This window comes from Triturus cristatus, chromosome 5_1, assembly GCF_964204655.1.
Source record: "Triturus cristatus chromosome 5_1, aTriCri1.1, whole genome shotgun sequence".
Taxonomy (NCBI): domain Eukaryota; kingdom Metazoa; phylum Chordata; class Amphibia; order Caudata; family Salamandridae; genus Triturus; species Triturus cristatus.
The window spans coordinates 541,200,946-541,273,034 of NC_140587.1; the positions used below are offsets into that span (position 1 = coordinate 541,200,946).

At 42.7% G+C, this 72,089-nt stretch overlaps 1 protein-coding gene across 1 annotated transcript; it reads right to left on the reverse strand.

Moving 5' to 3' along the window:
• Window positions 1-4,686: 4,686 nt before the first annotated feature.
• PI15 (peptidase inhibitor 15) lies at window positions 4,687-53,067 on the reverse strand. Its single transcript, XM_085605417.1, has 6 exons — window positions 52,856-53,067; window positions 52,038-52,343; window positions 28,520-28,638; window positions 23,363-23,495; window positions 23,140-23,255; window positions 4,687-7,619 (listed from the first exon to the last, which is right to left on the reverse strand). The coding sequence occupies exons 2-6, from the start codon at window positions 52,302-52,304 to the stop codon at window positions 7,484-7,486; spliced, it is 771 nt and encodes a 256-aa protein (XP_085461543.1). The 5' UTR covers window positions 52,305-52,343; window positions 52,856-53,067; the 3' UTR covers window positions 4,687-7,483.
• Between the last annotated feature and the right edge of the window lie 19,022 nt (window positions 53,068-72,089).

Below are 72,089 nucleotides of genomic sequence, written 5' to 3' on the forward strand. Positions count from 1 at the left end.
GATAAATATTAGTTGTTTTTCTAAAGTGGTGTGGAGTCCTTTTGTAGTGTTTTCACTGTGTGTGTGTGTGTGTGTGTGTGAGTGCGTGGTTGTGTGTGTGTGTGTGTGTGTGTGTGCGTGCGTGCGCGTGCGTGCGTGTGTGTGCGTGTGTGTGTGTACAAATACTTTACACACTGCCTCTGACATAAGCCTGACTGCTCGTGTCAAGCTACCAAGGTGGTGAGCAGGGGTTATCTCAGCTGTGTATCTTACTTACCCTGACTAGAGTCAGGTCCCCTAATTGGACAGGGTGTATACAGGCTGCCCTCTAGAAACCCCACTTCTAACACATACCATGATCTCTGTTCATTTTGGGAGAAACACACCTTTTCATTGTGAGGCCCGAAACGGTCCTTTAATCATTTTTTATTTCTTTGGACTATTTGTTACAAATTAATTGTATTTTCAAATAATTCTTTTAAGTTTTTAACAGCATGTCGCACGTTAAAAGGTAGTCAAGATCTCTCCTGCTATGCTGCAAGCCATTGGACCACTCTCCAATCAAACACTCATTGCTGCATTGGAACATACCCTAAGAGAGATCCGGTGATGGGAAATTAAATTGGTCCGCTTCTTTGTTCATGGCAGGATTTGAAGCCTTAAAACAGATATGGGTCAAACTGTCTAGTAGAGACCACGATCCTCCTGTGGCACCACCCTCTCCTCGGCTGCTGTACAAGCACAGCGATGGCCCTAGCAAAAGCCACCCAAGCACAGCCATTCCATCGCCCATTGCAGTGAAACGCCACTTGGCAGGCAAGCAGTGATTTCCAAATGGGAGAGGAAAGCACCAGCTATCAAGAAGGTGAGAGAGAGCATGTACAGCTGAGAGAAGCAGAGCGATACTTGCAACCTTGTTGATGGCCAGACATTGCACACTGTGTGTGCCGCAATGGGAGGCCAACTGGATTGGGGCCTATTTGTGTACACAGGCAGCAACAGCGGATGGTTACCACAGCCCTGAAGTGCATTGGAAGCACCGCCTGTCTAGATCACCACTGGGTGCCCATCTGTCACTGCAAATGTGACTTCAATCTATATATACACGTGCATACATACATACACACATTTAATCACAGCATGCCTGGAAGACATAAAAACAGTGTCCTCTGCTATATAGCCTGTGATTGCCCCACTCCCAGAGGGTGTTGTTTTAGGAAACAATGGTTCTGGTGTGACCTAAAGGTCCATTCAGAAGTGACCCTGTAGTGGGCACTATGATTGAGAGTAGGAAATTAATTCTTAAAGAGAGCGGTAAGTGATATAAAGAGGGACATGTAGGTTAGTATATGATCCGGGGTGGCAAGCGCCTGTGAAACGCTGCACTCCTGTGTATTTGAGCGTGGGAGACAGTTGTGCAGAATCAATTCAAGAGGAGCGGCTGGCCTCTGTAAGACATCGTACAGTGCAGAGTATTTATTTTAGGAGAATCCAGGGCACTTAATGAGAACCTGGAGATGAAAGGCGGAAAGTGTCCTGCTGCGGCTGTAGCCTGCGCTGAACACAGCGTTTCACAGGCGCTTGCCACCCCGGATGCTACATTAATAGCATTCAAGCCCAATTCAGCTTGCTCACCTATGTAAGTCCTGAAGATGAACTCAAATAATTGAGTTCGAAACGCTGTCAACCCCCCTACAACATGAACTCCTTTTATTCTGTAAAAATCTTCTAAGTTCATGATATTGTTGTCAATGCGATGTCTTTATTTTAATATCACCCTCACTCTTCACATCACGCTTATTGTTACTTATTGTTTAAGCACCTCAATACTGTTGTTTTGGAATAAACATTTGTCATATACTGTCCTACATGTCCCTCTTTATATTACTTACAGCTCCCTTTAAGAATTAATTTCCTAATCTCAGTCAAAGTGCCTCCTACAGGGTCACCTCTGAATGGACCTTTAGGCCACACCAGAACCATTGTTTCCTAAAACAGCTTACCACCCCAGGTTCACATATAGGGGTACCCTTGTTCTCCCTATTTCCACTCCGAGGGGGGACACGTTACCTGTTACCTACTGGCACTGAATTTAAAGCGGTAGGAAGCCCACCTCACTTTCCAGATATTGGGCAACCACAGAAACTGTCGACATGGAAGCTCCATGTTCACGCATGAACAACCAAATCACTGTCTAAACAGTTGCTACAATGAGTGAGATAGCCTGAGTGTAAGCAGAGAAAGAAACTACAGCCCGTTGATACACAATAATATCCGCTGGTCACCTGAGTTGATTACTGGGTCCATTCTTGTACCTCAACTTGATGTTGAGCTCTGGTGACATTAAAGCTACACTGAGCTTGAACCTCATCACCCACGTTGAGCAGAAAACTGGTTCCCCAAAGATGCCCTGAGGAAGAGATTATAAACCGGCACCCCAAAGATGACCCAGGATACGAAAGGGCTTGCTTTGATAATGTACCCCAAAACAATGACATTACCATTCGATGAGGGAGTGATGCAGGTGCCCAAGTTGTTATCCAAGAATCCCCTCTCAACTTAGTCTCAAAGTGATGTTCTATTCTTCCCTGTGCAACTTAGAACCATCATCATCAAACACAGATCACAACCAACATGGTATTATAAGGAATCTGTGCCTGACTGGGACCAAACCCTACCCTGTAATGATTGAACTTTGAATGGACAGGACTCCAAACACACTTGAATTCAACAAAATCAGTGCACCAGTTCCTTTTCTCAAAGACATCACAGGGGTTTGCATCACAATAACTCAAGCAATAAGCAATACACAGTGAGAATGGCTCCATGCTAACCCTTGTGATTGAGATCTCAAATGTGTTATCCTTATACTATAGATCCGTATATCACTCAGACGATTTACACATCAAACACCCAAAAGAAAATTTCATAAAACACCTACATTATTACTGCTCGAGCATGAGCTCACTGAAGAGGAGATCGCTCAGGCAATCGGTTACTTGACCTGCAAATATGTAATGTAAAAAAGTTCTCCCAATAAATTCTGTGAAACAGGTAGAGACATCCTGGTACCAATGCCGTGCAAAGCTTTCAAAGAGGTCAAAACGGCCAGCAACCTGGGCCATATGTGCAACAAAGCCATAATAACACTAATACAGAATGAGGGTCGGGAATTTGGCAGTTACTGCCCAATATCACTAATAAATACTGACATCAAAATCTTGGTGAAGACACTTGAGACTCAATTACTGCAAGGTGATTCATTCTCTTATAACTCAATTGCTCATGGTGTTTGTAGTAGGCAGTTAATCGCACAACCACATGAGGACACTCTCTCATGTACTGTGAAAGACACAAGATAGTCCACAAAAAACCCTAGTGGTCTCTTTGGACGTATTAAAAGCAGACAACTATGCCTAATGAGACTAGCTTTTTAGGAATTCAGAAAGAGCACGCCTGGGGCAAGATTACATGTCTTAAAGCCATTGTGCACTGGAAATGATGGGGATACGCTGGATTGACACACACAGACCATATCATTTCAGCTATTTGACTTTTAAAAAAAATACAAAAAACTATATACAGAAATCCCATTGCCACGAGGAGCCCACTGACAATCCTTACAGATGATACACTGTCAACTAGAAAGATTTGGAAGAACTTGCTGCATATCCTACCTGGCACGATATTCAGACGTGTGGGCATAGAGAGGTGTTGCATCTAATTAGTATAACACAAAGAGTGACCATCTATTCGCTGCACAGACATTATCGAGCTACAGACAGTATTGGCAAATATCATTAAGTTAGGACGTTCAAGATGGAGATTGGACAGAAGTAAAGGAAAACCATGAAAAGTATCTCAGGGAGACAAAATTGAATTTTCTACACTTTGAACTACTTCATAATTGGTATTGGACTCCCTATAGATTACCCCCAGTGCACTTACTTTCTCATTTTAACTGTTGATGTTGTAAAGACTCTCACTGTGATCTGTTCTATGTTTTATGTCAAGGCCCGATTTTGACTAATTATTGGACTGAAATATGGAGAGAAATAATCATCTTCTTGTCTTTCCCAACACAAGCACCAGCACACCTGGGTGTTCGCCAAGACGTAAGTGACTTGACAGATCTAATGAACCCCGAACATAGAGTGCTAGTCTCCACTTTCATAGCAGCAAAGTTTTGTGTCCTACTCCACTGGAGACAAAAGACAACACCTACACTAGTAGAATGGCTGACAGAACACTAAAATGTGGGTCAATTTTCTATCCTCATCTAACAGCTTAGATGATTGCACTATATAAGCATAGGCATCATCAGACCCTGTAAACATTGTCATGAGGCTAATGAGAGAAACACAAGAAGCATTACAGATGCACTAGACAGATCCCAAACGTCTTCAAGAGTCCAAATGGCAGCAAAATAATAACATACCCTCCCTCTTTTTAGTACCAATGCCACCCTCCACTGTGCCCCCCATCTCTCCTACAATGGGGATTACTTACACACTGTATTTAGGAATAAAACACACAGAACTGCGATACTGGGTCCTTGCTCTCAATATCATACTGCAGCAATTACTGTACAGTCTTTTAAAATGTATTGAACTCTTGATAATTTGTATAGAATCAAAATAAAGAACAAATTGAGGCAAAAAAACGGAGCACCCTTGGAAGAAAACACATATTTGAGGACACAGTTACTACAAAAAGTTAAAAATAAATTTATTACAAAAATGCTAAAGTCATACTATTTTTTTCAAAAAGTGCTTGTGGATCATCCTTAAAGCAGAATGTCGCTATACATTTCCTACAATTGGAAGAAGGATTACAAGAGCAAAGTCAGCATGTTATGAATTCACTGAAACTGTGGCTTGACTTAAATAACAACACAATAGGTGGCATTGGTGGCATGGTATGTCTTAAAACATCACTTGTTTAATGCCACCGTGACAATGCCAAATGACTGGTATAAAACATGATTAACAACTTTATTTCTATGCTTGGCTGCCAAATGGTCACATGCCACGTGAGACACCGTAAGCCATCCAAAAGCAAAGCCTTTGCTTATAAATCTGAACACCAGACTACATGTCACAGAAGACAGCGTTTTCATGGATAAAAAGCTGGAAATGGTTTAAGAGTATCTTATATGATATCTTATATGACATCGACCCATTTGTAAGCCAAGCCCATTTTGACTCAGACTACTCTAGAAAGTTTGAAAACTAATTAAAAATTGTATTGAAATAGGTAGTACTCCTCGTCTTAACATCGAAAGAATCAAAGTCTGAGATACAACAATCTCTCCGACGTTTCAATCAAGAAATATCAAATGTGTATCTAGTTTAGCAACATAATTAGTCGAGAGACCTATTGAAAGCTTGTGGGAGTCCAGATATATTCGCCTGCTCAAGTGACTGTCAGCGAATATAGGTATTTGTTTGGGTCAATTCACAAAAAACACTCTAATTGTGTCTTACTCCTGCTTTTTAAATCGGTTGTGAAAGTATTACTCACTTATGCGAATTCCTAAAGAGGTCACAGCCTTTTCCGGAGTTGGACTCAACTTCTTACTGGAAAAAACTTGGTGACCTAACTTTTTTAAACGATTTTCCAGCAGAACACCATGTCCTGGTTCATTCCACTCAGTGGAACTAAAGGTGTGGCCCTTTATAGCTTGTGGCTGACTTATTGGAAGGTTTTCTCTGCAACTATGCTACACTTGCATGATCTTGTACATCCAAACAATTCTTCAACATGCATTGTGATCAATCTTTGTACAAAAAATATAAAAGATAACTTTTTATATAACATATTGTGACAAAATGCAGGGAACATCTTTGAAAGAAATACATTTCAAAAAGATAAATACACTTATATTAAACCTCAAAGAACATTATTCAAAGCAAAGCAAACAAAGCGAATTGATATTTTAGAAAAGTAGAAATATGTGCAAAATCATCATACTATGAAAGCGTTGAAACTCGAGACTAGAAGGCCTCAGCGGGCCTTCGTAGTAATGGTCTGTGACGTGAGTTTTAACTTGCATCCCAATCTGGAATGATTTCACCATAAACTATTCAAAAAGGAGTATGGCGTGTATTACAGTACTAGAGTAGCTATTAATTAACATAAAATACTGTCTATGAGGATTGGAGTTATGTACACAATATTCTAAATTCCATAAAATGTATTTAACTTTTGTTCAGTTGGCAAGAATGTTAACCTTCTAATAGCTGGATTATATTAATTACCAGGATAATGCTAACGCACACCAAGTTGCTGTTAGACGCCTTAATATTGTGTGAGCTATTTATTATCATTTCTTTTGAGTCTGCACGTACTGCTTTAGAGCACCAACATAATTTATATTCTTTTTTTTTAAGTAGATAAAGTACACGCACTGAATATTTTGTGGCGCAAAACAACCTAACAAAATAGAACACTATTTATATCATATGATACTAACTAGCACCATGTGATCATGTTGTTTACTATTTATTTAGGAGTCTTATATAGTGCTGCATGTCACTTTGTGGTTGCTTTAGAACGCTGTGAGCGCTTTACGTTACTCTGAGCAATATTGAGCATCTCCGATATCTTTTTTAAGGTTCAAATGTTTTTCACTTTGTTATACACTGATAACTGAATTGTTATCTTCTGAATGGTTTTTCCCTACTCAACTCACACATTTCGGCACCTGGTTACCAACAATAGGTGAAAGTTGGTAATCAAGATGCCTCTACAATTGAATTCAGAAACGCAATTAGCTGGGTCACCTTAGTAAATACACGAGATGTAGAATTTACATGGGTGACAACCTCCATGCTGCACTGGCTGTGGATGAAAAAAACTAGCAGGTTAGAATGCCATGGACGAATGAGCAGCAAAGGCCCACATAGCACCAAATATTCATAATTCCTGAAAGGGATAGTGGCTGTTGGGCCTAGTAAATCTCTCCCAGTGCAAGACATATAAGACTTCCACAGCTTTGTTTGTGGAGTGAGGTCTGGAGAGCAGTGCAGTAAACCAAGTCATTTACCCTCGGAGTCACTGCTTCCCCTCAACTTTATTTGACTGCGTCAGCAAAGTGGCGCCATTTTGTACTTTCAAGCATGCACAGTATTTCAGGTGGCACACAAAGAGAAACATCTTTGACAAAATGAGACTTGAGGTGCAATTAAAGTACAATACATGGCATGTAAATGTGTACATACATGATTTTGAATGCACAATGGAACGTGCTTTGTTCTTACATTTACAATCTACGAGTACTACATTTGTATAGTCGCATGGAATTTGGTACACGCAGTACTTTGCAGCAAACTAGAACCCCTTTAATGTCCAAAGAGCACCAAACGTGTTGACAAAGCGCCGACGTGGAACTCCCTTAGACTCCAGACTATAGTTTACTCTGTTTAAAAAACAGAATTAAAAGAAGTCGTTTTTGCAAGGAGTCATTTAGTGAACCTGCTGGATATGGTAAACTATCCAAAGGCTACTGAAACCAGTAGAGGTAGTTTGAGGTCACTCCTGGAAAGCAGAGATTGTCTGTACAGGAACCTCCATAGCTGGGCGGGCAGGCTGAGCAAGGCACTCCCACTTTGTATGGTGCGTCCCCGATCCAGTTTCCCCTGAAAAAAATGGAAGTATTCACTAAATAGGGCATTTTAAAAACTGCATTTTACATAATTCTTTACAAATAAAAGTGTTTTTTTATTACTATTCACCAGATAGCCATTATCACAGGCTAATAGACTTCATGAGCTTGCACTTGGAATATATAAACAGATTTGAAAACGTTGAAGAAATAAAGGGAAATGCAGAGCACAAAGAACAGAAAGAGTGTTCAAAAGTCAACTACTTCCCTTCGGAGTTTACAAGAGAATGCATAAAGATGCTGGCACTAGCAGTCAGAATAATTCTTGTTACAATGTAATGTGAGTGTACTGTTTTCTTATCGTGCTCATAAATTCAGGTCACTCTTGCAGTTTGGAAGAATTCTGGAGCTGGCATAGACTACATAATCTTGAAACAAGCAGAATGAGGTAAGTGCTTTTCATTTCTTTTTATCCACGTGTGTAACTGGGGAAAGCAAAATATCAGTACAAGTTCTAGTGCAGAGATATCGTGGTATGTCACATCCCCAATGGGACCTTGTAAGTAATTATCCTTGTAGCCCATCACCCTGGGTGCAACAACATCTACTGTTCTTTAACATGGAAGTTTTGACCCTAATAGGTACATTATAGCACTGCATTGAGAAGTAATTATTTAAAGTGTTATTTCTGTACAACTGGAAGTCTGAACATGTGATTGATTGAATGATGCTTGTGATTCTTGTAATGTTATTATTGGAACACCCTCCCTAATGTTTCTTGATTGCTCCACTGAATACCACAGGTTAAAGCATACAACTTGAATCCAGACAGCTGCTGGGTGGGGGGTGAGGGGATGGTGTTCTACTTGTGATAAAGAATAATTCATTGTTTTAAGAGAAGAAAGTCGCTACCTAGTACTGATAAATAAAAATGAAAACATGGCAGTGACAGGATACACAATAAAAAAATAATTAAATGTGAACCTCTGATGTCTAAAACAAAGTCTCCTACAACACAATGCAGAATACTCGATGTGTTCATAAAATGAGATGTCTACAGCTACTGTACGAATCCATTTTAAGAAAGAGAAACATTTGACACTTTGCGGGGTTACATGATGGGTGTTTTTTCAGCCTAGTTTATGTTTATGGTACATCACGCTGCTTTTCTAAGCAATTTTTCAAGGAGCATATTGTGTATCCCTAGTAAGTGATAAAGTTTGAGATTGGGCATCAAATTGCACAATCTCCATTTAGCCTTATACAATGCCCTGTATGTGAAACCCATTTTTAAGGGGCTACAATGGCTTATAAGGGTAGCATATAAATACAATAATAAAATGCCACGTTCCAAGCGGCACGGGCTATTCATTATGTGTACATGAAAAGGTGCAGGAAGTTCGCTCATGGTGTGAAAGACTGGAACCCCTCCACTCCCTTTTCTTTTTTTGAAATTTTAGATACAGCAAGCTCAACCCGAAGGTAGCTGAGCGCTTTACCTGAGCACCAGTTATATTATGCAAGGTCAGATACCTTTTTTAGGCACGGTGAAATTAAGGGATTTGCCTAGAATCACAGTATGTTGAGCCAAAGCCTAACTTCAGACCCAGTTACAACATATGTAGCTCTGATAATGCACTGTCTCCAAAGCTGCACCGACGATATTGCATATTGTTACAGATGGAAGACGAATTGTGTATAATCTAAAATAAAGTATTTCTTATGTAAAACCAAACATTGCAAAAGTAGTCCCTGGGCTATGTCCCCATGCTGTGGTGGGTGGGCAGAAACTGTGAGAGAGACTTCGGCAGAGCAATAGATGAATAAGGGCTCACTGAAAGACATTGTAAGTAAGCATGCATTGTGCATACATATTAGGTGTTGGATTATGTCAGACAAAAATAATGGGTGATCTCGGAAAGAAGCGGTTTACCAAAGAAAGAGAGGAGACAGACAATGTTTTCTAGCAGTGGACCGCAATACCGCATAGGCAAATCACTGGGAAGTGCCCTGAATATAATTTGTTTGCAAGCACTTGCATACACTTAATTAGGTGATGACAGAGCTGTTTATGCTGTAATGGCTCCGGCTGCGTTCGTGGCTGAAACCAGTTTGCACTTATGACCCATGGTCATTAGAGTGTGATTCCGACATGCTCGGATCAACTTTCGTGCTAAAGATTTAACTAAGGTGCAGTGTGTTTCACGCCGAAAACTTAAACAGGAAGTGTTTTGACTAGGAAGACGGAAATACTTTCACCCCAAATTAAATACAGGCAAAGGTTGTTTTCCCTAAACCAAAGAAAAAAAATATACATAAACTTGGGACTAGCCTGGGTCCCACAATCACGCACCCCCCCTGAGGGGGCGATGGGCATTAATATGCTGCAGTGCTGCAAAATGGGAAAGAAGGTGAATTGTGAATTTTCAGTTGAGTGCTTATTAAGAGTGGCAAGTACAGAACGTTTGCATGCATGCTAAGGACAAAGATAGAATCATCAGTCTTTAATCCTTTTTTTTCGTAATTAATTTCCTATTTGTATACCATGTCACCTAGCAGTGAACACTTTTGCTTATCGAGATTATAATGAACAAATAGTCTTGTAGTGGTTTCCTGTTCCCTATAACTCATGCGTTTTGTACTACATATAGCCTGAAGGGTTTTCAGTGTATTTGTTTTGATCCAAACTGGGCTTTCCCTGTGCCCATAGCAACAGCATCAAACAGAGGTATCTCTGCCGCCATAGGAATGTGAGCCTGGGGAACAAAAGTGTGCGACATGCAGCGTGCAGTTAGGGACTGCATCCAGGGCGAGCATCAAATGGCTGAAAGAGCGGAAGGTTCCCCCAGGCATGTCCTTAAATTATGTGCTGTCTCATGTGCTGGTTTTTTAACCAAAGTGATGCCGACAGGATTAGCAAAGATTCATGCCCAGTCTTCGTTCTCCACGTTCCCATGTCAATGAAATCTGCCAAGAAGCAGGTTTGTTAAAGAAAGGCACACAGCCGCAAGAAGTGCTGCACTAGTTTTAATAAAATGAGCCGTGGCAGGTAAACTAAAACAAATTAGAGAGCAAGGAGTAGGGGCCATCACACGCTGTACAGTGTGATAGCCAACCAAAGTATTCTCTAAGTGAAATCTCCGGAAGGAGAGCTAAGCACACAAAGGAGGGACATTTACAGAAATGCACCAATAAAAACCCAGCATTTTTTAATGCCATATGAAACAACCAATAGCAACTGGTGTGTGGGCCAGAGCCCATAGAAGAGAATACAACAGGTCGAAGCTAGACCTAAAAATGATCAACTTGAGTTAACCTCAGATTAGCTGTGCTTCTTTGAATTTGAAACTCAAGTACTCAATTTCCAATGTATTCCTTGCTTGCCAATAAAAAAACAAGCATTTGCAATGCAGTTGGTCTCGCATTTATGAGAGGTTGAGCTATTGGCACTGTAAATGACAATGCCTTTTATTTATGTTTTGTTTTTAAAACAAATAAATAAAAGGCATTGTCATTTACAATGCCAATAGCTTAAACTATCGCAAATGCGAGACCTATTGCATTACAAATGCAGTCGGTGCGTGTGCTATAAAAAATTTTAAAAAGCGTTAGGAGAGAGCATGTCCTGTCTGCAACAGCAGGACAAAGCTATTTAAGAAAATAGTGCTGAGAGACTGTAACTAAAACCTACCGAGTAACAACACATGTAACATGGAGTGTCGACATGGGAGGTTACATAAGGAGACAAGGCGGTACTAAGGAGGGACTATTAAGCCTATTGACCAATGAACAGCCACAGTTTACAGTGGACAATAATACAAGCCAATGAAAAATATAGGCGGAGAGTGGGTGGAGCTTCAAGTTCCTACCTGAATACAGCATGCCTCTCAGAGAGCGTATGCGCTGCCCAGGCTCGACCTAACAAGAGTGTCACTGTCGCATAGGTCCTTGAGTGAGATCAGAGACCTGTCTGCAAGAGCAGTCAGGATATCTATAAGCAACTGTGGCTTCCCACAGATACCAAATGAAAGTGCTATCTACCGGGTTGTAAGTGGATCAAGGGCAATGTCTTCAAACATGGGGCAGGTCAAGCTGAGTGCTAATGAGTCAGGAACTTATTTTGGAAAGGAAGTAGTGGTGGCTATGCAATCCTTTGCACAACAGAACCCTCCAAAAAGCCTGAAGTGATGGGGATATACTGCATAAGTCCAGTGTGGTCATAACTGGTAGACCCATGGCAGCCTATTTGAGTTCCACTGTGCTCCAGAAAAACACTAAAGTACCTACATTGAGCAGGAATGCTGCCTTTGCTTTTGTGGATTTCTTTATATTTCTCTCAATCCTTAAGTAAGGAGGTTGTCTGTTGGCTTGGTTTGTCACTTACAAGACTCTCACCAATGCAAATCGATTATCCCATAAGGTTCCCATGCCTTCCCTCTACTAAACATCTGTACTACTGGAGAAAGAACATAAAGTGTGTGGGAATTTGGGTTGTTGGTTAAGGGGGTGTGAGCCTTTGTCAAGGTACAGCCACAGTTCTTGCCAGCTTGAACCACAAAAGTCACTAAATTAACCTATGATTAACCCTCTGGTTGCTTGGCATAAACACAGTCAGACAAGTTGGAAGCAATGAGTAAAGTATTTATGCAGCACTTAAACAGTAACAAATGAAAGCGAAACAGTAAAAATACAACACAAAAAACTCACACACCAATTTAAACAATTAAAGTAGAATGTAATGAATTATTTGACACCAAAATGGCAAAATTCCATTCAGTAGAAGCGGAGGTATGAATTTGCAAAGTTTAAATGTACTAATAGCACCTAAAATGTCAAAGCGTCAACTGAGGACATCTATTTGTGCGAGACTGAGGAAAAGTCAAAGTTATGGCCGACCGCAATGGAGTGCAGTTCGGATGCACAAAGTGGATTGGGTCCTGTCTCTGCTTACCTTCGGACTTAGAAGAAATGTTGGAGCAAAATGTATGAGAAGGTAAAGTTTAGCGGGCAAGGCAGCCTGCGATGTCTTAGGCGCAGGTGTCATCGCCGGGGAGCCACTGGACGAAGTTGCTGTGATTTCTATGTTCAGACTAAGTCTCTTTTTTGGAAGCCAAAAAAATCTCCAGTGGAGCAAAGTTGCAGTCTGTAGTTGAAGAGGGCTCCACAAGGCCGGATACCCCTTCTGCAAGGAGCTGCTCCGCAGGATCTCCTGCTACAGAGCAGAATGTATCAGGAGCTACCACAAAGTCAGGCTGACTGGTGATGCACCTAGGGCGGACTGGCGAGCAGTTAGTCATGCACAAAACTTGTAGGATAAAAGGAAGGAACAAGGCAATCCTAGGAAGTTGCTAAAATTTCACTGAAAAGAGCATGGTTACTCACTGGCAATCTTGTTTGGTTAACATTGAAAAAAACAACATCCGAAAACCTGTTCTGTGTTTCAACATTTTTCCCACAAACCAATCATTTCTAGAAAATAACTCTACAGAATTGGCATTTACACTCTAACTTCTTTTGAGCTGCCTCTTTTAGCACTTAAGAAGGATTGCAGGATAGGAAGACAGACAATCAGGGCATATATTCCTCCACAAAAACTCAAAAGTAACCTCAGAAATCTCTGGGATTTGGCACTGTTGGAGGAATACCACAAATACGGGACATGTGTCATCTGCAACCAAACGATCGAAGAGACTGAATTCCAATACAACCGTACAAAGGGGAAACACACTGCTTTCTCGAACTGCAAAACAAAAATGTTGTCTATGGAATTTTTTGTCCATGCAACAAAGTCTACATTGGCAAAACTCTCCAAGAGATCAGGTAAAGAATCATGAATACACAGGAAAATCATGTCAGCCTCGCTAGTTAATCTTTTCATGGAAAAACAGCGTTTAGAAAATGATTTTTGCTGGACAGTGTTGACAGTCATACAATCAGATCCCAGAGGAGGTGACTTGGAAAGAATTTTAGTGCAAAAATTCTACCTGATACTGCGCTTCAACACAGTAAGTGATAGCCCTAATGAAATGAGTTGCATAACTTGTTACTTTGTGGACGCACCCTCAGGACCAGAGATAAACATAGCACTAGCCTAATAGTTTAAGTTGGCCAAACCATTGACCAACAGCACTGACTACAATCCAGTCTACTCACTCAATTCAAGCAGCGCAATTGGGCAGAAAGGGGCCTATTTCAAGCTTTCACAGTAACTCAACAATCAAATAACGTGGTCGCTGCCACAGAGACAGTCGATTCATAGTCTACAAGCGTTTCCATTGGTCGAGAGTTTAAACTCCTGCACCTCAGCATGCGACATCTCTGCCAGAAACAAAAAAAGGCTCAACAGTAGACACGTTCCACAATTCCGAGAGGTGTGCTAGTGACAAGAAGATCAGGATGACCTACCGACAAACATTGAAAAAGTAAGCTGCACCCCTGAGTTCGTTGCACCAAATTGGCATTGTGCATAGTTAATGCGAGCACAATCTGGATCCACTTTATTTTACAGATGATGAGATCCCCCACTTAACTCAAATGATACAAACCACAAACAAACTGCGGTTTGGCAGATGTTGCTGCATGATTGTTTGAAGGACGCTACTGCACTAACTACTTTGTATCAAGGAAACTGTTTAGAACCTAGCGAGCATTCACCGAAGACACATAAAGTCTTAACCCTCAATCCAACACTGCTCGCAGCACTGGCTTTTTAAAGAAACCACTTGTCTCTATTCACTCAAAAATTGTCTACAATCCCAGCCAGTAGATAGCTTTGACCAACGGCTGCTTATTGAAACTGTTCATTTTTTTGTGCTTGCAGGACCAACAATATTTTTGGGAAGAAAATATACAGGAGACTTAAAACAAGATGTGAATAATACAGGATAACTGCCGCTCGCACTTCAAACAAGTGAGTCCAGCCTACTCAAGTTCTCAGCAGAGTTCGCTCCCTCTCAACGCTCGTAGCTTGTTCCTACTTGTGACACCAAATCTTTATTGTTTAATTCAGCCCCAACTCCTGTAAAGACACTGATGTAGAAAAGAAATAATCAGAATCTACAAGACTGAAGTTGATGTAAGTGTATTTAGTGGAGTGTGATTTATGATGTATTTCAAGCCCACAATGCAAATAATTTGGAACATTAACAAAGCATTTCCACGCCTTTTTCAATTTTTTCGTTGTAGTATCCAGCAGTTCTGGGTACAAAGGAGAAACCCAAACTCTTGTCAGGTTTGAAACACTGACATTGGAAAGACCCAGGGAGTGTGCTGAAAAAGGAAACATTGGCATGCAGGGAATTCTGTAGTTGAACATTTCATTTTGCTGCTTTGAAGTCACCCCAACATCAAAGGCACTTTTGGGCATAAGTACTGGGTCTCTGACCCCATCAAATCAGACACTACTGGGCTTGTAACTGAAGCTCTGCCAGAAGAACTGTTGTGCTACTTAAGGGACTCAACTGGACTGGTGATATGAAAAACCTGCTTTTCTGTTTGTTGCCCTCCTGCCTGCTGCTCTCTGATTCTAATGAAGGGCAGCTGGCCTCTGCCTTCACTTCAAGTGATATCCAAGGGCTTGTTGGCTTGCCTACTGTTGCTTGAGACTCAGGGATATCAAAGTCTCTACCTCTGCTCCTGTGCCTGGCTCACTGGAAATGGCCCAGATACTTGCAACATGGATTTTGACGCACCTCCTGCCTACGTGTAGCAGAATTGGAGCATCGACCCGGTTGCGGAAGTAAAATTGATGCATCACCTCTGAACCAGCTCTTTGCCTCCAGAGATCGACGCATCAGACAGTGTATCAATGCCGCTGCAGCTAGGTGAGACCAACGCGTCCCATTGACTGTGTGGCAGAAGCCGGTGCATAGCTCGAAACCTCTCGGCTCCGGTACCCATCTTCTTCATTGCGTGAAGAAGCTCAACACATCCTGTACCTGCGGGCATCAACATTAACGCATTTCGCTATTTCAGACTAGAAAGGTACTTTTTTTCACTGGAGCCTGGTGGGTCCTGCAGCCGGCCAGTGCTCTATTGTGGTCAGCCCGAACTTTGATTTTGAACCAATCCAATGCAACCGAAACTATCCTTTTTTAGTGCTACTTGCTTCTCAGCACTTTACTGCATTTATTCCTTTAACATTAAATATTCCAACTTATATACATTGGGTTTTTGTCATTTTGGTCTTGTTTTGTTCAGAATATAATAATCTATTTGTATGTACCGTATGGAGTCTTTTTAGTGGTGTTTTCATTGTGTTTCTATGTGAGTGTGTTGCACAAAAACTTTACACATTGCCTCTTTAGAAGACTGCTCTTTGCCATGCTACCAGAGGGTGATCATAGGTTATCTTTTAGTGTGTATCTTGCTTACCCTGACTAGCATGGTGGTTCCTGCTTGGCCTGGGTGCATAACTCAGCCAATAGGGAATCCCATTTCTAACACTAGGCTAAGTCAGAAAAATCTCAATAATTTGATTTCCTACGGAGTGAGTTGTCAAACTTAACTACAGAGATGTGACTATAGTGACTCATGAAATAAGAATTAGAAAATGCAGTCTGTTATTAACAAAGGTGTTTAAAACAGTAGTGAGTTTGAATTAATGTGTTTGGTCTAAAATAGTCTAACTGTTCAAATAGCAAAATTATCCAACTCAGTCCTATCATACTAATTCCTTAAAAGTCAATCATATACCAGAGATTCTATGGCAACAACTTTATTTGAACTTGGAAATATCTTAACAAACAAAACAGTTTCTCAATTTCAGAATATAAGCGTGCCCCAGATAGTGCTGCACACGTGATGGGATTCTGTGTCCCTGGCCCAAATAACGTTTTTTTAAGTCTAGTAAAGACATTTAAAACTATTTTGTAAATATATGTACAATATACATAATTAAGGGGGGTTTCAGCCAGCTTTCTTCATCTACTGGTCTGTTAGTGAGTCATTCTCATTTTATTTTGGCCCACTACAGCATTCAGCATGGGGCAGGGGTTCAGCCCACTTCAGCCAATGGGAAACTTCACTTTGGGTGACAGCATTTTGCTCTTTTACAAGGAGCATATGCACACATAAACTAGTTCCCTTTTGTGCCAATGTTTTTGTTTTTAATGTATTACTTTGATGTTGCTTTTGTGTTTAGAGTCTGATGTGATAGCAGGACACTTTATACCAGATGTTTGCGCAGACCTCATTCCATGCCTTATCAGTTCCTGTCTTTCCCAAAGCTGTTGTAAATTTCTTTGGGAAAGTCCTTTTTAGGTCTCGCCTTGGCAGCGCATGCTCTAAAGTAATCTCTATATGTTGGCAAGCAGCCGGTAGTTTTTCCTGCTGCTTGCCATTGGCTTAGTGTTGGCGTACTGTTTCTTACCTTGTTTTTCAGTGGCCCAACTGACTTCCATGTAGTCCGGAAGCCGCGGCCACCAACTACAGTTTTAGTACGCACTGTTCGGACTTTTTGTTTGTCTTGCGCATCGCTGCCTGACCTAAACAAGGTAGCGGCGCATGCGCAAGACAAACAAAAAGCCGGCCGGTGTGCGCGAGGGGTGGGCAGCGCATGCTGCTTGTTTAAAGTCACTTCATATAGGTTATCCGACCTCGGGGTGTTAACTTGTGTTTTGTAGTGGCCATATTGGAACGGAGGTTTGTGTTTCGAGACCACCTCGCATACCACAGAAAACGAAATAAGGGCATTTTCTAATCTGTCGAAAGGTTTCAACAAATACGACGAGCTTCTGAATATACCATATATTTTTGTAAGGGGTTACATGTTGCGTGACCCTTCCTTCGGTCCTTGATGGAGGGGCTGCTCTGCATGGAGTCGAGCGCCTCTATCTGACCTCCTTGTGGTGCAGCCGGGGGCTCCGGTGTCACCCTGCTTGTGCTTTCTTCCTGGTGGGTGCCTGGCAATCGCTTTTGGTGACTTCCCCTTCGCTTGAGCACGAGAACGCAGCCTTGCTCATGCTCATATTGGCAACGAAGATGTTTTCTGCTTCAACTACGGGTCCAGTGGAGCTTCTCCGACCTCCGTCCTTGGCTTTCTATTGCTGTTTGTCTTCAGCTGCTGCTGCGCTCCCGGTAAGTATGGCTGAACTGCAATTTGTGTCTGCCACTCCAACGCTCACCGCCTCAGAAGCTGCTTTGTTGTCTGAGTGGCCTTCAGAACTTGGCAAGTGTTGGGGCCCTGACTGGCCCCCTCAAAGGCCTTGGGACAAAGCTAGAAGACTTTGCACCCGTTACCTCGTCTTTCTTGCCTCTGGCTCTGGCCCTGTTGACAGGTTATTATGTGGTGCTCTAGGCAACCTCATCAGGCCTCTCCACCTTTGCCCTCCCCCGATGGAGAGAGTAGGCTCGCCAATGTCCCTTAGAGTGCGTCCCTGTTTGCACACACCCTCGGCACCCGGTCTTCGGCTGGTGTAATTCTCGCCCATCTTCGGCTGAACCTTCGATACATGTATTTGTGTGTGAACAGGGTGGGCTTAAAATCAGGAGAACACACAGCGCCCGCTTTGTTAGTGCAAATGAAACAAGCATTAAAAATGCAATAGGTCTTGCCTTTAATTACGTTAAAGCCATTTGCTTTGCTGTACAATACCATTAGCAAAGCAAATGGCTTTAACTTAATAAAAGGCGAGACCTATTGCATTTTCAATGCTTGTTTTATCTGACTTCCTTCAGATAAACAAATGACACTCCAAAAGTAATTCCACATCATAACAGATTGTGTCTATTTGAAACTGTTCTGTATTGGTTTATCAAAAGCTTCAATATTATACATGTGAATTCATAAGCGGATAATTCTTTGGGCTCAATTTCATCAATGGTTCTTTAATAAACTTTGTCCAGGAAGAAAACCGCCCTTTATCGTTTTCAATTTGCAGCACTTTTTTTTATTCCTTGTTTCCATTCTTCTTTCTTTCTTTCTTTCTTTCTTTCTTTCTTTCTTTCTTTCTTTCTTTCTTTCTTTCTTTCTTTCTTTCTTTCTTTCTTTCGTTAGTCTTTTCTTCCTTTTTTGTTTTTCCCTTCAGTCCTCCTTTCTTTCCTTTCTCTCATTCTTTCACTCCTTCTTCCTTTCCTTTTTTCTTTCATGCATTCCTTCTTTCTTGCTTTCTTTTTGTCTTTCATTCTTTCTTTCTTGGTTCCATTTTTCATTCAGTCTTTCTTTCCTTCATTCTTGCTTTCTTACTCTCTTGCCTTCTTTTTTGTCATCTTACCATGCCTCTTGCTTTCATTCCATTTTCCTTCTTTCTTGCTTTAATTCCTTGGTTCATACTTTCTTGCTTCCATTCCTTCTTTCATTCTTTCTTTATTGCTTTCCTGCTTTCTTCCATTCTTCCCTTCTTTCCTTCCTTCTTAACTCTCAAGAGGCTGGCAGCCAATGGCATAACAATTGGCTTTTTTAGATCTGTGGTAGCCAAGATCTTTTGAATTTTACTAAAATGATGTCTATGACATAATTACTTATAGAGTTTTTTAGGCACACTTCTTCCATTTGTCAGTGGTTGTGATATTCAAATTTTTCGCTAATCCACTCTAGCATGCATCAAGGGACAACACATCACCCCATTTCAGCCATTGTGTGACTTCACTATGAGTTACAGCATGCTGTTCTCTCACAAGGAGCACATTCAGGCACACATTAGCTCCCTTCAGTTCCAAGAAGCACTATGGTAATGTGTGCTTTTTTTTAGACCAAAAAATGTTTGTCTGTGGTTGATATATATATATATATATATATATATATATATATATATATATATATATATATATATATATATATATATATATATTTCATTGGCAAAAGCCCTGCAGCTTCCTGAACATTTACGTTTTGCAAGAGCAATGACAAAACAAAACAAGAATTGCCAAAAAGCTAGCAGATAATACCAGACCTTTTGACTTTGCCATTGCTTGTTTGATTTTAGTGTTGTGCAAAAGAGGAATGGATCTGGAAAGGCACTGTAGGCTTGTTTCAAATTCCCTCTAAAGGATGATAGCCATTTGAAGGGCAGTGCAACATTTCCTCTCCCACCCATTAATTGATATAACAGTCATAGTAGTGTGCTTAAAGAGAAAGTCTTTTCTAGATATAATGGTCTGTCACTTGGCCTTTGAAGGGGAAATTTGGGATTACACTTTGTACTGCACTGCAGCAGCCTGTCTTCAATCATAAGGTATTTAAAACAGTAAATTTACTACATGTGGGGTCTTACCTGTACAAGAGGACATCACAAAAGGAAAGGAAGATAGACCCAAACCACCAGCCTGCCAAACTTCTGGTTTAGGAAACGTTCAGCAATCCAGATGTGCCCTGAACATTCATGTAAAATGGTTTGTGCAGGTCTAATCATGTTCCATACATGAAGTTCTATAGCATCTAACTGAGGCAAATCACATGCATGTGTGCAGCTGTCTTATGAAGTGTCTCCATATATGCAGCGCTCATAAGAACATGTGAAAATATATCTTAATTTTACACACCCATTTCATGAGCTGAATATGAAGTTGTTAACTAAAATCCTATCAAGCTTCCATGGTGACATATATTCTGTTGAAAACTGCTGTATCCTCCCTCACAAAATGGCTAAAGAAAGGGTCCATTTTTTCACCGGAACTCACTTTAGCATTTGATGCAGGCAACAGGCTTTTGTCAAGGTGTGGTCAATTTTACTGTTCTAATTCTCTCAGTTCCCACTTGCAAAACTCTTTCTTTGAGAGGTGCACACACTGAAAGAGCCTGTGCCTAGTCAAAATTACAAAAAGGACACTGTTGGACTTGGTCCTTTCTGCAGGGCCATCCACAAACTTTTTAACTTCACCCTCCTGTTTTCTGAACCTGTTTTGTTGGCCTTAGGACTGTATGCACTCTACCACTGCTAACCAGGGCGAAATTGCTTGTATTCTCTCCTTAAAACTTGTCAGAACTGGTTTATATCCAATTAGCATATTTAATTTACTTGCAAGTCCCTAGTAAAGTAGTACTACAGTTACCAAAGACCTGTAAATTAAATGCTGCTAGTGGGCCTGCGGCACTGCCTGTGCGACCCACTTAATTTTCCTTGAAAACATGTCTCAAGCCTGCCATTGCAGAGCCTGTGTGTGCAGTTTAAACTGCCATGTTGACCTTGCAAAATACATCTTTTATCATGTCCAAACCTTCCTTTTTTTCCATATGTCACCCCTAGGATAGGCCTTGGTAGCCCAGAGGGCACGGTGCAATGTGTTTAAAAAGTAGGACATGTACTTTTAAGTTTTACATGTCTTTGTAGTTACTCTTAAATTTGTTTTTCACTACTGCAAGGCCTACCTCTCCCACAGAACACATTGGAGCTACCTTATTACATTTAGTAAGTTGTAATTTCCAATTGGGAACAGGTAACCAGTTCACATTTGATGTGTTTGGAATTGGAATGAAAAATACAAACTGGTGGCGAAGTCGAAATGTTTATTACAATTTTGAAAATTCCACTTTCAGAAAGTTGGCATTGCCTACCTTAGCCATTTAGTGCCTGTAGCCTGTCTCTGGTCACATGACTGATTGTAGCTGACAGTGGGTTTGTGTATTCCTCTTAGCCATCTAAACTCAATCGGGAGCTTAGGTTTGCCAAAACTGTCAGGATGGGAGGGAGGAGCTGGGCACAGCCCCATTTACACTTGAATAGGCTGTGTCGTGCCTCAACACGAAGGGCTGAATACTACCTTCAGTTAGTCTGGAGCCAGGACTGGGAATGCAGAATGCCTAGGTACTTAAAATGGAATTCTAGAAGCTTCTCCCCCTTTCTAGAGGAAAGGCACCAGGTATAAATATTGAACCTCAGTCACCAACTCTTCAGTAGATTTCTGTGGATGCTCAGCCAAGAAGAAGTACTGCTTTGCTACTCTGCTGGACAGCTGTCCCGCTGGACTGTGGCCATGTTGAACTACTGGCTTGCTGCTCTGCTGCCCTATTGTCTCGGAAATGAGAACTGGACCTGCATCCTCATCTTGAACCTAGCACCACTAGAGTGATTCCAAGGGCTACTCTGCTGGCCTCCTGATCTGATCCTGGGCATAAAATGCTCCCCAATATCCTACACCAGCCCCTGGGGCCAAATGAAGTGAGTGACTTCTGATCCCCAAGTAGTGCCCCTCAGGTCATGGACCCTTGGTATGCTTCAGACAGCTTTATTTAAGTTTGGAGCTCTTTGCGGCAGTGAACTGGTCCATTCGCACCAATACCTTGTCGTGATTCAGAGCGCTGCTCCAGCAGCCACCGCTTCAGGCTACAACATTGCCCATCCAAGACACCTAGCCTACTCCTTGCACAACTTCGACAGCCTCCTGCAACGTTCTCCTTGCTCCTCGGGCCCCCTTCACCATGAAAGGGACTCTTAATGCTGACTTGAGAAGCTAAACTTCAGAAGGCCTAATCTGGTGACTAGTCAACCTGCTCTTCATCGGGGTCAGCCTGAACTTGTGACTTTGACCAGGTCCAGCGTGACCAGATGTCCATAGTTGCCACTTTGTGCTTTTTGGTGCCATTTCACTAAAATCTTTAAAAGTTCATAACTCTGGTTCCACTGATTTGATTTCTGTCATGTTGGTCTTGTATTATTTATTTGGAAATGTACTCTGTTGCCCTAAAACTGTTGTGGAGTCCTTCTGTGGTGTGTTTTCACTGTCTTACTGTTTGAAGTGCTGTACAAATACTTTACACATTGCCTCTGAGTTAAGTGTGACTGCTCTATGTCAAGCTACCCAAGGGTTAAACACAGGTTAATTTAGGGTTTGCTTGTGCCTCACCATGACAAGAATTATGGTTGCTGCTTGACCAGCATCCACACCCCAGTCAACCAACAACCCACTTTCATACAGACTCCTTCTGTGATCTCAACCTGTGCCTTGGCCTAGATGATTGTTTACTGATCGGTCATAGCTTTACTGGCCTGATTGATAATCTCCCATTACGTTTCAGAAAAGAAGGACTGAGGACCCAACTCCGAACCTTTTTTACTGCACTGCGGATTCTTAATCCTGTAAACCTGTTAGTTACACCTAAATATTCAGGCCTGATTCACAAAGCAGTTTCTGCAAAGTGGGCCTTATTCATGGATTTCTAGGAGTAAGACATGCCATTTCCATGAAAATAACTGTTTTGTGATTCATAAGGTTGTGCTTATGAGCATGCCTTTCTTATTTATGGAATCGAAAGTTTCACCTAAGCCTGGAGCTTTGTGAATCGGGTCATGAGGTTTCATTTCATTCCTATAAATCAGGGTTCTCCAAACTCGGTCCTGGAGGGCCGGATCCATGCCAGATTTTTAAGATAACCACATTTATGTGGATATGCTAAAAATCTGTGATGGATCCGGCCCTCCAGGACCGACTTTGGAGAACCCTGCTATATATTGTAAAATATTTTAAATCCTTGTTAGAAAGGTTTTGCTATGGCACATGTTACAGTTATGCTAAATCTGTCTGTACACAACAATAAAATAATCCTAACACAAATCCATACATGTTGCCAATTTTAGAGTACAGAACATACACATTGTGATGCCAACGAAAATACTCACTTTGGTCCATAGTTGCAAACCAGGTAAATTGCTCTTCGCCATACAGAGCCCCAGACATTCATGTTCTCACATGTGTTGATAGCGCAACCTATACGATTCGATGTTGCCCACACCATCTGAAAGGGTCAACATTGTTATTTATATTACAAGGAGCATACAATTAAATCATGTAAATGCAAACAATTATAAAATTAAACATTTGCATGGTTGACAGTAAATGTACCTGTGTGTAATGTGTGCACATGGGTCCAAAACATCTCAAGGGGCACCTGGGATTGCAGTCTTGAGGGTACGGAAATGCATAATCTTTGACCTCATCATACCATGGTTTTATCAGTTGGAGAATTGATCGATATCTACGAGAAAACATTTATGATTTTTTTTTTAAAGATGTGTCCAATAAGTTGCACCTTTAAGAAAGAAAACGCGAAACACGTATCCCACGTATGCCAAAGCAGAGCCCTAAACACAAATAATATACAATACAGTATGCATGAAAATGTGGAAATTGTGCATAATAGAATAGCCAACATAAATTGCAACAGATTTCTGACTATAAAAACAATTAAAATTATAAAAACAATTACAAAATATAATTAACAGTTCCAAGTTAACAGATATTCCACTTAACTAAGGTGTTTCATGCTAAAGATGATTCATGCTACTCGAGCTCAGTAAAAAGGTATGCAAGCATTAGTTCAATTTTTCCAGGATCAGGCATCATCGCGATGCTTCTGTTTATCAGGGAGAGAAAGAGAAGGAGGGCATGCAGGGAATAGGCCCCACTCCGAGATATGGCAGATGAAGATATGTGCAGGGGTATCACTGTTCACCAAAATGTATCCTAGACTTGATAAAGCTATAGCAGCTTGAGAATGCATCAGAAACAGGCCATTTTTGCCCTTTCCACGCAACTTGCTGCAGTGGATTTCATAGGCACTGGAATCTTTCAAATGAGCAGCAAAATCACAGCAAGCATTTCACAGGCTAGCCATTCATGTTGCGGAAACCAGGTGCTATGTGATTTGAACTTCTACGTGTCCAAGATGGCCGACTGCTAAGGAGCTCCAGTCTGGAGCTCCCAGGCTCTGGATCGCTGTTTCCGCATACATCCCAGCAAAGCCCCTATATCTAGCCACCACATATTGGGAATCGAGAGAAACAATTGCTCGATCTCCCATAGCAGACAATAGAGCCCAAAATAGTGGAACAGAGTGGTACAACGAGGAAGGCACAACAACAACAAAGAAGAGAAATGCTGGAGACCACCATCTTGACGGTGAAGCACACTCCAGTAGGAGGGTGGTATGTTTTGTGGTCTGGCCCAGGCTCGCCCGACGTGTGGTCTCGGGTCTACTGATGTGTTCCGCTATGCCCAGTGACCAGTGGTCAGGAGACTGTTGTGCAGCATCTGTCGTGGGCTGTGCAGGTGGATGGCTGGGGTGCCAGGGGTTACTGGTTGATGCCGGAAAACAAAATTTTGGAGACAAGGTGTGCTCTGGAGTGAGGGCAATGTGCACTCTGTGGCCCAACCCCGTCTCGTCCGATATGTTGGTCCTGGGTCTGCTGCGGGTACTGCTCAGCTGCGAACAGCAGTCTGGTGTTTGAGAGACTGCCGCTGATCTTCTGCTGTGTGACCCTGGGTCCACTGCCGGTCCCCCCCTGTGCCCAGACAACCGGTAGCTGGGAGACCACCCTAACTGACATGGAAGCACCAAGTCGGTGTAAAAGGTGAACCTGCAGCGCCCTCTGACTTGGACATCTCCACAGACCATTCCACTCAGCCGCTCCACCTCCCCCAGCTCGACCCCCAGTCTGTGTGCTGGGTTGAGCAACACAAAAGTGAACTCACGTACCCCCAACAACACCCTACAGGCCCCCGGGGATCTCTGCTGCTGCCTTCGAAATGTTGAGGCCACCGGGACATCAAGCATGGAGGACATCTGGCCATCACCAGCTCGAGGATCCCTCCAGGCCCAAGATGATGGCTCGTGAGTGCAACAACACCCTAAGGCATGGCTGAACAAGCACTGCAAGAACCCCACCAATAGTGATAAGATCATGCTCGGTATAAATATATAATACATATTTGTCCAACCATAATCGCTTCAAATTTTCTTAAAATGTGATCTGGAGTGAATTTGCAACTTGTATATGTAACTCTAACCACTAGTATCTGTAGTAGACATATGTACTTATTTTCATTCATTGTGAGTTTCGAGGTTATCTGTTTGGTATCATTCATGAAATTCAAGTACTCTGAAGTCCTTATGTAATGTAACTGGTTCTATTGTAAAGAGCTCTGAAACCTTCGGGTAAAGTTTGCGCTATATAAAAATGCCTAAATAAATAAATAAAATAAAATAAATTAATAAAACCAGTAAGTCACAAGTAATTCACCATTCTGCAATCCAAGCAACAGAGACAAAGTGTCATGCTGTCATTTAGAGGGTCAAGGTGTTTAATGAACTCTTCATAAACATATCTTCATGAACCAATTTAAGAACCGAAGGGGCATATCTACAACGCGGCGATCGAAAATTATCCCCTAATTAGCAAGGTCACGCTAACGTGTGAAACCTTGCATTAGCGCACGAATTCCTAACGCCCAGCTTTGCATCTCTAATGAGATGCAAAGTGGGAGTTCCTGACCTGACATGACAGGAGAAATGTCGCTAAGCGTCATTTCTCCTATCATCAAGCCCTACGCTATGAAGCATAGCGGCAAGAAAAGTAGCGATAACCCCTGTTATCGCTACTTTCCTTACGCCTGCTTCAGGACTGACTTAGCCATGATATCCTATGGAAGGTGGATATCATGGCTAAGTTTGAGAGTCCCTATCAACAAGCTAACACCACATTTTGTGAGATTATCGCTGGGTTTCCAGCGATAATCTCACGTTAGGCAGTTAGCGCTAGGATTTTTATCGCTTTTGAGATAAGCGTTGCTAATAGCACGCTATCTCAGCGATAAAAATCCACATTAGCCGGCGATAATTATCCTAGCGCTAAGTGTGCTTAGCGATAATTATCGCCGGTTGTTGCTGATATGCCCCCAATATCTCCAAAATAGCGAAGGATTCTTGAATGGTCAGTCTGTAGGGAATGCTCAAGGGGCCATATTATCGAGAAACGGCGTTTAAATTATCGCCGCTTTAGCGGCAGAAAACTGCCGCTAAAGCGGCGATAATGGGCTTGATAATATGCCGCAGAGAATTCCCATCGAAGCCCATGTTCTGGTGTCAACATGGGCTTCTATGGGAATTCTCTGTGGCATATTATCAAGCCCATTATCGCCGCTTTAGCAGCTGTTTTCTGCCGCTAAAGCGGCGATAATTTTAACGCCGTGCTTGATAATATGCCCCAAGGTTGCTGCTGTTCGACTTTTTCTCTATAAATAGCTCAAATTTGAGTAACTTAACATTCTTCGACTCCTAATTTTGTTACTACGTGAGCATTATACATGTAATTCATGTAATCTTAATTGCTATGAGTAACGGAAGACTGATGTTGGTATACAAGGTCCTCAGTAGAAGCACTGCATGGGTCCCATTCTACCGGAGACTCGTGTATCTTGCCTTGAGTGGGGCAGGATTGTATGGCTTCCAATGAAAAACAAAAGGACTCACGTGCAGTGAGAGAGGCCAGAGCATGGCAGGGATACTTTCCAGTCAACAAGATTCATATATTCATATTTATGTTCCCTTTGCATTTTCATTGTAGCTCAGACAGCGTACTTAGTTCACCTTATGGTTCAAACTGAAGATGCATTAACAATCTCTTACACTTACCATAGGTCAGATATTTAGATTTATAGCAAATTTACATTCTTGGTCAGTATTTAACATTGCCTGCGCCAGTGAGAATTTACAAGCACAATGATAGACTCAAAAGCATCCCTGAAGTTGGTGGCAGACTCTTGTTTAGGTTATGGTAAGCAAGATCCATGGCAGGGGCATGGCCTGCTGTTTATGATACAGGTCTCTTAAACTAATGGAGCACTGAGTATTTGCAATGCAAACACTTTGTGCAATTTCCTCATGTTTTGCATAGTTGAGAAACAAAGTACATCGTGCCCTCCAGTTCTCCAGCCCTGAAAGAAGAAGGGGACAGGCCTTACCTGGCCCTGCTGGTAGCCCTTTATTTTTGGCCCTAAAAATGTAAATTAACTTTAAAAAAAAATACGAAGCCTTTTTTTTTACTTTTTGGGAAATGACTACGTGCTATTTTTAAAACCTTTGCTGGCAGATTTACCATTGAGAACATTTTCAGTTGTTATGTATACATTGCATGATGACAAAGCCTTCAAACCCTTTCTTAAAAATGTAGACTGTTTAGAATGTGTTGGTTCTTTTCTGCATGGCCACATCGCTTATCGCACCTTCAGAGTACAACCCACGTTACTGAAGGCCATTATCAAGAGTCATGGGACCAAGGTTGAGTGAAATTAAAGATGGGCCCACAAAGTCGCTAGAAGTCCAGAAAGGTTGCCCGTCAAAGATGTGGAAAGGTTCTTGAGTTTTCCTCAGGTGTAGTTTAGCGTCCCCGGTTTCTTGCAGACGCATATTGCACAAGAATGGGTGACAGTTGAAGCTGCAGGGAACTGGCTTGTGAGCAGATTTGTTCTTGTTATCACTCTGGCCTGTCTTTAGCCCTCTGTGGCAGACTGGAAACCAACAGTTGCCACTCTGCAACAGCATTCATCCCAAAACGCACAGGATTATTTTCCTGCTGGCACACAGGTGCCCCTTTCACTCCCTTTTTCAAGTTTGACGTTTTACACTCCCTTTCTTAACAAAATCATTTGGTACGGTAAAGGAATTTTAAAAACTTCTGCAAAAAGTTTGAAAAGTTGCATAGCTCTCAAAACTTCATACACTTCTCCAAAACAGCGATTGAGGTGAGACACAAACATTGTATTGAATGGCTCACTATTTAGTTGTGGAGTGGAGTCTCCCCTGCTGCCTGTGTGTGAAGGCCTAGAAGGGGCAGAACAATTGCCTGCAGCAGCATGTTCTTTCTTGTTATGCTGGACCACATTTTCTAGAACATTCCATTGCTCATCGAATCTGGTAATATTTAGTCCGAAACTGTGGACTATTGTTAGTCTTTGGGTTGTACAGTCATGGATTTCTTTGATGACATAAAAACAAGAGTGAGACAAAGGAAAGTGCCTATAACAGAAGTGAGTGATCTAGTAAGGATGGGCAGATGTTTTAACACCAAGTGCCTAAAAAACAGAACTTTGTTATTACACCGCTGGCTGTTTCAGAGTGTTAAGGTATTTCTGCTACCTGCCAGATGCACAGGAAATCTCCAAATAGCAGATTGCTAAAAGATGAAGAAAAAAGAATAAATGCCCATAAAGTGCAGTACATACCTTCCAGTGCGCACAGAGAGATTCTGGCCCAAAAATCTCAGTAAGTAGGAAGGTCCGTGGTCCCAAATGCAAGTTGCAGCCCATGCTTCCGCAGTCTTGGCAAGGGTTTCATCCCACACCTAAAAGGACATAACGTGTTATATCTGTGTTCATCAGAAACAAGAGACACTGAAGAATGTGAGTGTTTGCAGCCAAAGTACACCTTTATGAGCTTCATGTATCTCAACTATTATCACAGTGAGGATGATTACTTTCATGCAGCCAGGGGATTTGTTCTGGATGTACATGTAAAGGTTACATATGTAACTGTTGGATTATGTGGAATGTGAAAAGTAAATTAGATATCTTAATTTTACAAATGCTGAAGACTGTCCTGAGATTTACACCTCTGCTTGTACGTACTTTTTACACTCATTTTTAATTCATAAATCCTTGCAAGAGTAAGACTGAAAAACTCTGCCAGTCGCAGAATTCTATGCATATTGCTGAAAAAAATCACGAGGCAGATTTACAAGCCCCCTGCGCCACCAGTACGTCACTTTTTGTGATGTACTGGTAGCGTATTCTGCGGCTCCATATTTGCAAGGGCAGGAAAAGCCACCCTGCATGGCTTTTCCTGTCTTTTTATATATGGCCCCTTTACACGCAGCACTTTGCGTGAAAGGCGCATTCCATGGTTTTTGCTGTGGGTGTTTCCACGCAACACCCATGGAACAAGACACATTTCCAGATTTACAGGATTCGTAAATCTGGAAATGCGTGTGAATGCTACGCCTCCCCAGGGGAGGTGTAGGGAGGGCGTAACAAGGAGAAATGTTTTCATGTCTCCTCATTTTTAGGTCTCGCCTGAGCCAGCGCATGTGCTGCACGCAGAGACATTTAGTACACGGCTTTCCAAAGTGCTTGCAGACCTCGCTGGCCTAACGCTTGCGTTCACGTGAGCGTGCACGTGCGCAGCTGCCAATCACTGCTGCGTGCGCACCACTCACGTGCTTACCACACAGCGCGTCCCGTCCTCGCGATCACTTTCGCTTTGATCGCAATCGTGATTACTTTTGCTTTCACGGACGCGCGGCCAATGCTTGTTTTTGTTTGTTTCCATGTCAGCGCTTTGTTGGTGTGGCTATTTAAAACTGGCACCGACCACCAGGGAGTGCTCTGTGTCACGTGCAATATTTGGTTGTGACATGCTCGTAGATTGATGCCCTGACTGCCGATCTTCTATTTTAACTCAAAAATGGAAGAGGTTTATGGGGTATATCATCAACAACCGGTGATAATTATCGCTAAGCGCACTTAGCTCTAGGATAATTATCACCGGCTTATGTGGATTTTTATCGCTGAGATAGCGTGCTATTAGCAACGCTTATCTCAAAAGTGGTAAAAATCCTAGCGCTAACTGCCTAACGTGAGATTATCGCTGGAAACCCAGCGATAATCTTACGAAATGTGGCGTTAGCTTGTTGATAGGGCCTCACAAACTTAGCCATGATATCCACCTTCCATAGGATATCATGGCTAAGTCAGTCCTGAAGCAGGCGTAAGGAAAGTAGCAATAACAGGGGTTTTCGCTACTTTTCTTGCCGCTGTGCTTCATAGCGTAGGGCTTGATGATAGGAGAAATGTCGCTTAGCGACATTTCTCCTGTCATGTCAGGTCAGGAACGCCCACTTTGCATCTCATTAGATATGCAAAGCTGGGCGTTAAGAATGCGCGCGCTGAAGCAAGGTTTCACGCGTTAGCGTGACCTTGCTAATTAGGCGATAAAATTATCGCCGCTTTTTGGCCGAAAACGGCCGCAAAAGCAGCGATCATTTTCTGTCGCCGGCTTGTAGATATGCCCCTATGTTTTTGAAGAAACTTGTATAGTACAAACTGATCAAATTGACCGGTTATTTTACCGAAAAAGTAACGTGAATGTTTCTCTTCCAGCATTAAAAAAAGTAATCTGTAGGATTCCGTCGAGATATTATTAGACCCCCAGTGCCCCAGACTCAATCCGGTCAGACTGAGCCGGGAGGTGGGAGTTTCATGGCAAAGGTTGCCTCTCAAAGACGCGTCACTTTTGCAGCACACTACGCTCTTTTTTTGGTTTGCATAACATCGTGTTTGTCAGCATTTTAACACAGCCGCGGCCCGTGGAGGGAGTTCCGTGGGGCGGTAACTCCCTCCACGGGCCGCGGCTGTTTTAACATTAGTATGAGGCTACAGAAGCCTCTCTTCAAAGGAACTCTTTAGTTGTATTATTAGATGAAAGCCTTGCATATTTTGCTGCTCTAAATGCAGGCTTTTCATCTAACAAAATACCTCTCCGGAAGCTGATAACGGTGTTACTTTAACAGAAGGAGGACTGAACAGAAGGTGAAACAACTGAGATCGTGCTGCCCCGGGTCGGCTATTTCCTGTTTTTTCTTGTAGTTCAAGATGTAGAAAGTGAACGGAGCAGCTTGCACCCAGACACAGCGCCATATCCTCGTTTATCTGAAATTAAGTATAGTGGTCCTTTTCAGCAGTAAAATACTTCCGCAATTTGGTGCAGAGGGCCCCCACTTTGCGGGGCCCCAGTGCGATTGCAGCTGCTCAGGGATGGACTAGGAACCAAAGCATCCCTGGCAAATACGTTCAAACTTCTCTCTCTCTCTCTCTCTCTCTCTCTCTCGTTTTCTCTCTCTTTCTCTTGCTTTCTTTCTCTCTTCATATTTCTCTCTTTCTTTCTCTCTCTCCTCCCCGGTCTCTCTCTCTCCCCTCTCTCTCTCTCTCTTTCTTTCTCTACTCCTTCCCTCTCGCTCTCTTTCCTTCTCTCTCTCCTGCCCCCTCACTCTCTCCTCCTCTCTATCTCTTTCTCTCTCCTCCCCTGTCTCTCCCTCCTCCTCTCTCTCTTTCTATCTCTCTCTCTCCTCCCCTCTCTCTCTCTCTCTTTCTCTGTTTCTCTGGGAGAAGAAATGAAGGATGAAGGTAAGAATTTCAAGTCCGCTCTAAGTTCAGTGTTCAGTTCAGTTTTCGGTTGGTTCATTCACTTACCTTGCTCCCTTAGACCCACCCCAGCCCCTTTCCGTTTTGGATCCTGCTCAGCCCTTGAAGCTTTAGCCTCTGACTGACCCCATTTCCAGCTCCTCTCCGTCCGGTGTCCCTGAGTGCAACACTGCAGCTGCCTGGTTACCATCCTTCTATACCCAGGACACGTCACAATGGAGACTTTCCAAGTGTCATCATACATCATCACTTTGCGGGGGAAGCCACGTGTTTCAGGCATTGCACGGGTATTATCCAATTTCTTAAGACAATTAAACTATTTATTCATAGAAATGATCTTGCGGTCAACCTGAAAGAAGATCCCATCCTACCCGACATACTTTCCCAACAGTGGTCTCTCCTTTTCCCTCAGCTGCGGCGGAGGCCTCCCCTCTGCACGTACCCTGGGCCTCCTGACGTCACACAGAGTTGCTTATCACGTCATAAGTGTTCTGCTCACAGGATTCTGCTCCTGGTGCTGCTGGGGAGGCAGGGACCTTTTTTTTGTACATATGAATCTTAGAATGTGGATTTTTCTCAGTATTAGTTTAAAATAAATATTTTCATAACAATGCTCCTTGTCACAGCTTACTCGCTCTGCCTTTCGATGTACCTATTACATTATTTTTACTCTGTGTCTGCCTGTTCCTCTCCTCGGGTATTGTCTAGGTCTTCCCCTCACCCCTTCCAAAAAGTGTAAATATCAATAAAAATGATACCTTTAAGAGTTGTCAAAGGGTGATTATTGAATCCAGTGAACAGAATGGAAGAATGTTTGAGTGTGCCCTCTGATGCCTGCAGTTTGAATGCGGGGCAATGGTCAAGGGTTGTGGTCCTGAGGCCACCAAACTGGTTCTCAAACAAAGGCGATCAGAAACTTTCCAATGCTTGTTGCCAGCAGGGGAAACCCCCTTAATGTCTCTTATACCCTGTGACGTGCAAAGGATGTTGGCATTATGGGTGACAAAGACATGAGCAGGTCACAGTGACCCTTTGGTGCTTTGCGCTTGGGTTTTTATCCATCACCAAGTCAGCCAAAACAGTCTTCCTAAGGAGGTAAAAATGTAAATAAATGACGCCTGTTATCTGAAAATTGTACTTGGACTTGCTCTTGTGGTGCGATATCTAGTGTAGACTGTGGAGAAATTACCTATTCCCATTCGATGAGTTCCTGGAAGAATATTTAACAAGCATTGACATAGCCAATAGGTCTCGCCTTTGGGACCTTATAAGTTTTTAGCCATGCAACAGTTGATGTTATTGCACCAAGGATATTGTGCTGCATAACTAAATACTTATAAGGTCCCAAAAGCAAGACCTAGTGGCTATGCCAATGCTTGTTTCCTCTTTCAATGCGTGCTGCATTCTACAGCACGCATTGAAAGAGGAAAATGCCTGTAGTGATTGTTTTTGTGCAGGAAGGTGCCCCTTCCTGCACGAAAACAATCTCCCCATGACGCAGGCACCCTTACACCAAGGTTTACACCCTTACACCTGGCGCATGGCAGCAGTTTGTGTGCCAGCGCAGGGGAGAGCACAGGAATGCAACATATCCTTGTAAATATAATGCATTCCTGTGCTTTGGAAGTGCCGCAGCATGGCGCACCAAAGGGTTTGCGTTGCCGCGCCGCGGCACTTCCTCCTAAATCTGCCCTATGTGTGTTTTTCACACAAAAATCAGTCCATGGTGTATATTTGTATGCATAATACAACTCTGTCGTGGGAAAGGCAAGTACAGATTTAGACTGATCATGTTTAATCTCTGCAGGGAAAATATTTTTCACCATGGAACACCCCCTTACCCAACAACAACAAGAATTTGGGGGGGTTTGGTTCCCCCTTCCCTCCCTAGAAAGGGATGCACACTAGCACTTGGCAGGAGCATACCTCCGACTTTTTCCAGGGTAGCAGCGGGCTGGATAGGAGTTTGTGAATGCTGGCAAACTAACATGTTGAATGGTGTACACAATCTGAGGAGGCTAAACATGCCTTTTAACATTATGGCATTATGGGTGACAAAGACATGAGCAGGTCACAGTGACCCTTTGGTGCTTTGCGCTTGGGTTTTTATCCATCACCAAGTCAGCCAAAACAGTCTTCCTAAGGAGGTAAAAATGTAAATAAATGACGCCTGTTATCTGAAAATTGTACTTGGACTTGCTCTTGTGGTGCGATATCTAGTGTAGACTGTGGAGAAATTACCTATTCCCATTCGATGAGTTCCTGGAAGAATATTTAACAAGCATTGACATAGCCAATAGGTCTCGCCTTTGGGACCTTATAAGTTTTTAGCCATGCAACAGTTGATGTTATTGCACCAAGGATATTGTGCTGCATAACTAAATACTTATAAGGTCCCAAAAGCAAGACCTAGTGGCTATGCCAATGCTTGTTTCCTCTTTCAATGCGTGCTGCATTCTACAGCACGCATTGAAAGAGGAAAATGCCTGTAGTGATTGTTTTTGTGCAGGAAGGTGCCCCTTCCTGCACGAAAACAATCTCCCCATGACGCAGGCACCCTTACACCAAGGTTTACACCCTTACACCTGGCGCATGGCAGCAGTTTGTGTGCCAGCGCAGGGGAGAGCACAGGAATGCAACATATCCTTGTAAATATAATGCATTCCTGTGCTTTGGAAGTGCCGCAGCATGGCGCACCAAAGGGTTTGCGTTGCCGCGCCGCGGCACTTCCTCCTAAATCTGCCCTATGTGTGTTTTTCACACAAAAATCAGTCCATGGTGTATATTTGTATGCATAATACAACTCTGTCGTGGGAAAGGCAAGTACAGATTTAGACTGATCATGTTTAATCTCTGCAGGGAAAATATTTTTCACCATGGAACACCCCCTTACCCAACAACAACAAGAATTTGGGGGGGTTTGGTTCCCCCTTCCCTCCCTAGAAAGGGATGCACACTAGCACTTGGCAGGAGCATACCTCCGACTTTTTCCAGGGTAGCAGCGGGCTGGATAGGAGTTTGTGAATGCTGGCAAACTAACATGTTGAATGGTGTACACAATCTGAGGAGGCTAAACATGCCTTTTAACACCCACTTCGCACCTGCCGCAAGGGAATCACACGTGTGTTATTGTTCGCTTTCAAGACCTACAATTACATAGTTGTACATAGATTTTCAACTACCAGGTATTCGGTTAAGAATACCCACTAGGCGAATACCCAGGCACTTTCGGCTGTAAATTTGGAACACCGAAAACATATCTTAGTGAACCAGGACCATAATCTTCTAAGACAATTTTCATGAAACTGAGAACATTTCAAAACAATGCCCAGTAAACAACAAGTCGGGTCTCATGAATTACTTGCTTTTGTAAGAGCACAAGTCTACTCCTGTGTACAAAACAAGAGTAGTAGTCCACTATTTTCACCTCTTATGTCCACTACTTATTGGCATTGAAGCTCTTACAATATGAATAGAGAGTTTAAGGAAAAATTTCAATTTCGGATTTAACGGGGCATTTTGACCTCACCTACCTAGGTGCCAATTACGATCCGGTAAAAAAATTCCCCGTACGACTCGTATCCGGTCTTTTTACCATACGAATCGTACAAGTGCCGTACAAACTGCCAATTACGATTCGCATGGGAAAAAGTCCATACGAATCGCATTGGGAATTATTCCCCACACGTCCTCGGGTCGGAAAATGTGTCCGACACGTCCACGGACGATTTACCGTACAAATGTGAAAAGTGAAGTCCGACCGCGGAATTACGATCCATCCCGTGCGTCCGATGTTACAACCGTATGGAAAAAACACCCTCCGCACCGAACTCCCATAGCAACCATGGAGACATGTGCCCGCATAAGCGCCGAACACCCCCCAGCCCCCGTATGTACGCGCCGACCCCCCCCAGCCCCCGTACGTTCGAGTCGTACCCCCGTGTATGTACACCCGTGTACGTGTCGTACCCCCGTGTATGTACACCCGTGTACGTGTCGAACCCCCCGTGTATGTACACCCGTGTACGTGTCGAACCCCCCCGTGAACCCCCCCGTGTATGTACACCCGTGTACGTGTCGAACCCCCCGTGTATGTACACCCGTGTACGTTCGAGTCGTACCCCCACCCGTGTATGTACGGTGCGTACCCCCAGGGCTACGCGGGGGGGTTCGACACGTACACGGGTGTACATACACGGGTGGGGGTACGACTCGAACGTACACGGGTGTACATACACGGGGGGTTCGACACGTACACAGGTGTACATACACGGGTGGGGGTACGACTCGAACGTACACGGGTGTACATACATGGGGGGGTTCGACACGTACATGGGTGTACATACACGGGGGGGTTCGACACGTACATGGGTATACATACACGGGTGGGGGTACGACTTGAACGTACACGGGTGTACATACACGGGGGGTTCGACACGTACACGGGTGTACATACACGGGGGTACGACTCGAATGTACAGGGGCTGGGGGGGTACGGCGCGTACCGGGCCACCTACTCTGGTCGTTTCGCGCCGTACTTCGCTTTTCCGGCACTTTTTGGGTGCCGTGAAAATATTGCCGTCTGGACTGCTGTCGGTTCGAATCGTAATTCCTGGGTCGTGAAACGCTGCCTGAAAGCGTCCCGACGTCATGTCGCAGCATTCCCGGATCACATTTGTATGTATATTTTCGTCGGTCGGTGTTTTTTACGATTCGTACGGAAATGGTGTTTCCGTGCGAATCGTAATTCCATGTTTGTAAAGTTTTACGACCGGGTACGAGTCGGACGGAGAAAACGCTCCGACCGACGGTTCGTACCCGGTTTTTAACGGATCGTAATTGGCCCCCTAGTTGTCATAAATAATTCATCAATTTGCCTGCTTCCTACCACAATTAACTTATTTTGGACAACTCGTTGGTATAGGATCTTTTTGGCAAAATTTAGACAATAAAAGTTGATTTCCCAAGCACAAAAGTCGCAATTTATTTTTGTAATGATTTAATTAACTAAACCAGGTGTTTCTATGTTGTTGTTTCCGACTTTGAGAGGAAGCTGGTGGGCCCAAAAAGAGATACAACGGTTAATTTAAGAATGACTGGTAATTTCTAATTTCACAGCTCCTTCGGGTAAAGTTAAAATTCTAGGGCCTGCAAGCCAACATGTGGATCTGAAGGAATTGTACGTCCGCATGTTTTTGCCCTCTTATTGCCCAGTACGTGCCCTATCTTTGTTAAGATCGTGACTTCTGATGGGAAGTTGAGCAAATGTATTCCAAGGTTAAAACACATGTTGGAATGTCATGTGCTGATCTCTCACAGTAATGTTTAAGTAGCTTTGTAGATGCTTGGACTCTTTTGCATTAGGAACACAGACTTGACAATATTCATATCTGTGTCAAATACACGGAGGACAAGATTATTGGTCCAGTATATACTCCCTAAATATAGAATCAATGTAACAAAGTATACTGTTCTGTGTGTAACTCTAAAGAAGCTTGGAATTAATTGGTGAATCAAACAAAGAAACGGGTGATATTAAAATCAACTATGGACCATATATGCCAATGTATTCAATGTGGTCTCAATGGTCGATGTCAAGATTAAAATGTATGGCAGAGACACTGGAATCTAATGGTCCCTGTTTCTGATGTAGGCAGGCGAAGTGTCGGCCACCTATAGTTCCACTGCTGTGCTGGTCTATAGATGATTTTTATATCACCTGTCCCTTGATCCATACATTTTAATCTTCTCACCGACTGACTGGATTCTCATTCCTCTGTCCAGTCATTTCATCTGGCGATTTACAAAAAGATATCCGGCAATGTGCCCCCTTGAGGGGCCCATCAGGCATTGCAGTGCCAGCCCGACATGGAGCGAAGCCCGATAATGAAGAATGCCACCCTCGGGTGGGTGAGGGCATTTGCTCCTGAGAGCAGACACTGCCAATAACCTGGCAGATGCTCATAATATTCACATGGGCGCAGAACCTGTACAAGGACTGGCTATGCATTTGTTGGCTGCTCTTTTCTGCTAGAACTCAATAGCCTCATGTTGGGAAACATCACTCAGTCCGTGCCCCAACATATATTCCATTTGTCTAGGGACTAAGGGAGAAAAGACGATTATGGTTGATGTTCATAGTGTAATGTAAGTGTAGAAGTCAGAAACCCTTTGTTGGGAATCATCACTGTGTCAGACCATGCCACAACATGTTTTCAATTTGCCGGGGACTATGGCAGAAAAGATGATTAAGGTTTATGATCTTAGAGTAATGTGATTGTAGATCTAGTTTACTGTGACAAGTTAAAATTAGAAAATGATGTGCACATCATTAAACCTTCCATCCCCTCCACCATGGCCTGGCTGCTCCAATATAAAGGTCATTGGCTAGACATGTCCTCCTATTTGTCATTGCCAACGACCAACGATCTCACTGGTTTGAATCCACAGTCCTGTATCGGGTGGCGGCTTAGTCAAAACATCCCACTACTAACTGAGACCTACTGATGCACCGACATGTATCCTCCATGCACCCTGGATTGCAAGAAAATCCAGAATAAAGATCTCATACCGTGTGGGGTGCACTGTAAAACTCTCTCTGACATATTCGTCCATTGACAAATGTGTTGCAAACAAAAGCACAGTATGAAATCTGAGGATTGAAGAGTCTTCGTTACCTCCTTCCAGAAGGGAGCCTTGCCCAGGTGTACTGATGATGAACAGACTATACCATTGGGAGTCTTGTCTCAGCCCCAGAGGACGCAGGGACATTCTGTTCTATTTAACTATCATCCCTCCTCCACTGTAAGTAAATCAGCATTTCTTTCAAAAGCTATAGCTCTGACTGGACCTCGGTTGCATTTCGTGTGATTCCTGTGTCATACTTGTGTTTGGAGAGTCAGTAGCACTAGAGGAGTAGTTGGTAAGTTTAACTGGAGTGAAACAGTGCCCATGGCCTTCTAAATCACATTCCTCACCACTAATGCTGCGAAGGAACCTTTGGGTGCCAAGAGACCGAAGAAAAGGCCTCGAGCTGTAACATACTCAGTTGATTTACTTAACAGAGCAGACTGAACGCGTGCATTCTTGTGGTTGTGTCCAGATCTAATAGAAACCCTGAACTCTCCCTTTGCTAGAACCTGGGGTATTCTGAGATCGAATTGCCCCACAAAAAGAACCATCAAATAAACACAGCCATGCATTCACAAGACTTGTAGTGAACAGATCTGTTTCTCAAGCTGAAGGAATTTTGATGTAGGTTTGTTTATTTATGAGGACAGTTAAGTGTGCTCTGCAAATACCTTGTGAATTGCAGACAAGATGCTCACAAAAAAATCTGCAGCGTTCAAACAACTCAGTAATAGAATGTAACGTGCAGTAAAATAAATGACTATTACTGAAAATCACATAAAACTCAAAAGGGATGCTTGGAATTATTCACATCCAAAACGTGTTTTTTTCTTTTTTCTGGGAGGAAGACGCAGATGTTCATTTTGTTTCCTGGAGGAACAGGCATTTGGTTTCATAGCTTGGAGCACCTTGTACACACAATAAAAAGGCACACAGCGTTCAGCCAATTCAGCTATTTGGTCTATTTAATGACCACAGCCGACATATGAATAACTATATGTAATCATGCGTACCGATGGATACATGTTACAAAAACAATTCACTTCATATGACGGGCTTTGCATTATGAAGAGTTCAGCGAAAGTCTAAGCCTCCACACAATTAGTTCGACTTTTACAGAAATCTTGATTGTACGCCCCCTAGGACAGAATTTGAAGGGGTCCCCAACGAGAAAGCACCAAAGAAGAAAAACTTTGTTTGAATAGAAACTATCACAAGAGTTTTTTCATGTATTCAGCATATTTTTGTATTTTGGCTGGAAGCTTATTCATAGCTTCCAAAAGGGAGTCAAGTTGGTTGTATTTATTTTAATACACATCCATAAGTGCATTTCCCACCTCTCACTCCAGCTCTCTCTCTTTCTCTCTGTCTCTCTCTCTCTCTCTCTCCCACTTACTCTGTTTCTTTTTGTATTTCTCTTTTTCTTTTTGTCTCCCCTGCACTCTGCGTTTCTCGTCTATATATTTGAATCTGACTAGTTGTTCCTTTCTCCCGCTATTACTTTATCTGCCATTGTGTCTTTCAGTTTGTAGGCCTGCCACAGTTCAATCATCCTCATATCTATCTATCTATCTATCTATCTATCTATCTATCTATCTATCTATCTATCTATCTATCTATCTATCTATCTATCTATCTATCTATCTATCTATCTATCTATCTATCTCTCTATATCTATCCATCTATCTATCTATCTATCTATCTATCTATCTATCTATCTATCTATCTATCTATCTATCTATCTATCTCTGTCTATCTATCTATCTGTCTGTCTGTCTGTCCGTCCGTCCGTCCGTCCGTCTGTCTGTCTGTCTGTCTGTCTGTCTGTCTGTCTGTCTGTCTGTCTATCTATCTATCTCTCTGTCTGTCTGTCTGTCTGGCCACTTGTGGATCTGTTTACTCTTTTTTTGTCTGTTTATATGCTTCTGTTGCTTTTCCTGTGTATATTTTTTGTCTCTTCTCAAATAACCTCTGTTTAGCTCTCTCGTCCTCTCCCTCGTTCTTGCCTCTCTTTCACCATCACTCTCTGTCTGACTTTCTCTCTAACGATCTCCAATCGCTTTCTATTCAATGTAACTGAATCGCGCCTTGTTTGTGCGATTCTTGACAAGCGTTGCCAAAGCCTGGCGATGGGTGTTCGGCGCATGTGCAAACAATGAGGTTCGATCGGACTCCACATGCTCTCCTGCTGTATTACAGAAAACAGTGATAGTACTATGTGGGTTACATTTGCATTACACGTCATTTTATAAACTATATAAGCCAGTCATAACTGTAAGTATGCTGCTTTGAGAGAGTAATCGATTCAGTTATTAGACACATTTATAATCGGATGCATTTCAATTAAGGTACAACAACTGCTATCAACTTTCTTTCTGTGTTTCTAATGACTCAAGGCCCCTCACAAACACTTGTTCACCAGTCAATGGTAAAGGCAGTTTGCAGTAAATTCCACTTGAACAGAAGCCGTTTGAAAGCAGACATTCCTGTCCAGCGTAGAAACAACGCAGAGCTTCCTTAACGTCGTCCGCTATGCATTAAAAGCCCACCGCGCGGCAGAGTTCCAGATGTCAGCTGCTGAAGATGCCGTAAAGCCAGGCCCTCACCTTCCACGCAGATGGCCTTGTTTATTTGGACTAGAACACAAGTAACGCAGGCAAAGCATTTAGTAATTACATCAAGCCTCCGATTTGACCCTTGACCTGTGCATTTTTCCTCAGCTCCTGCGCCTTCACTTTTTCATTAACTTCAAAGTAAGGAGTCCCAAAAAACAAATGCAAAGTGACAGAATCGTATCCGGAGTGTTTCATTCGGGAGCAGACGTGTGGCGTGTGAGCTCTTTCGCGGGGTGCGTGTTATTGGTGGGCTTCTGAAGCCTACAGGACAGCTGTTTCGAGTTACATACCTCCGTGGAAGGAGACTGGGCACACATCATCCACTGTCAAAGCAAGTCGGTATAGCTTTGGTAATGGAGCCCGCACTGGCAAATCCAATTGCGGTGACTGCCCGTGTGAAAAGAATAGAAAATATAATGTTCTCTACTTTGAAGATAATCACACGTTGTGTGATGAACACGTGTAGCACCTTCACGCTCTGTCAAGCAACGTGGCAGTCAGTTTGAAAGTACAGAAAACAATGTTCTCTTTGCTTCCGCGGCCGCTTCCTCATTGTGTGAGGCAGCTCAGCGGCCATCGGGAAAGTACAGAACACGCTCGTTTCTATCCCGCTGCAACGCTTTGAAAATGTTGAACATGACGGATCACCACTAAGGGCCTTGTCAATTTCAGTGCATTTAAAGAGCAACCTGCTCTGGCAAAGCCAAGAGCAGCTACCACCATGGATTGGGCCAAAGCCAGCAGGGGAGGAGAAAACACTAAAAAGGGTGGAATAAAGGAAACAAGAATGGCGTGGAAGCCAACCAATGGTAATTATTGGTAAGTAATAGTAAGGCTCTAACCCATTTTTAAGCTTTTTTTTGTTAACAATAGCTTTTGCCGACAGTACATGCGCGCTGTAGGCGAAACCTAAAAAGAAAGGTTAAAGGCTAATTATATGTGGGCACAGTACAAGATGCCGGATTGAGTGCAAAGCTGTCATGGCTCAGCTCTTCCCTATCTATACATGACACCCTAGGACCAGTTTATGGAGCCCTTGGGCCTGCGCTCACCAAATGTATACGCTAGGTAAATCTCGCCCATGTGCCAGAGACAAGGAAACCGGTGACACCACAGCACAGGAAGAATAATGGAAACCCCGCTCCCAAGCATGGCACCCCTCACCCTGCTCCCTGCACTCCGCCTGCGTAAACCTCTTGACTGTACAAAGACTCAAGTACGCAAGTACGCATCCCTCACTGGTCACCTTCTCAAACCAACAGTAATCTGCCTCAGAAAAGGCAAGCATGAGGGGATGAGATGAGAGAGGCCAGGGAGGGAAGACAGACCTTGACCATATACTAGCCGAGAGAAGAGACTATTGAGGGTATCACAGCGCTGACCAAGACGACGCAGGAAGCAGTCCAAAGTGTGAATCAAAGCTCAGCCTATGAACATACATGGACTAATGAGACTCAAACCACGGGCACCGAAATACCACATCTAAAGAAGACCTGGAAGCCAGGTGAGAATGCAGAGCTCTGGATGGAGACTGTTCTTAAGCAGGCACAAGAAGAACTCCTCTGCACTGAAAGAAAAGCAGACAGGGTGAAACCTGAGTGAGACAGATTTAGAACTTAATATAGAGATGACTGCCGATGTACCACCTCTTGAGAACAGGCGGCTAAAGATTGTGGTCTACCATACTGTGGCACCCTGTAATTTAGTCAACCCTGCTGCATATTTTGGTCCTCTCCTTTTGCATAATTTCAGTGGCCCAGGTATATGTGCACCATGTATATGCTTCCAAATATGCACATATGTATACAGACCGTACATAGATCCCATCCACCCCTTACACATGTATACAGATATAAATAATATACACATGCTCCATAAATTTTACACTGACACCCAAATACATCCGCAGGTGTATACACACCAAATATTGCCACACACATGAATACTGAGACCCCAATTCCGTGTGAAATACATACTCTCTCTTGCACCCCTGAAAGAGCAGAGGCCTGTGTTTTTAACTGTGCAGACCCAAGGCAGAGGCTGAGAGACACTAGAAGACCAGGGTTCCCCGCCGTGGCTTCTTTGTCGTCCAATGGACTTCAAAGGAGCGCGAACTATGAGCAAGGATTTGCTACAAGGGATGTCAGGATAATCCCTCTTCCAGGCCCCCACTATGGCCAGATGACTCCAATATCTTCACAGGGCAATACGCTTTATGTGAAGGCAATGTAGTGAAAACAGGGGCTGCATAGTACTTGTAAACAGAACCTCTGAGGTCTCTTAGGAGGTTTTAGGCTTGAATTGGTTGGGATAGGCAGCCGTGAGCTGGATGGATGTTTTCATGGAACAATATGCACCCTGCAATTAGAAATCCTTTTAATTACTGTGTTTCTAGCTTGGCATGGGCAAAGTGGGAGCAAAAAACTGTGGCCACATCATGAAGAGTTGATGTTTTTTCAAGCTTTAATACCACATTAGAATTGTGGTAAGCGTGCTGCGTGTTTTTTGTTATTCCAGGTGCCCTGGTTCGGTTTTGTCTGCTGTATTTGGGATGTATTTGCAGACTCTGCAGCTAGGGCACTAGGGTAGCATGGTGCCCATAGAGCAAACAGACATTAAAAAGTGTAACTAGCGACAACCGGGGACAGACAAAAGGTGCAATCAATGATGTGGGGAAGGGGGCTCTGGCTGCAAGCAATGATGCTGGGGGGGTGCGGGGGAGGAGGAGAAACAGAATGAAAATCATGCACTCTTATGGAGTGCTAGAAATTAACTAGAATAAAGTACCTCCAGGAGAATGCGGCTATTGGCAGGACACTGGACGCCGTCCAGAAACTATACAAGGTCCATGCTCCATTGAACAGATTAACGCCAGGAAGCGGATGGTCCATGCTTCTGGGAAGCGGACAAACTCCAGGAAGAGGAAGTGAAACATGATGCTGCTGACCAATTAAAAGCAAGATAACAAAAGTGATGTCAAAGCCAACTAATGGTAAGTCATGTGTGGGCTGCAGTCCCTTTTAAGACTTTTGTTTTTATTTACAAGAGATTTCGCAAGCACAGCGCTGTGCAGACAAAACCTAAAAAAGCAGTTCCTTGAAGTCAGCAGAGGATGGATACACCTTGCCTAATCAAAATTAAGGTAGACAAGCTATGCTTCGGGGCGATGACAAACACAGAATAGTGAAGAAAGTCACCCAAACAAAGAGGAAGGAAATGAGACTGACAAGAAAGTCATTCAGTTATGACTTAGGGCTGACATAATGTCTGCTTTTTGCGGTATTGCATATAATGCTACTTGCGACAGATAGCTAATGCTGTCAGTGGTAATCAAGATTGCAACAGGTTACTTTTGCCTTGAGGGATACTAGTAAATGTGTGTTTGACTTTCCAATCTGTTTTCAAAGAGAAAACAAACAAAATTCACATATTCTTGGGAAAGGATAAAGTTCAGAAGATAACAGTCTATAATGAAATTTGTCAGAGAAAACAAGATGGTTTTGTATGTGTAGAGATGTAATTTCTATGCTTGCCTTACAATAATATATTTTGTGCAGTACACTCCAACTGACAAATGTTAAAGATAACCCTGGGCGGTGAACTCTGCTCCGTTTGTGGAGTTTGTGGAGTTTTCCACATACCGCGCTCCACAGAGCATGCAGAGTTCCCCAAAACTTTGCTCATTTTGACGAGCTTGAGCGAGGAAAATCCACCTCCCGTCGAGATTTTTCCACGCTCGCTCTCGCCAAGGTCTAATTGGTGAGTGAGGAAAATCAAGTCCTGGCGAGATTTCTCAACGCGGGTGGTCGGATGTCTCAATGCGAGTGGTCGTGGCAGGTCGCGACCACTCGCGTTGAGAAACCTTCCGTGCACGTTGAGAAAGCTGCCGCTCAAGTAGAAAATCTACTCGAGCAGCAGAAAGGAAGCTGCGCCCTCTTGTGCTGTGCATGGTGCTGTTCGCAATGATTTTACAGTGCAGGACAAAAACCCGGCACTCAAAATCACCACGAACGGCATCACCCTAAGTCACTAAGCCGCTTGCTGTACTCCACATAGCGGGGTGGAGTTTTTTGTCACTTTGCGGAGTTCCGCATAGCGAAACTCCGCCCAGGCCTGGTTAAAGAAAGACATTCATGCATTTCTTACAAGCACAGTTCTGCTCATTGTTCTTTTGTATGGGTCAGACATAGAGTTTCCCTCAAGAAAATAATATTGAAACTGTGATAGCTAATGTTGTAGACCAACAGAGATGACTATTTCGAGGAGGTCAGAACTACAAAGGGTTTGAGTTGTAGCAAAGCAGAGAAGGCATCAATTCTGCAGTCGTTCAAATAAATCTCTGGGAAAATGTCTCACTCACCAGGTGCATGGTGTGTATATGCTAGGGAAATGTGAATTTTTAAGGATGCCCAATTCAGAACTGTAGTTTTTTTTTTAACTTCACAAACTTCATGAAGAGCAGCACTTGCGTATCACTTTAACAAGCATTAGCTAAGCAAACAGGTCTGGTTATTTTTAAAGGAGCAATAACATTAACTTTTTCATACCCTTCAAGAGCTGCAATTGGCACTTTAATCATGCAAGCTGCAGTATCTTAGGCAACTACTTGATGTCTCTCAATTTTAGCATAAGTGCTTTCTGTAGCATGATGCCATTCCATAAATCCTTAGTGGATATCCCATAGGTATAACTTACCCCTTTTTCACAAAACCATGACCTCGATCAACCTAGTCAAATTTCAAGCCCTTAACCTCACTTTCCCACCATAGCTCCTCCATCACTACAGACACTATACCCCTTTCTGTGGACCTCCCACTCCATACAGTACCTAAGCCTCACAATCGCAAACTCCTTAGCCACCTGGACATGAGCTAATGTGCCATGCTACTGGAAGGCAATCCTAGAGGACTTTCAGCAGTGGAGATCGCATCACATCTCCTGGTTGGGCCGCATCGATGTGGTAAAAATAGATGTCCTTCCCCGGCTTCATTATCTATTTCACTCATTGCCCACCTCCATCCCCTCTGAAGACATTAAACAACTACAGGTAGACCATAGCTCCTTCTTATGGAAAGGGAAGTGCCCCACATCTGTGCCACGCTTCTTATGATCCCAAGAAGCCGAGGGGACTCGCCTCTCCCAAACTCCCAGATTATTACTGGGCTGCTCATCTACACTGCATTTGTGAGTGGGTGGTGCGAGAGAGTGAGAAAAACTGGCAACTCATGGACAGAGCAGTCGCTTGTCGGAAGCTCTGGAACCTCACTTGGCTGCTTAAGCATTCCCACCCTCACAGTGCCTACTTTGCCACACTTACATGCACAGTGCTGGAGATATGAAATAGACTAGCTATCAGAAAGAGGCTGACCACATTCATATCCCCAAAAATTCCAATTGCTCGTAACCCCGACTCCTCTCCTGCTCTCCCATAGGAATCCTTCCCAGATTGGGTTATGGGTGAATGCAGACTTTTGCAGGACATCTTCCAGGGCCACACAATTAAGCCTTTTGATCAGTATCGAAAAGCATTCCACCTCCCTGAATCTGTCCATCATCAATATTTCTAGCTCTGACACCAGGCTCTCCACCCCCTAACGCACAAACCGCTACCAGCCCCCTTAATCTCTTTGAACAACTTGTCCGCAGCTTTGAAGGCACTTACGGTTCGGTGTCTAAGACATATGATGTACAGCAACAGTCACGCCTCCTTCCCCGTCATCCCTACCAATGGAAATGGGTTCCAGAAAACACTCCTGACATCACCCATAAAAAAGGGAACTGCTCTGGTGAGAAATCCCACAAGTGCATATAAGCAACTCCCAGCAAGAACCGGCCAATAAGGTAATGCTTCAGTGGCAATATTCCCCGCTCCATTTCCACACCATGTTCCCTGCGGCTTCTGCTGCATGCTGGCAATGTGGAGCACAAGTGGGTGACTTCCATCACATATGGTGGGCATGCCCTTCCTTTAAGATTTTTTGGAAGGAGATCCTGAGTCATATAAAGGGCACTCTGGGCTGCCCTATACCAGATGACTACCATGTTCTCATATTGGGCATCCGCCGCACATCCAAAACTGCCATGACCCACGCGGACTGGTATCTGGTGCACCACATGACCGGTGCAGCCAAACAGCTTATGGCTTGACCCTGGCTGTACCCCTCTGCCTCATCTGCAGTGTCTTGTTTCACACAACTTTGGCACACCATCGTTCAGGAGCAGATGATACACAAACTGTTCGGACACCTCTTATTGAATATATGTCCAGCTTAGAATATTTGTGCTTCCAGACTCCCACATTGCGCACACTTCACCGGTTTGATACATCAGGGTAATGAAAAGCACTGCAAGTGGTGCTCCCCCCTATGTTTCTTACACCTTCTCTGACATGACAGATCGACTGGGCACCCTCTAACCTTCCCCTTTCCCCTCGTCCTAGTATTTGTTTGTTAATTTGTTCCACCCTTCAAATAGACACACACCGTCAAGAGACCACAGTGCAACGGGCCTCTGCTTAGGCTCCCTTAGGCTTCTCAACAGGAGTAAATACGTATACCTTAAACTCCCTCTTCTCCAGGAGTCTTGGACAATTGTATAGTAATGTTTTTCAATTGAAATCATATAGTAATGTTTTTGAAAAATCAATAAACTGAACTTGGGTTAAAAAAAAAAATCAAGTAACTGTGCCTGCAAAGTTCCCTGAATTAGTCCAGTTTTCAAGCAAGGTTTTAAACTTCACCCACCTCTCGCTCTATCATTGGGGAAGGTTATGCAAATAGGTGTGGCCTGTAGTTGTAGTGGAGAAACACTTTCCCTTTACAAGTAGCCTAGCCCAATCCAAAATAATGCTGGTCAACATCAGTAGGGCAACACAATGTGCTGCCTGGCAGACGCCTAGCGTCATGTCAGATTGCACCTGCCCATAGAAGTAAATATCAGCACATTGGATTGTAACATATGCTTGTAGATTCTACAGGACAAAGGGTAAATCATCCATGCAGAATCAAATCGAGCGTGTTCACTAAAAGAGATGCTTAGCAGCAGGAGAGAAAGCAGCAACTTCCCCCTTACCTGAATTTCAACCTACAGATCAACACTCCAAAGCCATGTTAAGCCTGTCACTTTAAAGGACAAAGGTCATAACGTGATTTAATTACAGGATGAATGAAGGGGCTGAGTCCACCAGAGCAGCCATGCTTAATAGAGTTACACATCCTATGTCTGCCTCATGAGTAATAATGAGGTGGGCTAGATGTGATTATTTGTAATGGCCCTGGTTACTCAACACTCAATGTCTTCATCCAGAACTAAGGAAAATGGAATGAGAGCAAAAGCACAACTTTGTATATGGTCAATGCTGCACTTAAGCTCACCTTCTCAGTGCACTTAGCCATCAAGTCGCTCATTGCTCATTGTTCAGCTGTGGGTGTAAGAGCCATGATTTTTAATGCTGGGTTACCCACATACTTTGGCCCTAATTACATGTGGCTTTGTTAATTGCGATATGTGCAGTATCTCCTGTTACCGCACTTAGTCCAATTAAGTGTTTGCTGGCTAACCCAGCTCTACCACAGTTGTTCCAGGATACATTTCGGAAAGTGGATCCTGTTTAAATTTATCAGGCAAAAAATTACTGATAATTGTCAAGAAGTGTGGATTTTGGTGCAATAAGCACCAAAATCCGTGTGTTATTTGCCTTTTTTGTGGGACAAATTTCTAATTGGGAGTTAATTACCATATCTATAGATAGGAAGACCTAATTTTCCTCTTGTGTAAGAGGGTCCTAAGGAATGAGAGGAAGAGGGCGGTCACTTTTCTACATCTTCCATATCTATACAAAAAAACTACCATCAGCAAACGCGACTAGTCATTAAGAAATAAAAGCTTGCTTCTTGTGAATTACCTATTTGTTAGGAGTCCATTGTTGTTCCACATTGAGCCTCCTGATATGTGTTGGACCAAGGAATTAACATAAAATTGAATTGTCAAAATAATTTGAAGGGTTTGATTCGAATATTTAGGTAATCCAGAGGGAAAATATCCTTGATGAATGTGTGACTACAAGGGTTCTGCCCTCAAACTTCTCCATGAGGTCCTCAATAGTTTAAGTTAGGACCGAAACATAAACCTCGCAATTCCAGCAAACGCTGTACCACAGAACGGTATTAATAGCATAGTGTGCCTGTTGATTACTGGATGTAAATGGTTTTAGCAAAGGAGGTAGACAAATAAGGATCAGGATCCTGAAGAAAGCCTAAGATCCTTTGATGGCCATTACACGGGCTGAAACATGTTGACCCATTCAGATGTTTAGAGAATAGATAGTCCCATGCATCCCCACAAGTTGTTAACATCCTTAGGCCTATCCTCATTAAAAGGAAGACTTTGGGTTGGGACACAAGTACTTTTAGATTCTCTAGAGCCTGATTCCACATTTACTCACCCCCTTAAAAAAACTTTCTTTGGTGAATGAGGTGCTGCCAGTGATGAAGCATGACACCCAGCGAGATTTGTGAGGCCACACATTTCACTTTTTGTGTACTCCTTGGTCCAACACATATTAGGAGATGCAATACTAAACAAAAAAGGACTCCTAACAATAGGTAATTCCCAAGAAGCTAGTTCTTTTTTTCATGGCTGGTTATGCTTGCTAAACCAAAGGGGATGATGGACGGAGTGTTGAACAATGCAAGCACTCACCCCCAGTCAACTGATCTGGGTTTAAACCATCATCATTCTTTAACTCACTCCGCCACCCCAGGTCAGACATGACCATATGCAAATCAGTCTGACCCTGTGCCTCATGGGAACAGTCCAGCCCGAACTGCCAAGCCATGTCTTCCCTGGACCGGAAACAAGCATACTGGGACCGGTTTCTGGCTAATCAGCCGTCATCAGCCAGGCTAGCTTGAATCCAGTGACAAAGTGAGCAAGGGACCCATGTCTAGGCATACCCTGCCAACTTAGGGCGAACAAAGCAAAACCAAAGGGTATGATGGACGGAGTGTTGAACAATGCAAGCACTCACCCCCAGTCAACTGATCTGGGTTTAATCCATCATCATTCTTTAGCTCACTCCGCCACCCCAGTTCAGACATGGCTATATGCAAATCAGTCTGACCCTGTGCCTTATGGGAACAGTCCAGCCCGAACTGCCAAGCCATGTCTTCCCTGGACCGGAAACAAGCATCCTGGGACCGGTTTCAGGCTAATCAGCCGTCATCAGTCAGGCTTGCTTGAATCCAGTGGCAAAGTGAGCAAGGGACCAACGTCTGGGCATACCCTGCCAACTGAGGGCGAACAAAGCAAAACCAAAGGGGATGATGGACGGAGTGTTGAGCAATGGTTATGCTTGCTGGCTGTTTAGTTATTTACGATACACAATAAATTCAGTGTGTTGTATTGTGTTGGACAAATAAATATCAGCCGAAACAACCGACCACTCAAAATGTGCACCTTAGAAATCGTATACTAACCAATACAAAGAGACATTGAACAACATTTGAAAGCTGAAGCTTATAGCATGATTTTGTACTGCACAATAACGTAGGAAAAGAGAGGCAGGCCCACCGTAGTCAGAAACTATCTAATAAGCTGTTCCGTGGGGAATAGCAAAGAGTTGGAGTTTCATTGAGTGATATATGGTTTCCAGAATATTGTTCTATTGAATAAACTTGCCAAAAAAATGAGGTACAACACTACTAATGTATTTCAGAAGAATAGGTATGACAAAGGTTATTTAGGAAACGTCCTGCTTATAAAAACTAATGTATTCCTAGTATATTAATGTTTCTGAGATAATACAATATTCTGTAGTACAAAGCTCTACTGTGATGATCAGTAGCAATAGGGTCCAATTGTAGTGGAACTGGCCCATTCACAAAAGTTAAACATTTCTACATTAAAACAACCCCATTCATAATTTCTGCTAGCCTATGCGCGCAGTTAACGTTAGGTTGGGTGATCAGGTACAACTTCACAATTTATGCCTGAAAGTTAATGGAGTAAGTACATTTTGAATATAGGTTTCATTAGTGCTTTCCTGCATTTGCTGAACATTTATAATGTTACTGCTTTGTGGGAGAATACTTAGATTGTGCTGCATTTCCCTGAGTAATGTATAGACAGTTTCCTTGGGTATAATCACTATGCTTGGAAACCATAATGTATGCGTGCATCATCACAGGCGTGGAATGCATTATGCACAATAGATACAGTATCAGACAAGTGCGTATGCAAAACAAGACTTTCTCACAGCCTACACCTTCCACTCCGCCATACACATCATCGGCCTCACACACACGAAGAGAGGAGAGGTGATGTAAGGAGAGGAGAGGCGAGGAGGAGAGGGGAGGGGAGAGGCGAGGTGAGGTGACAGGTGAGGTGAGGTGCAGGGCAGAGTGGAGCTGAGCTGAGGAGGGGATGGGATGGGAGGAGAGCGGAGATGGACACTGGCATGGCTAAGTTCACAATAATAGACCAAGAGAAGTGGGAGTGTGGGGAGTAAGAGTGGGAAGGGTGGGAGGAGAAGAGTGGAGCAGAGATGGGAAGGCAAAGGAAGGGAAGGGGCAGGAAGAAGTAAGGGGAAGGGAAAGGGAAAGAGGGAAGGGGGAAGGGAAAGGGAAAGAGGGAAGGGGGAAGGGCAGGGGAGGAAAAGGAAGGAAATGAAAGGAAAGGGAAGGAAAGGAAAGGAAAGGAAAGGAAAGGAAAGGAAAGGAAAGGAAAGGAAAGGAAAGGAAAGGAAAGGAAAGGAAAGGAAAGGAAAGGAAAAAGAAAGGGAAATTCGGAGGAAAGCGGAAGGAAAGAGAAAGGGGCAGGGAAATGGGATGGGAAGGTAAGGGATGGGAAAGGAAAGGAAAGTGACATATCATAAAGTGGTGGTGATAAGCACAAGCAGCACAAGACAGAACCGGTGCTGTAATTCAAGTGAGTGTAGTTGTATCGAGGTCAGAGTGAGTATGGCACTTAAAGCAATTGTATTGATGATGCCACGTCCAACTCTTAATTATATGGGAAAGGTGTGTTCGTGTGAGACAACGGAAATAAACAAAAGAACAGTTGCAGCTGCAGAGTGCATCACGGTATGGCATGCCCCTTATTAGCTTTTCCAGCACTGCTAACGTCACTGGCTCACACTTCCAGGGCCAGCAGCACGTGCTTAGCTGAACACACGACTTCGGATTCAATGACAACGCATCTCACTGACAACCTTGATGTCAGATAAAGAGCACAGGCTGGCCAACCAGCAACACTGCCCACATTCCTAAATAACGAACGCCTCGAGCCCAGAAGCCTCTCACCATGTACTCCATGTTTGCAGCAGGTGGGAAGACCTTGCCTCGGACCTGGTTGTGGTAATCGAGGATGGCGATCATGTCCGTCTGGGAGATGTAGCGCCTCCTCCTGGCCCTCGGGATGTTTGCAGAGTCCAGACGCGTCCTCTGAGCCGAGTTCATTAATGTCACATTACTGTCTGGCGGGAAGGGGCCCGTGGAGTTGAGCAGCACCATGGCACTTGTTTCCCAAAGGAAGGCGAGCAGCAGCGCGCAGCTGACAGGGGACATCATTCGAATGTTTAGGGGCGGCCGGCCGCCAACTCGATGTGCCTTCAGCCAAGAAATAAAATGATCGGATTAGCGGGAACGAACAGGTCGCAGCTGTAACATTGTACTTCTAAGGTCTGGGGAAACTGACCACATTACATCTATGACCACATGTCTACGTGTGGGCAGATGTATGAATTCAATATTTCAAAAACACAAATATAAATGTACACAAGGGCAGGTGCACGCACAAGTCCTTGAGTAGGATTGCCCAAACTTTGCACAAATGTCATATATGAACCTATAAAAAAAAACACCATCTTCCTTGCTTTAAACGTTGTGCTATAAGGCATAATGCAAACTTTCAGTTGTTCTATTGCCAGTGAAAATGAAGTGCGCGCAACAGAAATCACAACTTGAAGAGAACCTAGACTCTGCGTAGACCCTGTTATACACACGCGCTGACTCAATCTAGCGCGTGCCGCTCAGCGTGCTGTTCCGAGCCGAGTCCCAAGCACGCTGATGCTTATAAATAAATACTAGACCGAGCCCGGCATTTGAGAGAACGGCCTTACCTTCTCAGTCTCAGGAATGAGGGAAGTCAGTGAGTCACGGTTCTTGGAGTGGTTTGCTGCGAAGTGAGGGGTAGGCTTCGGTAGAGGGGTGTATCCGGGCTCTGCTGCAAGAGGCGAGGTCCGAGTCTGCTGGCCAAACAGCCGTGAGTGCTCTCTGCTTGTAAATGCTCACCTTATATAGACTAGGCTGGCTTTCTAGGAGCCCCTCTCGTGCCAAAAGAAGGGGGAGGAGTTGTGTCGCACAGCATGCGATGATTGGGTGGCATGACTGGCATCTGTTCATTGCGGGTCGTTGAGTCCAGCAGCCTCGCGCAGAAAAGGGACATTGGCTGTGACTCGTGTACTACAGAAGAGAAAGCACCTGCGGTGCTGCCCGTGGTCTACCATCTCTTCTCTTCTGTTTTAGGATTTCTTGTGTACATAGCAAATGCTGCTTTGAGTTACACCGCGTTAGGCGCCCCTTACATGCCATCTATTGCCTGAAATAAAATGCACAGTGGCTGCTGGCCACCAAAGTGATAAAAGACTATTTTAAAAAGAGTGGCGCGAGAAAAGAGATTACATTAGAGAAATGAAAATGCATGTGAATATATTTATTTAATGTTGTAAATAGATGCATGCACCTATATTTAAGTTTATGTTTATTCTCACAATATGCTGAACAAATGGCAGGTGTCCGACTTCTAGACGTAACAAAAGAATACATATAAACTGAAAATAGAAAAATAAAAAATGAAACATCTTTTAAAACGGTCCAAACATGACACAATAATATACATGAAACATAAACAATGGTTAGAGCATCCCTCTGTTAGGTAATACAATAACGATAAAATAATATGAACTATGAGGGTTGGCACCAGGTGCAGTTATAGAACAACTTTTTTGTTGACCAGATTGGATAAGTGGGTGTAGGTTTCTTTTTTTAATGGATGATATTCCACAGTTTAGCCCCTGCCACATTTAATGTCCTGGCGCCGTGCTTAGAGAGCCTCCATTTTGGAACGGGCAGCTTTAGGTCACTGCAGAAGGGGGGAGTATAAGGAATGAAGATAAAGGTAAGGGTATCCGGTGAATCTTATATGAATAAAGATGCGCTTATCCAAGTTTAGATGGTTATACAACAGGAGCTCAACCCTCTGAGATGGTGATGGCCAGGACAGTAGATCCCCTCACTCCAACTGTCACCACCGCAGAGCGATCTACTTATTTATGTCCCAAACATGCCATAGAATATGACAACCCGTATAAGTGGCCAAACACCTACCCCATTAAAAGAAACAAAGATACATGATTGGTACAAATGCACAACGATTTACAAAAGTAGGAATCACAACATAGTCAAACATCCGATACTGAATTTAAGATTGTAAATAGATTTAAAAAAGAAACTCAAAACATAATCATTTAACTTGAACGGGCATTTCTGGATATGAAAAATCTTCCTCATATTCTGCATATCAACAAAGAGTTCCAAACCCTTGACATGGCACCTTGATAATTTACACACAATGCTCTCAGTGTTCAAATTGGAAAAACCCTCTGTTGCAGAAGACTCAAATAGAACTTTCAATGCTGACAGACAAAAAAACACACATTGCCATCAGTTTTACCATCATTGAACCCCTCCTTGCAAAGCGGTGTATGTGCACAGTGAAATCTTATTGTGAGTCCAAACTGTTAGGCAGGCCAATCCACTCACCTGAAGTCCAATCCACTCACCTGAAGTCCAATCCACTCACCTGAAGCGAAGATAAGCCTCCCACTCATCCACAAGTTAATTTCTTCTCGCAGAATGACAACAGTGCAGAGAAGTAGCTTCTAGAGGAAGGGGAAGCTGGGAAAGAGTGAGCGAAAACAAGACAAGGAGTTTTCTCACGTATTCAGTTTTCTGCGCTCCTCTGGGTCTTGATTTGTTTCTGCCCGGGATGCGCTTCTCAATTTCAGGGATTCCCTCAGTGAGGTCTTCAAAGTAGATGCAAGAGTTATCAATGCTTCCAAAAATATTTTAGATCTTTAGTCTTCTCAAAATCACACATGTATTTCTATATGTTTTGTCTATTATGTGAGTTTTGTCATCTTTTCTGCTTTCAGCTGAACACAACCAAGATTGTCTCAAGTATAGTGTTGAACGCTTAAGTGCTTCCGAACAGACCCTCCCTGCTGCATCACCTTAAATAGTCAACACAATAATTAAACACCTTGCATGCTCTCTTCTTAAGGGGTTGTAACAGTACCTTGTTCTACTTACCTTTTAATCATGCAGGCAGTGAACCAACAAGAAGTCTCTGGAAGATTATTTTCTCTTCCCAAGCATTGTTCTTTGGTCCAAGGCAAATCCTTTTTATATTTGTACCCAGATCCTAAAGTCTTAACGATTCTTAGACACGTAGTTCAAAAGAAGTTAATAGATTTGCAAAGATTGGTTCATGCACTAACCTTTCGCTGTATTGTTCTTTTTCCACCGCACTGGGTAATGCTTCTTACCACACAGTATTACCTTGCATGATTTGCCTTCTTTTTTTCTTTTTAGGGCATTCAGAGATCCTATGTGATGCGGCAAATTCAGGGTCATAATGAGAAAGAGTCATGGAGATCCAACTGGAAGCGGTAATCTACAGGATCAGGTAGGTGCGCAATGCCCTCTCTCTGGAGACTTCCAGAGTGTGGGGCACTGTCTGCTCATCTAAAAATGTTGCAATATTATCTGATGTAACTTTACCAATAATTTTTATTTCTGGCCATTAAAAAAATAGTCAATGATTACTACCCCATATGATTCTTGTTTAGGAAGAACAGAAAATTGACTAACAATATCAGTTCCTAAACTTCTAAATGGGCCATCAGGTAATTCTACAGGATAGCTTTAGCCACCTTATCACTGCCAGAACAAAGTTTACATGACCTCAATTGTTTATCAATCATAACACCTGTTAGCCTTGGCCCTTTTTGCAGGGTCATCTCTGAAGTTTTTGCCTGTTTCCTGGTATCTTTTATGACCTGGTGTTGGTGGTATTAGGACTCTGGGCACTTTATCACTGCTATCCAGTGTGAAGTGCATGTGCTTTCTATGGTAAAACGTGGTAAGATTGGTCTACACCTATTTGGCATAGTTAATTTACCTATCAGTCCATCGTAAATTGGTATCTCAGATACCCAGGGCCAGTAAATTGAATGCTACTGGTGGGCTTGCAGCGCCGCTTGCGCCACCCACCAAAGTAGCCTTTCAAACCTGTCTCACGCCTCTGCCATGCAGGGCCTGCACGCGCAGTTTACTGCCGCTGTGACGCAGCACATAAAGTGGTTGCAACATCTGTAACTCCCCTTTTACTACATATCAGTCACCCCTAAGGTAGGCCCTAACTAGCCCTATGGGCAGGGTGCATTGTAGGTAAAAGGTTCGGGGCGGGGCTCCCACGAAGGAGGAAAGGACCAAGCTGACGGAGACATTGCTCCGCATGAGAACGGCCCTTCAGAGGCCGGACGTCAGGCAAGCAAAGCCTGCTTGGGGGTGTGGCGGCAGGAGAGCCGGAGCTACGCGGGCTATTGATTCCTCCAAGCAGGAAGAATCGGCTGGTAGAAGTGTGGCCGGAGGCGGCTCCCCAGCATTGCACAGCAACTCATCGGGATCCAGGCAGGAGCAGAGCCTGGTTGTGGGCTGGGTCGCCTCTCCCCGACGAAGCCAGCCGAGACTTCGCTCCATGTCCCGAGGGCCATCGTAGCATCAGCCAGAGGACGGAGGTGGTGCCCAAGTCGACCCAGCCCGCAGGGTGGGATCGGAGCACAGCCAGTGACTTCGGGATGCCGACTGCAGCGGATGAATGCACCCTATCTTGCTCAGCCTCCGAAAAAGAGGTGAGTGGAGCTGAGCCTCTGGTCGCTTAGACCCGGGCCACGGCGGTGGCGGGCCCTGCCATTGGTAACGGTCAGCCGCTCTGCTGCAGGATCACAGGCAGGAGGACCCTTGCTGGGTGCTGGGGGCATTTTTTAATTCTTTGCATTCCCGGGCAAGCCCAGTAGGGGCCCCAGCTTGGAAGGCGTCGCCAAGTAGGAGCTACACCAGTGTGAGGTCGGGGCGGGACCTCGGTTAGAGGTCTCGGTGCTCCACGCTGTATGTGTGGAGAACCATTGTGCCACAGGCAATGAGCTGTGTTAGGCCCTCAGGTACACGTAGTTCGGTGCCTGTGAGTACTGGAAGTTGGCCAAGAGGCATAGGTGGTGCCCTGATGTAAGGGTACATTGCCAGTTACAGGAAGTTGCCTAATGTGCCTATGTTATGCCCTCAGGGGATTAGGCTTTGGGGGTGCCTTGCCAAGGGTGGTACCCTACGCATCACTATGGTGATCCTTTAATGGGTGCACTGCTGCAAATGTTTGTTAGGGTGCCCTGCTGATGATGTTCATGCATAATGCGTTATGCTTAAAGGTGGGCCTGATGCTTGACACAATATGTTATGCTAAAGTGTACCTCTACCAATAGTTACTGGTTGTTTTCACTAACTGTGAGTGGTGATGTTTATGACAGTTGCCCGATTGGCCCTGTAAAGTATATAATCCCCTGTAAAGTCATATCTAGTGCCAGGTGGAACAGTGTATATATGTAATAGTGTTCTAATGTGTTTTATGAGTACTACAAAGGCTATTTTTACATAACCTTGTGTGGAGTTTCTTTTGTGGTCTGCCTAGTGTGTCGCTGCTGTGTGAGTGTGTTGCGCTAACGCTTTACACATTGCCTCTGGGATAAGCCTGACTGCTTTACCAAGCTACCAAGGGGGTGAGCAGGGGTTATCTTTGGTGTGTAACTCCCTTGCCCTGACTAGGTTAGTTGTTTATGCCTGGCTTAGGCGCATGCCCTAGCCAACCAGAAATCCAATTTCTAACAACATCCAAAACAGGCCAACAGAAGTGTTCAGTCAAATGTTGTCATACATATGAAAGTATATTCAAGAATGACAGTACATTGATTATGTGAGGGCAGTCCAAACAGGAAAGATGTATCAGTAATGAATAAAGATCAATTAATATGCCCATTTTTCAGGCTTGAGGTAATGTACAGATGAGACAGTCATAGTCTATACATAAAAGACAATTCAAATTGGCCACACATCAGGCATGTGGTAGTGTGATGACAGTGCAGTCATAGTCTAAACAGGAGATGTTACATTAGCAGTGTTCAAATCCAAGCTCACTGCCTTCTACCAACAAGAGTGGTTACTGAAAATCTGTGATTTTGTCATTACAGATAATCCAGAGTCACTGTTGTTCGTCAACAAATCATCACCAGTGTAACACGTGAAGCTAAAGGTACTTGGGTAATTCTTGTATGAATAGAGATGCATTTATTGACAGGTTTCACAGTAGAAGCTCCCTCATCTGAGATGGCATTAGTCAGGACAATTAATCCCCCCCCTCCACCTGTCACCACTGTCACTACCTCAGAACATTCCACCAAATGATGTCCAAAACACCCCATAGAATACAACATCCCGCACAAGACATGCATCACTTGTTAATAAAAGTTGCCACACAGAGTCAGACTGATGGATGGAAATTGGAGAGTCAATAGATAACTATGTATGGCTTTCCCAACCAAACCCAAAAGCCTGCACTGAAATCATAGTTCATGCTTCAACCAAGCCATTGGTGGCCAGTTGACAGATAGAGGATTCATTCATCAGCTCTTAGAATTTGTTTTTCTTTTTGAGCCATTTCCTGATTCAGGTAAGCATCTGTGTGGTAGTGCAGTCTGGACTTGACCACTCACTGACAGCTGTTTGTGCTCAAAAGTCAGGGGTAGCAGATTTTAGATAATGTGAGCAGCTGACATTTAGCTGATGTAACCTCCATCTGTATCTGGGATAAAAAATTATGAATAACTAGCCAAAGGTAATAAATATAATAGTTAGGTAAGGTACGTACAGTTTCAGCTTGTGTTGGAGGCTGAGCAAACTTTGGTGGCTACAATAACACTAACAAAGTGGAAAGCATTTGTTCCATCAACAAAAGCTTGTTTTGCTTCTGTTAGCACGTTGCCAATTCATTTTAAGCCAAAATGTAACTACCAAAAGAACCATGTGTCTCCACAGTCACCTCGTTGGAATCAGAAAGAATTGGGGGTCACTATCATATATCTGTCACCAGAGTTCTCTCATCCCTTGATCAAATGTGGTAGATGTAGCATGTGTGCACAGGAAGAATTGGGGACAGGGAGGAGTTTTGTGGGACACCACAGTCTAAGTTAGCTCTGTTGACTTCAGTTCCCTACAAATGATCTAATTTAACCCCATTCATTCACTGGAATGTTGAACCAGATTGATAAGGGATCCACCCACATGCCTACAGTTTCAAAGGATGCAGCTAGATCCAAGAGGACTATTACCACAGGCAAAACAAATCCAAAATCTTTTCTCTGATGTACATAATTATTGTCACATCCCTCTTGTGGTGTTTAAACACTATTGGCCATCTGATAGAAGATTACATGATTCCACATAGTTCTATAGCCAATCAGCTGCTTCCTATACAGAGTTTTCTCCACAAATGACAAGTTGGATATGGTCCAGAAATTAGAATGAAGAGTAGGATCAAGTTTTGGTTTCTTGATTAGTGGGAAACCTACAGCTCACTTGAAATCTATTGAATAGCAATGTCTTTCCAGTAAGGCATTAAGGGTATATATGCAATTATGTACCTATATTCTTCTTCATTATTTAGACAGCCATACATCCATTATGTATCCAAAGGGTCTTATTTTGGCAGGTCTACTCGCCACATCTATTTCTGATACTAGGGCATTGTTAGATATTTAGCCCATGATATGATTTTATAGATCATGATTAACTATCATTAGCAAATGAATACATCTTCAAAGGAAGATATAGTGTGTTGTAATCTTGAATGTGAGTCACTTCTATGGGTCAATTTACTGCTGGCCTCAGTGGTGCCATCTCATAAAACAGCCGACTGAAGCTGAACTCGGACAAGATGGAGGTCCTCATCCTCGGATCCACCCCCTCGGCCTGCGATGCCTCCTGGTGGCCGACTGCACTAGGAGCACCCCCTACACCCACAGACCACGCACGCAACCTAGGGGTCATCCTCGACTCTACCCTTTCCATGACGAAGCAGGTCAACGCCGTCTCCTCCTCCTGCTTCAACACCCTCCGCATGCTTTGCAGGATCTTCAAGTGGATCCCCACCGAAACGAGAAAGACAGTCACCCAGGCCCTCGTCAGCAGTAGACTGGACTACGGAAATGCACTCTACGCAGGAGCCCAGGCCAAACTCCTGAAACGGCTCCAACGCAGCCAGAACGCCTCCGCACACCTGATCCTCTACATCCCTCACCGCAGCCACATCACACCCCACCTGAGAGACCTGCACTGGCTCCCTGTCAACAAGAGGATAACCTTCTAACTCCTCACCCACGCACACAAGGCATTCCACAACACCGGACCAGCGTACCTTAACAGCCGACTCAGCCTCTACACCCCCACGCGCCAGCTCCGCTCCTCAGACCGCACCCTCGCCACCGTCCCCCGCATCTGAAGGGTGACCGCTGTCAGCAGATCATTCTCCCACCTCGCCGCCAAGACACGGAACACCCTCCCCATCCGCCTGCGGCAGACCGAAGACCTTCTAACCTTCAGGAGACTTCTCAAGACCTGGCTCTTCGAACAGTAGCAGCGTCGTCCCCCCAGCGCCTTGAGACCCTCACGGGTGTGTTGTGCACTTTACAAATGTTATGATTGAGTGATTGATTGATAAAGATTTGCAGAAGAACATTTCATGTATATGTGCAGAAGTAGTCAGAAGTAGTTGTGGTTATGCATTTTTCAGTCCCCTCATGCTCTGCTCAGGTCCCTTTGAGTACAGTGAGCTAAATGAAAAGTTGTTGTTGTGTTGTTCTGCAAGGGCTACTCACGGGCCCTGGTATGGAAAGGTAACACGCTGGCTATGATCACAGATATGAAATGGAGATGTGGCTGGTTGAGCCAAGAATTTGTGATACTTGATTCTAAGGCTGAGTTGATTAGGCAGTCAGTGAATCAATCAAGTTTATTTCAGAACAAGCCCATAACACTTAAAAACAATAAAATGCAACACAAACACTAAGACAGAAATGTTTTGGAACAAGACTTAAGCACATCTCACGAGGGGCGTGTCTTCACACTGAAGCAAGATGGCGGCATCCCGCTGAGCACTGTTGTTTTCATGGAGCTAACGCTTTGTTTTTATTGCCTTTTACGGCCATATTTCATGCCTCCTGCAGCGGTCTCCTGTTCCCTTGCTTTTCGATGTTCCTGCAAGCTGATGGGAACTTTGTGAGACCCTTCCTTGTTGCCCTGCTGTTGCGGTGAAGATTTCTCCACACTTGACCAGGCGCCATTTTCTTGGCACACTGCGCGCTGCTCGTAATACAGGCCTTCACCTCAGGAGTCTTCCCAAATTTACGGGGTTAGCTTTTATTCATATTTGACAGCCTTGGTCATTCCTTTTCCGTTTTCCTGGATGAACAGAGACATTTGTAGTTCTAAATACTCTGAGAAAATACCTGCAATGATCTAGTTTTTGCCCCAAATAATATTTGCAGCTGGGATGGACTATGCTAATTTCAAACTGCCCTAATATTTTGGCTCCTGGCAAAATATGTTGAATAAAAGATAAACATCTTTATGGGCACTGCGATACGGGTGTGACACAAAGTTCTATGTGCCTGCAGGGAAAGTTTTACACTCTATTTAACTTCACAGGCTGGCACTTATCGTTCTTATCGGCATTGGGGGTCTTGTTCTTTAGCCCAAATAATGGGTGTGCACTCCCTTTGCTGTCACAGTGACTCAAAGACTGGGGCTATAAATTGTTAAGTAGCTTGTCAGGGGGTTTTTGTTTCCTTAATTCCTTGTGACCTCGCAAGCTGGAGGGAACTATCGACTTCCCTCTTCCCTAACTTGCTGACATATAGATGACTGATAGTCACACACAGAAGGCCCTCAATTCCTCAGAACATCGCTCTCCATCTTTGAAGTCTGTCTTTCATCATCTTAATGGATCCCACTCACCATCTCTTGTTGTACAGGCAGACTTCGATAACCTCATAAGCTCACTCAGCGATTGGTACATTTGATCAGAATGGCTAGTGACCTCAAATTACCACAAAGCCATTGTCTTCTGGTACTAAACCTAAGAGAGCCAAAAATTATACTCTATCTCTGATCCAGTCTTCTCATAAACTTGTTTTAATAATGATCTTGGTTGAGGTGCGTGCCCTCAAACCTTTCATGAACACTACTAATAAAAAACTACAACAAATTGAAGAATGTTGGATTGCTGTGTAAGGCAAAATGTTCGATATGGAACAACGTGTAGGCCACCTTCAGGATGCGGTTGCCAAGATCCCCATATTGGAACACGAAATTCAAAAATTTGAAATACATACAGAAGATCTTGAAAACCATAATAGAATGAAAAGTTTCGCCTTTATGGCTCACCTGAGAAGATCTTCTGGCGTTCTTGCACAGATTTCTACCTGATCTTCTAGACCTTCAATCTCCCTCTCCTCTAAATATTCAGTGAGCTCACCATCTGGGTCTTCTCCAACCTCAACCTACTTGACCTCATTGCATCATAATGCTCTTTTTAGAAATTACTGATCAGATGTGTGTTTTGAAAGCCGCCGTGGAAAAACGTCTCCTTGTATGGTCTGGACACATCTTCATCTCTCAAGATATCTTCAATTAAGCCAATGCTAGATGTAAAGAATTCTTAGCCCTTTAGCCACAAGTGAGATATTTTAACATTCGTTATGGCATCTTGCATTCTTGTCTTTGCAAATTTACCTACAAAGCAGTCTCCTGGTCCTTTGAAGATCTGGTCAAATTAAAAATGTCCCTACAAAATATTCTGAAGCAACCCATGGACACTAGCACGCAATTCTCCTAACCTGTTTATTATGTATGGCCGCTCTTGCTTCTCTACCTGCCTTTCAATCTATTTATATGGCATAAGTATATCTATCTTCTTTATTCTTCTCCATTGTCACTCTTACTTTCAGTGCTGACATGCCTTGTACTCATTCTCCTTCCTTTTAACTTCAGATCTGTCTTTTCATTCTTTTCTTACTCTATTACCTCTTTATTTTGTTCTTATGTTTTCTATCCTACTCCACATTCCTTTTTCTTCTTTCTCTTGCTTTTCTATCAAATAATTGTATGAGTGTTTATTTGCTTCTCTTCTTTATTTTTTTGGGCAGTATCTTCATGTTATCCAAATGTTAATGTATGTGTCTTCCTGTTTCCTACTTTGTTCTTGCAGTATGTCATCATAGTTCCTCTACCCTTGTCTCTACCCAGCAACATGTTCAATGTCGTCTCGTGGAACGTTTGTGGTTTGGGTCATCCCGGCAAACGTCAAAAGAAAGCACTCTCACCTTTGTCGAAACTTAATTGTCATATCGCTTTTTTACAAGAAACCCACTGTATGATGTTGAATCGCTCAAGCTTAAGTATCAATGGGTGGGTCATGTTTTCTTTTCTCCTGCTGTTAATCATAAAGGTGGTGTAGCTATCTTATGTCAGAAATCATTAAATATCCAAGTTTTGTCAATTGAATGTGATACGAATGGACGATGGGTAATGCTTAGTACCACTAACTTTAAGAAACAAATAACTTTTTTCAACATTTATAGCCCTGTTAAATCTGACACTGACTTCTAGCATTATATTAAATTAAACATATCCTCAATTACTAATCCTAATATTATTGTTGCAGGTGATTTCAATGATTGGTTAGACCCATTTTCTTATAGGAAATCCAAATGCAAATTTTAACCTGATAAATCACATAAAGCCTTTCAATCTGAAATTGCCTCTCGTCCATTCTATGTGTGGAAAACATGTAACCCTGACACATATGAATTAAAAAAAATTCTAATGTCCATCATACTATGTCTAGAGTTGATTATGTTTTAGTTTCTAAATCTTTACTCTTCTCTATTCAATCGTCAGAAATTGGCTCTATTTTTATTTCTGACCACGCCCCTGATTTATCCTTTTTTGACTTATCCCTTAATAATACCAAACATGCTCATTGGAGATTTAGCAATTCTCTGTTATCTGATCAAACGTTTATTTTGGAAGCCACATCTTTCAGTAAAGATTTTTTTCAATTTAATAAGTGTATTGCCACTTCCGTTCATAACAATTGGGATACCTTTAAAGCTTCTTTTAAGGCCTCTACTGTTGCTTTCATTGCCAAAAAGAAATACTTGTTGAATTCCCTATACCTGTCAACCCTACCGCACATTAAGACTCTTGAGCATACTTACTTAACTTCTAAATGCCCCTCCCATTTGAGGGATCTTATTAAAGCCAAATCATCACTGAATAAATTGGCTACTACTAATGCATGCAACATCCTCCTGAAATTTAAATCTAAATACGATGGGGGTCAAATTAAAGCTTGTAAATATGGGCTAACCATCTAAAAGTGAATTCTTAAAAGAAAAATTGACCTTTTAGTAATGACAACACAAACACTATATTACACTCTGATTCTGATATTGTTAACACCTTTCAAACCTATTATGAATCATTATATATGGAACATATTCAGCCTTCTGAATATAATATTCAATCATTTTTTAATGACCTTCCTAATCCTCTTTCAATACCAGATATTCTGGCTACCCTTGAAGAGATTATATAACTCTCCAGGTGATTTTAGATGCTGTTACATATTTAAAGGAAGCAAAAGCTTCTGGCCCTAATAGGTTTTCTATTGAATTATTTTCCTCTTTTTTATCTATTATTGCTCCTAACTTAGTTGATCTATTTACTTTTTTTAAAATTAAAATCTAAACCTGAAGGCTCCTTTTTAGATGCTTTCATAGTTATCATCCCTAAACCAGATAAAGATGATACCGTTTGTAAAAATGATCATCCAATCTCATTAATTAATTATGACTGTAAAAGTTTTGCAAAAATCCTTGCCTCTCGATTAGATGTTATCCCCCTTGTTGTTAAACCTGATCAATCTCGATTTACAAAAGGTAGTCTTGCCTCTGATAATGCTAGGATGTTCTCTATCATCCTTACATTGGGGAAAAATTACCTTTCCCCTTTCGCCGCGCTATCTCTTGATGCAGAAAAAGCATTTGATCGCATAAATTGGCAATTTATGTTTAAAGCTCTCCATTGGTTTGGTTTTGGTCATAAGTTTATTTCATTCATCAGACTACTATATTCTAATCCACATGCTTGTGTTTTTGTCAATGGATGCTTTTTCTCTTATTTTAACTTTACACAGAGGCACTAGAGAGGGTTGCTCCCTTTCACCTCTACTATTTGTTCTCTGTTTAGAACCTTTTCTTGAATCAGGTTTTCAATATAACTCCATCTAAACCAAACTCTCTGGCTATACAGATGATATTTTGGTTTACTTATCAAACGCCTTGTGCTCCCTGCCTCCCTTTTTACAAGAGATTGATTCATACTCTAAAATATCTGGTAATAAATTAAACGTCTGAAATGTTATTATTAAATTCTTCATGCCATCAGTTTATGTTTTCTAATAATAACTTTATGTGGTGTCCTTCTAAGATTAAATACTTGGGTTTCTGGTTTTCTTCCACTATCTCACACATTCTCTTTCACAATTTTAGTGATATAAAATATAAAATCCAAAACGTATTATCTACTTGGTCCCCTCTTCACTTATCCTGGTGGGTTAGATTGGACATTAAAATGATGTCCTTTTTCTACTTTCTATGATACCTTTCAAAATTCCTAATTATTACTTTACACAAATTAATTCCCTTTGTACTAAATATCTGTGGAATAATAAAACTGCTCATATCACTTTAACTAAATTAATTAGACCTAAAAATGAGGGTGTTGTACGCTCCCCTAATTTCAAGCTATATCATACTGATTTTTTAATTCGGCAAGTTTATGCTCTGTCTAGAAATTGTTATGACTCCCCTATACCTAGCTGGATCACCTTTGAACATTCTTTATTGCATGATTTTTCCTTTCATGAGGCTATTTGTATGACCAACTGTACTTTTTTTTCTAAAAACCCTATTTTTAAATGCTCCCACCATTTAATGCATTTACTGTTTACCCAGGGATCTGATTTTTATCAAGCTTTTCTTGCCTCCTCTACTTGGCATAATACATTATTTAAATTTTGGCATGCCATTCTACTTTAAACACTGCAAAGAAAAGGGTATCCTATATGACCATCAATTAATTTCCCCAAATTTTATTCTCCCTTTTGCTGCATTGCAAGAGCGCTGTAGTTTACCCAATTATTGCTTACCCCAATATTCTAAACTTTCTCTTGTACTTCAATCTTTTTTATTGATCAATAACTTTCCTCCTAACTCTACTCCATTTACTCCCTAACCACCGCTGTATAATATTGCTTGCGATTCCAATCCTAAAGCATCACTCATTTATAAGCTTTTATCTGCTCCTACACCCAATTGACCTAAATCCTCTATTGAACAGACATGGAAGTAAGACCTTCATCCGCTCCTCTCTCTTCAACAATATGATAAGTTATGGCATAACATTTTCACTACTTACAAAGCTGTCAGTATTACTCAATCTTTATTTTTCCTGTATAATAGAGCTGTTTTTACACCTAATTCTATTCATAAAATTGACTCGTCGACTTCACCTTTATGTTGGTCCTGTCTTTCCTCCAATGGTACACTACTTCATTTAATATATTATTGCCCTAATGTTTTTGGTTTTTTGAAATCTATTTGTTCTAAATGTTCAATGATATTCCGGTATATATACCACTATCAATTCAGAATGTTTTTCTTGGAACCATGGCTGATGACCATTCTCCAAAACCGATGTTATTTGATCTCTTTATTGCACTCGCTTTTAAAGTTATACTTTCTTGCTGGAAAGATAATTCTAAACTATGTTTGTTAACATGGTGTAATCTTATTTGTGATGGAAACAGAATATCTACTGTTTCTTCTTCATTGATATCTCAGAAAATTAAATCTGATTTGTTCTGGCTAGATTTCACTACTTTCCTGTCTTTGCACTCATTTCATTCCTAATTTATATAACTCTCTCTTTTACCCTTTCTTTCTTGCTTTCTTTCTTTTCTTTCTTACTTTCTTCCGTCTTCTTTTTCTTTTTATTCCTTTCCTCTCTCTTTCTTCCATCTCCTCTTTGTATAAAATATACAATCGATTATAGTTAGACATGTATTTTGCTCAACTTTTTACATTTTATTATTGATTACATTTTATAGCTTTGTATTTTAAGTTTAATGTTTGCCCATTAATCGCTAAGTTCTAAATGTTGATACCTTGTTCTCCTGCCTTTTGATGACTGCAACCTTTACCTTCTTTTTTAATTGTAAATAAAAAATATTCAACAAAAAAAAAGAACATCTCACAGTGAACATTTCATGGTAAAACTCATAAAAAAATGAGACACCAAACACCACCAATCTCCTAGTATTGGTTTTGAATAGCTCTAAAGCATGGTTCACCGTCCTTATAGCTTTATTGTTCAACAGTTTTTAGGTCTAGCCTACACAGCACTTGCACTGTAGATGATCTGTCGTCTGTACTTTGTGAGGTCTGATTCCTCCCACACTTGGGATTGGTTTTCATGTTTGTCCTTTAAAAATCATAGCCTGCAAATGGCTAATGGTTGGGTGCATGTCCCACCTTTTCTGGCAAGTTCACTCGCATGGAGAATAGCCGCAGGGAGCGAGAAGGGACGTGCACGCTCCTTGCGTGTGGCCGCCCCTCCTCCCTTCTTTTTGGTTGGTAATGCATCAGATTTCTCCTCAGTGCTGTCATGCCCCCGGCGCCACACTAAGCTTTCAGCATTAGCAACACAGGCGCCATGCTTAATATTTTAGCAGGCGCCCGCTTGACTTGCTGAGTTTGCCGATGCTTGTTTTTATTTTTGTAATCATAATTCAATTGCTTCAATTAAATGCGGGTTCCTTTTTCGTTTGTCAGCTGGTTTAGGCTGTTTACTCTTCCTTACAGTGGCGTCGGCAAGCTGAGGGTTGGGTTGTATGGTGGCCTTTATTTCGTGCGATCCTGACCGAGCCAATGGGTGGGTTTCCGTGGCTGTGATCGACAGGCAGCAAAGGCATTGCAGGCTCACGGAATCGGCAACCTGTGCAACTACTACTCGAATGATGGCTGGTAAGTAAGGCTGTTGAGCCAATCACCGCTTGAAGCAGGGCACTGTAGGTGGGGAAGCTACTGTGAGGTTACAGGACGCCATTGGAGCTGTGCATAAATTCGTAGAACTTGGAGCTGAAGAGAAGAGAGAAGGAGCATTGAGTTGGGTTGGTGCTCACGGGGCGCACTCGAGGGGCTAGTGGGTGGGCAGTGTGACATCAAACGTCAGTGAATACTCCCATTGTTCTCTTTCCACCCCAAACTGATGCCACTTCCCCACAGTCCAAACTCTCGCTATGTGTGCCCCGTCATGGCTGACGCTGTTACAGTTAATTTTCCTCTTGTGACAGTGATGAGGCTGTCACAGGCATTCTGGCTCTTGTCAAGCAACTTTCCTGGTGACTATAGCGGCTGTCCACGTCCATGACTGTTACACGCAGTCTGATTCTTGCGGCAGGCCATGCCTCTGTAACAGACTGGTTTTTTATGTTTGATTTCATTTAGCACCTGTATTTCATTTAAAAAAACATCCAAGATGCTCAACTTCAGCAGTTCTGGCTTTGTGGGGGTTCGTAGGGGCTTTTCGCTGTTCCCACCCCATTTCACCACCCTTGATATATTAGCAGGGGCTTAGTGCAACTTCTCGCATACACTTTCAGTGCCAACAATGACTCTTAATGCAAAAGTTGATTTACGATGACATCAAGCGCTGCTCGTAGTCATGCAAGCACAAATGTAACTGTGTAGAAAGTTTGGGCCTACAACTCTTTCTGGAATAGGGCTGACATCCACATTATCTCTGTAATTAGCTCTATATCAGTAAATGCAACTGGTCTAGTTCTCAACTTCATTGACTGAAGCATAACTGCATCTTCTAAATTTGGATTTTTGTCTGAAGTGAGCCTCACTAATTCAATTTTCTCCAGCGCGTGACATGGAGAGGCACAGGATTGTGGGTATTTAGCAGAGATTTGAAAGACCCGAGTATCCATGTATTCCTCTCAAAACTGCTGATACAGGCAACTGGCTGGAGTACTATCTCGGTATTCCTGAGGTCATCACCTGTACTTTAGCATCCCGATGCCAAGGTCACTCCTGTAGACATAAGAACGTGAAATACCATCAATGCCGATGACCGTGAGATGTCTGTTATTTGTTACTTTCTGTCCTGTCATGGAATTACAGAAGATTGTTTTAAACAACAATAAAAAGCTATAGTTGGAATCAATATTCAGAAAGTTTGCTTTCTGATAACTTTCAGACATTAAGGACCAGACAAGCAGTTCATGCTCTTTCTGGTACATAAGTGCTCAAGGCAAATGTGCTTCTGGTTCTTCGTCTGTTTTCAGTCGACCCAAGCAAATTTGGTAATGAAGCCTCATTCAGCCGCCAAGATCTTCCTTGCTGAAAGTGCTCTCTGATTTGAAATGCTTGGCAGTCCAGCAGAAATGTTCCCGGGTTGTTAGGCAGTTTCATCTGGGGGACAGGTTCTGCACTGACGTACTAGCTCCGGACACGGGCTCTCTCCCATTGGCTCAACACGCTCCGTTCCTTCAAGGCCTTCCAATTAGGCCATGAATGATGGTGCTGTCACATTCCCATCATGCACATCACAATCAAAATATTTGGCCATGTTGCTTAAACCATCGTCCAGAAAATGCAGATGCAGACACAACAGAAATCCTGCGCTTGATGAGGGGATTTGCCTGGCACTTCAGCAGCTGAGGTGAAGCTGGTTGTTAACTCTTAGCAAAGGCTCGGACAACTCATGCAAGGACATATAAGGAGAGACAAAGGTCACACTTTCACTTTTTTACTAACTGGAGAGACTGATAATTAGAACAACACAATGATGGGTGAGCATGTACATGATGAGTATGAGAGTAATCATATGCTTCTCGTGCCAAATGCTAAATTTACAAGGAGGATTAACAGCAATTATTTCATTGATAATGCCCTCTCAAATGGTCATAAATCGAATAAGACTTTTCTCAATGACAGCAACCGTGGTTTAGAAACCACCTATGGAAGGTTTATTAAAAATAATAATAATAATGCTTTCTGGAACTGTGTATTTTTGCCATATACATGCTAGACAATGTTGGTTGGCACTCATTGTTATGTGACAGGACAATGAGTACCAGAAGAAAAGCTAAGCAGGAAAAGGTATGAGAGCCACATTCTGGTTGAATAGCCCATAGTTGCTGAAAACAGGCCCTCATCACCAGCTTCAGTGTGAGAATTCTGATTGGTCATTCCATGGATTGGGCGTGGTTGGTTATAAAGGGCACACAGTAAATGAAAAAGTTTCATCAGAACTGAAAAGAAATGTTTATTCTTTTCCTTTTATGCAGTTTTTATACCACAGACCCGGCCCAGTCAGAACATCCGAAAGATCGTGAAGGGAAACAAACTCAAAAGATAGTGAAGGGTAACAAAACCGAAAGATAGTGCAGGGTAAAATAAGATTTAAAAAAAGCATTTTCAATCCAATACGTCTCACATTCGTTTAAGCTATTGGCATTGTAAATGACAATGCCTTTTATTTATGTGTTGTTTTTAAAACAGATAAATAAAAGGCAATGTCATGTACAATGCCAATAGCTTAAAATCTGGCAAATGCAAGACCTTTTGCATTGCAAATGCTTGTTTACTTTAATTTCTACCTGGTCAAGGCAAGTGATGCAAGACTTCGATTGGAGGCAGACACTATCCCATTCATATGTACAACTGTTCAAAGTAAAATTCCAAACCTAAATTTACAATAAATCTTTAGCCGCAACTGATTCAATATCATTTAAATAATATTCAAAATTGGGTGCAGATTTTCTAGTCAGAAAGTTTCTTGTTATTCTCCCATTCAATAGATTACCAACCAGTACCCCATAACAATTTCATATATGCACCTTTAACCTTTTCTAAAAACCCAGGAGTAATGAAATCAGGGGATATCCATAGCTCAGACGTGCCCAGTTTTTCAAGCAATTTACCAATATGCCTATGCAAGCCCAGTGACTGACTACCTTCTAAGTTCAAAACCTTGAGTGCCTCTCAATAATAGCTCACCTTTGGTGCCCTCTAAAATCGCGCTCAATATAAGACATGCCTTAATTTAGCAATTGATACAATATCCACAATCCCAAGAGCCATATGTAAGATGTTGGTAGGAGTTTAAAGGGGTACTCGAGAAGGGCACCTGCGGAACATTCCTTCACAGTTGAATTAGCCAGACACATCAGTGTCTTCCCCTAGTTCAAAGGCATAAAGTGAGGCACTTTGATCTTGGACCCTATAAACCTTTACTACCAGAAAAGAAAGTTCAAAGTACACCCAGAATACTGCACCGCAATACTTCTAAACCAATTCACTTATTTTTCCATTTTATCTCTTTGGCAAAGTCAGTTCTTAAGTAAGTAAATACCTGCACCTAATCTAAAGGGATATAATTTATCCTAAAACATTCTTTTACACCCTTATGGAGCCAAATAGTTTTCTGTTGCTTGTGTTAATTGATAAACCTTAACCGGAGCAGAGCTCACCAAACGTATAAAGAAGTTCTGTAAGCCTTCAGGAGATTTAGAGACTAAAAGGGTGTTATCAGCATACAAAAGAGTTGCAGGTTTTTCATTAACACAAGACTCCACAACCTCAACCACCTTATGGTTATTTGAGACATAGGGACTAAAGAGCAACCCTCTCTAATTGTCTTAATATGTATGATGAATAATTAATTATGGGAAAATATTACAATCTTGTAAGTGTTGGGCCAACAGCTCTTCCCAGAAGTCAAAATTGTGCAGTATGGGGTGTAGATTTCCCAGCACAAATATTACCCTAATAGATAATTATGTAACAAAACAAATGTAGGTTTTCAAGAGAAAATAATTTTTTAGGAACATATACAGTGAATATTGCACACTAAAATTTTAATTGTGAATAGTATTTCTTGAAAGAATATCTATTGCCCATAGTGAGGGATGGGGTTCCTTGGTGATGCTTTGTACAGTAATCCAGGATATCACTTTTAAACAATTCATAAGTATGATTATATTTCCAGTCT

Coding starts and splice junctions, on each gene's coding strand:
- PI15 (XM_085605417.1), bottom strand. CDS start 52,304: ATGATGTCCCCTGTCAGCTGCGCGCTGCTGCTCGCCTTCCTTTGGGAA. Junction 28,639..52,037: donor CTGCAAACATGGAGTACATG/GTGAGAGGCTTC, acceptor ATGTCCTTTTAG/GTGTGGGATGAAACCCTTGC. Junction 23,496..28,519: donor CTCTCTGTGCGCACTGGAAG/GTATGTACTGCA, acceptor GTTTTCTCGTAG/ATATCGATCAATTCTCCAAC.